The following is a 62,399-nucleotide window of genomic DNA, read 5'->3' on the forward strand; positions in this document are numbered from 1 at the left end:
CTACAAATCTTACCCTAGCTGTTGTTGTTACTTTCAAATGTATATATTTCTTTAAAAAATGTCTTGCTTCCTGAGAACACACAATAGTAAGAAAGAGTAGTCCATAAGTGCTTTAATTTCCTGTTATATTTTAAGGGAAAGAGGCTTTTTTTAAGTGATCTTTATTTCTTTATGTTCTTCCAATATGAAAATAGAGCAGTGTGGTTATTTATGGTTACAAAAGCATTGCTTATGTAGATTTTCCTACCCTGATACTTGCTGTTAAGGTGTTCATATATTTGTTTATTCTAAAAGATAATTGAATAGCTTAGGGGATACTTTAACTCCCACCAATGAAAGATGCTAAAAATGTTGAATAAATGAATAAACTGTAGATCCATGTCTCTGAAAGCCATTTCTATCTAAAAGTCAAATTACTCTGAAAAAAATGATACCTAATTCTTCCGGAGAGCAATGAATACATTTGGCATTAGAATGTATAAGACTGCATTAAGAAGACATAAGATAATCAAGAGTCACTAACCTTGCTACAAACACTTCCAGCATAGTTTTTTTGTTCTGTATTTTTTTTCTCATACAAGCACTTGCAAACATTTTAATTAGAACACTTCTAGCACAGCTTTAATGTTTTGAATTCACTTTTCTACCAGGACCACCTTGCAAGTATCAATGCTATTGGCAATTAGAAAACAGCCTACTGGGCCTCGCGGGTTGAGTGCAGCGCTGTGAAGCTGTCCATAGCCTCTAGCGCGGGTTCTATTCCTGGCCTGTGAGGGAGATACCCACATGGCGTGACCTCACCTGTCTCTCCTGTCTTTCCTGCTGCTCCCCTCAGCACTTTATTCTGTCAGTCTGCCTGTTCTGCTCTTCGTTCTGTCTCTGGTGAATTCTCTCACCTTCCTGCGCCTCTGGCCTGTACCCCAGTTCTTGTATAAATAAATAAATAAAATCTTAAAAAAAAAAGAAAACAGCCTGCTGTGGGGCCTCCCCAGTGGTGCAAGGGATTAAGACACAGCACTATGAAGCTATCTGCAGCCTCTGTAGCACAGCCAGGGAGGTGAGACACTTGGCGCAGCAGAACTCTCCTGTCTCACCCGCTGCACCCCTCAGCAGCGTATTTCAGCAAATCTGCCCATTCTGTTCCCCACTCTGTCTCTGGTGAATCCCCTCACCACCTCTAACACCTCTGGCCTGTACCCCAGTTCTTGTATGCATAAATAAATCTTTAGAAAAAGAAAAAGAAATCCGCCTACTGAATTTACCTCCACTAATCCGGGCAATTGCTTTTTGGTCCTGCATAACTTAAGCGTACACATTCTGCTGGAATGTGTATAGGTAGTTGCAAGATGTCTGACACAGCACATAGAATATCTTTAAAGCAAGCATTACCACTGGCATTTGGATCTAAGATTAAGTTGCCTTTTCAGTTTTCTCCCTGTAAGATGGTGGCCTTTTGAATATCAGCAGGTTGCTCATAACATTGGGGGCTCAGGCTAACCCCATATCAGACTTAAAAAAATAAGTTTTGCTCTTCTTGTTCCTTACTTGTATGTTGACCCATTGGTTATATTCATACAGTAGAAGTAACTAGGGTTTGAACCAATTGGCTTACATGATATTCAAAGTCAATTGCTGAGACAGAGGAAGCCAAGTAGCCATCTCTGTAATGAAGAGCCAAGAAGATTTCAAATGTGTTTGAGGATCTCAAGAGAAATAGCCCCAGATAGGAGCACTGGTGAGTCCTAGAGTGTAGGTGAAGCTTAGCCACCTCCTTTTCTTGGAGCAGAAAACAGGACATTTTGAAAGGTATAACACCTCTGCTCCTGAATACAATGGTACCTTTCATCTATTTCTGGTGACTTTTTATTTTCTTTTGTTGCCGGATCACCTACATAATTGTAAGCACATCACAGGCAAGCACAATAGTAAACAGTGGGTGGAATTTCCTCCACTGATGCAGACAATACCTGCCTTGCTGGCACAGCTTATTCAGCCATTAACCCACTTTTGAGCAAAAGGTGCAGAAAAGCTCTTAAGAACTTAAAAGAGAAGACGCTTTTCAAATCTCACTTTTTGGTCCAAGATGTTTTGGTGAGTCATTCTGAAAATGCCAAGGCAAAAAGCAGAATGAAAATCCTTCCAAAAAATCATAAACCCCCAGGATGTCTTGTAGAGTAAGCAATGTGTGTATTCTTTGTCAATGTGAAAGACTGGCACTCAAGTAAGAATCCAGGAAGATGAAGAAATACGAGTATATGTCCAGCAATTTTCCTGATGGGGAACAGAGATCCTTCTAGAGCATCAGAATTTTTCAATCACAAGCAAGCAGCCCTTTGTGTACTCCAGTTAGCAAGGGTCTAAGTGTGAGTACAGATGCCCTAACTCAGTCTTTAGAAGTTCACTGCTTGCTACCTGATCTCTTTGAGGCAGCAGTAATAGTTTCTTCTCTGGTCTTCTACCTCCACTAGTTTCCCATGGAACCCATCCTCCACACAGCCACAGTATAATCTCCCTAAAGCACCATTGATTGAAACCATGGTTTCATGGTTTCAGTGATTGCTCATTCTCTCGAATGTAAATGGGCATAAGACTCTCACAATTTCCTCACTTGTACCTACTCTTTTTATTTTTAAAGAATATTTATTTATTTTTCAAGATTTATTTATTTATTTATACAAGTACTGGGTATAGTCAGAAGTGCGGGAGGGTGAGAGAATTTACCAGCGCCAGAGCGGGGAGCAGAGCAGGCAGAAGGACCTAAGTACACTGCTGAGGGGAGCAGTGGGCGGCAGGAGAGGTCTGCGCGCCATGTGGGACCCTCCTCTGGTGGTAGGTGAGCAGCCGGGGATCGAACTGGCGCTGCAGAGGCAGCGGGCAGTTTCGCAACCCAGTGCTCAACCGCTGCGACACCGGGGAGGCCCTGTACCTACTCTTTTTTTTTTTTTCCACTTATACCTACTCTTGAAAAACTGGACAAAGTATTTAATGTTTTCTGGCCATGCACTGTACTTTCTATTGACAAATATTTACTCATCTTATTCTCTTCTCTTATGATATCTACCCAACTGCCCTCTCGTCGTCTCTACTGAAATGTTATCCATTGTTATAAAATACAGTGTACCTCCTTCGCCAAAAAAAAGAGATATGTTGAAGGCCTGACCCCACACCTGTAATGTAACCTTATCTGGAAATAGGGTCTTTTCACATGGTTAAGTGAAGGTAAGGTCATTGGGATAGGATCTAGTTCTATATAATTGGTGTCATATGAAGGGGAAATGAGGAAAGAAAATGTATGATGGTCATGTGACTGTGGAGGTAGAAATTAGATTGATGCAGCCTCAAATCAAGAAATGCCAAGAATTTCAGGTCATCACCAAAAATTAGGAAGAGGTAAAAAAGGATTCTATACCAGGTTTCAAAGTTAGCGTGGTTCTGCCAACTGCTTAATTTTGAACATCTAGTCTCCAAAAGTTTGAGACAATAAATTTCTGATGTTTTAAGTCACTTGGTTCATGATATTTTACTACAGCAGCCCTAGGGAACACTTTCATCCTTTAAGGCCCATTAATATGGAATGTATTACATCAAACTTTCCCTAACTCCAAATCTATTTAAAGCAATCCTTTGCACTCTCTTATAGTCTCTGAATACTATTTTTAAAATGTGCTTTTGTCTATATTTTGTGTATTGAATTGTGAGCTCCCTGAGATAGCCTTTTATGCACTTAATCTTTTTGTGCCCCCAGAAGGTACAACTCTGCAACTGGAAAGTTTCTCTTAGATAGTTATTGAATAAGTGGAGTGGAATCAATGTTTTTAAAAATACCATTGCAAACAACTTATAAGAAACTAACTATAGGGGCCTTCCTGGTGGCATAAGGTGCTAAGTCTTAGCACTGTGAAGCTATCAGAAGTCACTGCAACATGAGTTTTATCCCTGGCCCATATTTGCTGACCCAAATATGGCACAGCAGACCTCTCCTGTCTCACCTGATGCTCCCCTCAGCGGCGCATTTCAGTCAATTCACTGATTCTACTCCCCACACTGTCTCTGGTGAATCTCAGTCCCCCAACACCTCTGGCCTACACCCCAGCTCTTGTATGCATAAATAAATAAAATAAATATGTTTTTAAAACTAACTTTAGATACTATTTTATTATGATCTGTCTACTCATTACCATTTCTGGAAGAGTTTTTAGAAAAATATACAATGGAAAAATGAGGAATGCACATTTACAGGCATTTCTCTGAGTAAGATATAAAAATTTAGGGAAGATATCACATTATTCATAATTAAAACAATAGTAATTAAAAGAAGTCACCAACTTTTACCTATTATATAAATAAAAGATGTTAGTTTAATAATAATACCATGTTGGTGTGGATTTAATAAAACTCTCATTTTCATGCATAATTATGAGGATGCAATTTCAGACAACTTCTTTGGAAAGTAATTTGAAAAATATCTACCAAAATTTTATTTTATTTTTAAAGATTCATTTATGTATGCATACAAGAACTGGGGTCTAGGCCTGAGGTGCAGGGGAGGGAGGAAATGAGAGGTTTTACCAGAGACAGAGTGGGGAACAGAACAGGCAGATTGACTGAAATATACTAAGGGGAGCAGTGAGCAAGACAGGAGAGGTCTGCTGCGACATGAGGGTCAGCTTCCTGGACAGCTCCCTTATACATGCAAAGGGGCATGCAATTGCCTTCCGCCTCTCATTTCTTTCATTAATTTTTAGGGGCTAGTAAGTTGAGCAAAGTTACAGTCCTATTTTAGTCAGGAAATTAAAATATATAAAAGATCTTATGTCTTTTCTCTTTCGTTGAGATTTCATGGATCACACATTATTACTCAGAAAATAAATTTTCAATATATTTTGAAACTATGTAAGAAAAGGTAATTTTTTTGTGTTGTCTCTTCTACAGGCACTGCTATGTAGTGGTCAGTGGAAAATATGCTTACTTTCTAGGATTAAATAATACTACTCAAATACATGTAAAATTCATTATATGGATGTTGATAACCTATTTCTTAGCAAAGTCATCCTTCCATCCTTACTAATAAAAAGATAATATATACTGACAAGACTTTAAAATGTCTATTAAAAAATCACATTTGATTAAAAATGTTGAATTTTTTGTCATATGAAAACACATTTTACTGTTGCGCAAGATTGCCCTCTTGTGTTTCTCTAGTTAATTATTATTTTTGTCAATTTAATATTCAGTGTTTAGCTTTTTCATCTAAAATGAACTCACTACTAAATGAAGGTCAAAGTTTATATTCAAAACTATACTGATCAGAGTTAATGTCAGTGTTATGGTTTGGGGTACACTCTATTCCTTTAAATTTATGAATTAACCTATATAATACTTATCTTAAAGGTAAGAAAAAAGAAGGTGAAGTAGAAATAAATACATAAAGGAAAATTTAGAATAATGTTAAGGGATACTAAAACCCAGCTACTACTACTAAGTTATGGAAGACGCAGTCAATAAGTGCATTAAAATAGGTCTCGCATTAATATACTGTCAGTGAGATTCTCCCTTACGTTTACTTAGCTATTATGGATATATAAAAACAATATTAACATTTTTAAATTTATTGGAATTTTTTCCATTTTTTTTAAAGACATTTTATTTATGCATACAAGAACTGGGGTATAGGCCAGAGGTGCAGGGGTGGGGGCTGGGTGGGGGTGAGAGGATTCATCAGAGACAGAGTGGGGAACAGAACAGGCAGATCGATGGAAATACACTGCTGAGGGGAGAAGCGGGCGAGGCAGGAGAGGTCCACTGTGCCATGTGGGTTACTCCCTGCCAGGGATTGAACTCGTGCTGCAGAGGCTGCAAACAGCTTCATAGGTTGCGTCTTAACCCCTGCACCACCCAGGGAGGCGCTCCGTGTATATTAAATTGGTGAAGTTTTCTTTTTAATGTTGCCTGATTAAAATAGATACTCATGTCACTGGTGGATATCTTTTTGTAAAACCAACTTTTTGCAAACCAACTTTTAATGTATTAAAAACCTTAAAAAAAGATTATTAGGCTTGCATCTGAAAATTTATCTCAAAAGCACAATACTAAGTACCTTCAAAATTTTATGCCCAAACTTTGTATTCCTCATAGCATTATATATTCTGCATAGGCTGGTAACAACCTAAAATGTCCATGTGCTGAATTAGATTGGGATGCAATTAGATGGTGGAATTTTTTTTTGCAATGATTGAAATTTTAATATATTTAAAATAACTTGAATTTTTTCTGTGTTATGACATTTAGTTAAAAAAATCAAGATATAAATATATATTACTATAATGACCAAAAAGCAATTCTCTTCAAACCATCCACAAACCATTCACAAAATAAATGCCTCAGAATATTAATAGTCATTGTCATTTGGTAGTGGCACCAGGGTGACTTTTTTCTCTATTTTTTACTTGTCTGTATCTTCCATGTTAAATATGTATTATTGTTAGAATGGGGGAAGCATCCATGTTCCTAATATCAGCAAAATAAAGGTGCTGCTCAAGAATATGCAATGGAACAAAGAAAGTTAGTTCAATAAATGGTGCTGGGGAAACTGGGTCACTACCTGCAGAAGAATGAAGCTTGAGTACTACCTCATACCATGCCCAAAAACCAACACAAAATGAATTAAAGAACTACACATAAGACCTGAAACCATAAAATATATAGAAGGAAATATAGGCAAAACACTACATGATATGCATATCAAAGACATCTTTACAGACACATCACCCAAAGCAGTGATGGTGAAGGCAAAGATACACAGCTGGGACTACATCAAATTAAAGAGCTTCTGCACAGCAAAAGAGACAGTAACCAAAACAAACAGACACCCCACCGACTGGGAGAAAATTTTCGCATACAACACTAATGATAAAGGACTGATCACAAAAATCTACAAAGAGCTGAAGAATCTCAACAAAAACAAAAATAAATAAGCCAGTCAAAAAATGGGCAGAAGAGCTAAAAAGGAACTTCTCCAAAGAGGAAATGTGTATGGTCAACAGGCATGTGAAAAAGTGTTCAGCATCACTTGCAATAAGGGAAATACAAATCAAAACTACCATGAGATACCATCTTACACCAGTGAGAATGGCACATATTAAAAAAACTAGCAACAACAAATGTTGGCGAGGGTGTGGAGAAAAAGGAACTCTTCTGCACTGTTGGTGGGAGTGCAAACTGGTCCAACCACTATGGAGAGCTGTGTGGAGATTTCTGGACCTACTAAACATAGAGCTTCCATATGATCCAGCAATTCCACTCCTAGGTATTTACCCAAAGGACACAGAAACATCAATTCCAAAGAGCACCTGCACCCCTATGTTTATAGCAGCACTATTTACAATAGCTAAGCTTTGGAAACAACCCAAATGCCCAAAAATAGATGACTGGATCAAGAAGATGTGGTACATATACACCATGGAATATTACTCAGCATTCAAAAGAGATAAACACATGCAATTTGCAGCAACATGGATGGAGCTGGAAGGGATCATGCTCAGTGAAGCAAGCCAGAAATAAAAAGAAAAATACCGGATGGTCTCACTCATAGCAGGAATTTAGAAAACCTAAATAAGGGACCAGGAAAAAGACTAATTATAATAAACTAAAAATCAAAATAAACAAGCAACTTTAAGCCAGAGACACACTATGGGGGGGGTGGGGAAGAGGGATTACAGTGAAAATGAGGGTGGTGGGAATTGTATGGGGACTATAAACATGATGAAAAAGCATACATTGTGCAAAAATGAAAAATGATATAAAAATATATAAAATAAAATATAAAAAAATATATAGGTGCTGCTCCCTCTTTATACAAATTGGAATTCTGTTCAAGTTCAGGAAACCTTTGTTAAAAAAAAAAAAAGACGACTTTAGCAACTAACTCAAGATATGACATCCAGTTGCACCACTGTGGGAACGTAGAAGGTCTCTAGATCTCTAAAAGTGGGAAAGTCCCTTGGGATGGATACTCTCTACACCAGTCTATTATTTGGAAGAAGGGAGAAATAGAGTTTGGTGGTGGATTCCTTCTCCAAATGCATAAAAGAACAAACAAAGCAACAACCATTTATTAAGAACTTAATGTGTGCTAGGTTGGTTGAAAAGGGTCAGAAGTGAATAGTGAAATGAAAAAAAGGATGGTTTCAGCTCCAGCCTTCTTTAGGAACCTCCCCAGCTAGACTGTAGCTAAAGAGCTACAGTCTGCAGTTCTGCAGTCACTATTTCCCTTACCTCACATTCCTGCCCATTCTCCAGACTGCAGTGAGTGATTTTTTCAAAAGGAAAATCTTCCACAAATTTCCAGTGCCATTTAGGATAAATTCAAAACTTCTTGTAATGGCTAACAAGGCCCTTTGAGGTCTGACTCCTATTTACCCAATTCTCTCCTCTTTCCCTTCCTCACCCTACCTCTCAGGGCTTTTTTTTTTTTTTTTTTAAGATTTATTTATATATGCATACAAGAACTGGGGTACAGGACAGAGGTGAGTCAGGAGAGGTCTGCTGTGCCTTGTGGGTATCTCCCTGGCTGGGTATCAAACCCATGCTGCAGTGGCTGCAGACAGTCTCATAGGTTTCATCTCAACCCCTTGTGCTACCAGGAAGGCCCCTCTCAGGTATTCTGATTCGTTTGTCTCTGACATGGTAGGTTGGGCCCACTCCACCTCTTTTGCCCAGCAAATTCCTAATTACCTTTCATGACTCAGGCTAAATGATGTCTTCCCTGGAAAAACTTAGCTGCTTCTCCATCCAAGCCCTCATGTCCATGTGCATTCATTGTAATGACTGTTTCCCCTTTCATAGCTTTTTCTGTATGTTCTAAAATTCTCTGGTTAAAATGTCCCTCTTTTCTAGACTGAGTCTTCCCTGTTCCCTTGGTATCTATATTGCCTAACAGAAGAGGAATGATGTGAACTAAATGCATAAAGAGAAGTGAAATAGACTAATTCTATTCAACCTCCCCACAAAACTTTAAGAGGTACTTTATTTGATTCAAGGGCCTATGAAGATAGATATGATCTATTTTGTGATGTTGTCGCCCTGGTGATAATTTGAGTTCTTCCTTCACGACTGAAGTCCTGAATCTTGTCCTCAGTGAACAGGTATATGTGTATGTGTGTATATAATTCAAGAGATTTTTTTCAAATTAAATTTTCAAACCCCTATGGGGGAAAAACCCCCACTCTGATACACTGGCCAATTGTTTTTAACCTATTTTTAAAAAGACATCTTCATTCAAGAAAAGAGGAGAAATTATGATTCATAAAATAGTTATAATCTTTAAAGACATAGGAAATTGTTTGTATATTCAAATTTTTTGAAGTACAAACTTGTGCACAAAAATAAGCTGATTCTTCTCATATAAAAAGAAATGTGCAAATTATAATTTTACACAATAAAAATGTTGGGAGGAAATGCATAAGTAATATACTGAGATAATTTCTAAAGGTCATAATGTGTAAAATGCTTTTCTTCCCTATACTTTTCAGTATTTCTCTTCACAAAGAGCATATGCTATTTTTGTCAAAACACCAAAAGTTATCAGTAAATCTTAAGAGAAGATGAAGTCCTGTATACATAGGTAATTGTCCCCCAAATTATTTTTTAAGGCTAATGTAGGGATGAATTTTTCATATTATATAAAATTATTTTCTGGGCCTCCCCAGTGGCGCAGCAGGTTGAGTGCAGCACTATGAAGCTGTCCGCAGCCTCTGCAGCACAGGTTCGATTCCTGGCCCGCCAGGGAGAAACCCACATGGCACAGCAGACCTCTCCTGCCTCGCCCGCTGCTCCCCTCAGCAGTGTCTTCAGTCAGTCTGCCTGTTCTGTTGCCCGCTCTGTCTCTGGTGAATCCTCTCACTCTCCCATGCCTCTGTCTGTACCCCAGTTCTTATATATAAATAAATAAATCTTTTCAAAAAATTTAAAATAATAAAATTATTTTCTATTAAATAGGTTAAATAATTCAGTGACTCAGTGCAGATGCTAGTGGAATACACTACAAAATGATAATCTTTAATTTGGCTTCTCAAAAATTATGTTCAGAATTTTTTCTATTTCTTAAAGGAAAACAATTTTAACAGTATTTTATGAAATTATTTGGAAAGTAATTTAATGTACATATGATTATGCCAAGCACAAATAAAATGACATTAAAAACTAAAGATTAAAGTATAGCCTAGAGGCAATTAACCAAATATATAGTTACTTGCAGTGGATTAAAGGAGAGGCTAACTATGGCTGCACCACAGAATTGGCTCTGGAAACTGTCAGGCCAGAAGCAGCAGTTGAAACAGCTGATCTGGGAAAGTCCCTCACCTACACCACCTATCTCAATAGATCTAGGAAGTTGCTTTTTCTTTTGCTTAACAATAGGTTCAGTGATAAGCAAGGTTGCCTGCCTCCTAAGCTCCCTGAAGTGCAAAAAGACTAAGAGGATCAAAGGAACCATTAGTCACTCCCTGAACTTCAAAGCTCTCTCCTATGGGAACTCTGTGAAGCAGCTGGGAGTTTATAGATTACTTAGAGACTTCCATTACTGTATATAAATATAACATTACAAATACATGGTTGCTATATTCTTTTTTTATTTCCTTATTATGGTTGTTTTTTAATTTTATAGTTTTGCACAGATAGTAAATGAGTAAGAAATGGAAAATATTGGGGCTAGAGACAGACCTAGCTACCCCACAATTAGCACTAAAGCACTATTCTTAGCATTACATTGCTTTATTCTTCCTACATCACTCTTCAATGTCTTGTTTTTGTAGTTCTGCATTCAGAAAAAAATGAGTAATATAAGCATTTTGTTTTGCATAGTTTGTGTTTTAATGTACTGTTCAAATAGTCTACAGAATCACTTATCTTTCCTGGACTGGTTTCATATTCTCTGCCCTCAGAACAGTGAACAAGTATCCCTTTGCTACATTTCATGCAGGCTGTAGTGACCTACAGTGCAACTAGTTCAGCCATCCTTGTGTATGCAGGCTGCTGTGGTATCATTGAACACATTGCCTCGAAGTGTCCATTTTACCAATTTAGAAATGCATCAGCAAGTGATTATTTTAAGCAAAAGAATCTTAAGACCCACGTCTATCGTGCATGTGATAAAAGAAGTTCTATATAAGTAAACTTCGTAAGAGAGTCATTCCAAGAGAGAGATACATTCTGAAAAGGTGTAGAACAAGGTCAATTTTTTAAGTTCATGCATCCAAAATAATGTATTACTCATATACCATTAAAAAGAAATGTCATAATTCTTACCCTTGAAAGATTTCTAGAAGATGCCACAAATGTGCAAAGCAGTGCTGTGAACAAGTTGGGTCACAGAAATTTTAAGTACTCACAGAGCAATTTTGCAAGTGGTAAGGAAGAGTATGGTGTGTGTGTGTGTGAGAGAGAGAGAGAGAGAGAGAGAGAGAGAGAGAGAGAGAGAGAGAGAGAGAGAGAGATTGATTGATTAGGAGTGATAGGTGATGATTCCAAAGACCAATAGCATGAGGACAGACACAGAGACCAGAAATCATCTTGTACATTTTGGAAACTACAAGTAGTTCAGTTTAAAATGTATTCATCCATATTTTGGATGAATATTTAGATGGGCAAATTTAGTCTCCTTCCAGTGACTCACTCAGGAATAGCATCTGACAAATTCTAATCAATTTTGATCAGGGAGACACCAATGCGTTTGCTAGAGACTTTTGAGACAATAGTAAGTTACTGAAAGCTTTTCCCTTCCTCTCACTGGGCATGAAGCAAGAAACACAGAGCCCCAGGAACTTGTGGCAGCCATAGTATAACTATGAGGGAAGCCAGCTTCAGAAAGGAGATGACTCTATGGTTGGCAGGAGAGAGTCAGCACTGGGCTCTCCTTTACCCTGAACCTCACTCTGCCTCTGATACTCTTTGACATGATCTAATTCATTCCCTTCTTATTTTGTTATAAGACAGATTAAGTTGGTCTTCCTGATATTTATGGCCAAAGCACTCTCACTAAAGTTTTGATTTGATTATCAGGCAATAAGGAGTCACTGAAGAGATTTAAGTGGGAGACTGTCATGATCAGTTTACATTTTATGAGGACAACAATGGCAGAAAGATGGACAGTAGATGGACAGAAGACTGACTAACATATACTGAGGCTTACTACTTACTTCATACTAAATACATGTATTAATTCTTTTAACGTATTCAAAACACTATGAGGCTTGTAGTGTTACTCACATTTGGAATCTGAAGCCCAAAGTGGTCTTAACTTTTCTACAAAAACATGACTGGTACATAGCAGAACCAGGATTTGAACTACAATTTTATTAAAGGCACAAATTCTCCCCTAATCACATTTGTCAGAAAAGCTCATCTCATCCTTAGTCTCAAACAGACCCACCTGATAGTAGAGTAAATCCAGCCTGTGTTTGGTAATTGACTCAGGACTAGACCAGTGAGCCAATTCTGGCCTAGCTTCTAACCTATGCATACTTCATAGGGTGACTGTGAGTACTAAATTGGTCATGCATACAACATACTTTAGTGGATAGCAGGTCCACACTAAATGTTAGCGACTGTTATTACAATTATAAGTTACCATTATCAAGAAAAATGTCCAGAGAAGGATTGCCAGGAAGAATGGTATGTCAGAAGCCAAGGGAAGAATTTCCAGAAGGCACAGTAGGATCAAATGCCATGGAGGAATAAAGGGACATGGGAGTTGAAAAATGTCTAGAGGATCTAGCCTTTGGGGATAACAGGTGACTTTTACCACAGAAGTATTAGAAAGACTGAGGTGGAGCCAACCATTTGGTTGAGAGGAAACGTGCATCTGAGTGGTAACTCTTGCAGATAGAATGACATTTTCTGTAACAGAAAGGAGAAAGAGAAAGGAAAAGTTTCCAGATGGAGCTTAAAGTTTATAAACTTTGAGGCAGTTGCCAACAAAGGTGTTGTTGAAAATTTAGAAGAAACCATGATTAGTACAGGTCCCAAAGGAGACTGAAAGAGACCATCATGCTCATAGGTGGAGGAAGGCATTTGTTTTGAAGAATCAGGTCATTTTCCAGTCTCTAACACGGGCAAAGGAGGTAAAGGGCTTTTCAGATGTAGATGTATTTATCAGCATGGGTGATGGAATTGAGGGACTATCCCTTGGGAATAGCTCACTTTTCTTAGAGAAATGGTGCAGAGTCATCTGCTGCAAAGGAGAGTATGAAGTAAGAAGGGGTTGAGAATAGTTACTACTGGATGAAGTTACTGTAGGGGACAGGTACCGCTAGCCAAGGATAAGGCTAAGCTAGAGACCAAGAATTTTCAGTGACTTTAATATAGAGAATATATGATTCTCTCCAGTACCTCTTACCAGCCCAGGTGGAAAAATGAGAATCAGCTTGTCCAGATCTTCAGGAAAATTATGATAGTATGAGGTTAAAAGTAATGGAAATGGGGGCCATTTGATCATTGGCCTCTCTGGCTCTTTATACTCCTCTAAGGCTTCAGATTTTTTTTTTTAGATTTTTATTTATTTATGCATACAAGAACTGGGGCACAGGCCAGAGGTGTGGGGAGGGAGGGGAGAGGATTCACCAGAGATGAGTGGGGAACAGAACAGGCAGACTGACTGAAATACACTGCTGAGGGGAGCAGCGGGTGAGACAGGAGAGGTCTGCTGTGTCATGTGGGTTAGATCCCTGGTCAGGGATCAAACTCGTGCTTCAGTGGCTGCAGATAGCTTCATAGGGCTGCCTCTTAACCCCTTGCACCATAAGGGAGGCCCCGGCTTCAGTTCTTAAAGAAAAATCTGTGCCTACAATTGGGACCGCCAAACACTATTCTCTGCTCTCAGTGTTCTTTCAAGAGTTAAAGAACAGATTGTCCCAATCCCCCACCCCAAATTCATAGGGAAGAATCAAATTAATGGAAGCAATTTACATGAGAATCTCAGAGCTCCAGGAGTACAGGTAGTAAAACAATATATGAATATATACCCCTCAAATTTGATATATGCCCTTTCTTTCATCTAGGATAAAATAAAATTAAGGACACTGATATTCAGGGCTTTATGTATAATAGATAGGATTAGTAGGATTAAGAATCACATGACATGTAAAAGAAAACTACAAATATTTAAATTATTCAGTATGTGTGCCTATGGCACATAATATGTCATCCTGCAGAGTCAAACAAACTTAAAGCATCTCTCCAATATTAATATCTTCATTCCCACAGTTACCTTTCAGGTAGGTACACAGCTGGGTTTCTCCTCTAAACCCAGCTAATAAGAGAAAAATATTTAGCTGTTAGACTTAGGAAGGAACTTTTCTCCATCTAAACTTCAGGAAGCTGCTTAAGGATGTTGCTTTGAAATTGCTATTTGATATTTTAATTGATTTTGAGTTTTTCTTTCTTAAAAAAATTAAGATGTGCTATTTTGTTGTTCAACAACAACAACAACAAAAAAAACAAAGAGGATAGTAAAAAAGAAAGAAAAACAAACTTCTATATCATAAACTATTACAAAGCAATGAAAACACCAACTCTCCAGGTAGACAAGTACCACTGGTTACATTTCCCCTGCTCTGAAACCATTCCTTTATATGAAAAAATTGCTTCCTATCAAGTTATTGCTCATAGAGGTAGTTGTCTTTTCAGAGACTCATTATAGGCAAATATACCTAAAGCATTTAAAGTAAATTAATCCTTTTTCTAAGCCTAAAGCAATCTCACCACCATATCAGCATTTTACTTATAAACATGAGTGAAAAAGAAAAGATTTCAGGGGGCTCCCTGGTGGCAAAAGGGGTTAAGCACCACACTATGAAGCAATCCACAGCCTCTGCAGCATGAGTTCCATCTCCAGCTGGAGAGGGAGACATCCACAGGGTGCAGCAGACCTTTCCTGCCTCTCCCGCTGCTCCCCTCAGCAGCGTATTTCAGTCAGTCTGCCTGTTCTGTTCCCCACTCTGTCTCAGGTGAATCCTCTCACCCTTCCGTATCTCTGACCTGTACCCCAGCTCTTGTATGCATGAATAAATAAATCTTAAAAAAATTTTCATAAGGACAAGATTTCATAGAAAACCCATCTGAATTAGAAGGTGATCACTGGGTTTTAATACTGGGATAGAGAAAGAGTGACTGGAGCTTAGTTATTAGAAACCTTATTAGGTTATTAGTTAGTAAGAAGGCCAGAATTTACTGCATAATTGCAAACACCCCAGACTGCTGAGTAATAACATAATTCAGTCAAAAGCTTCACAAGCTCCCTTTTATGTGTCAGATAGGTGAATACAAAGTGATGACTCAGTCTTTCATCTCAAGGAGGCTTTTTACTACTCTCAATAGGGAAGTTACCATATGTAAGAACATGTAGATTTGCTGCCACTCAATCATTACAATGGAGTCACATCTTTTTTAGGAGAGGGTTATAATCTAAGCTTAATGAGAGACATGTTTTTCTAAGCCAAAATTACCCCTAAACCTGTCTCAGGGGAATTGTGTCAGGTGTTTTGGCCAGTTTTTCCTGTATGACTTGAACAGATCACTGTTTCTTTGGCTGAACACCCAGGTTACACTTAGAAACCGTGTTGTTTGACAAATATGTACCTTTAAACAACGCATGTACATTTGGACATATGGGTTTGTTTCATACCTTTTAAAAACTATGAATGGTGTCACATTGTACTTGTTAGACATCTCCTTTGTTTCATCCTGTTAAAGTGTTCTGGAGGTCTTTACATGGAAGAACTGTTCCACAGCAACCCCGATATAAAATGGGTTGCCTGACTGTGGGTTCTCACTTATGCTCTTAAAAGGCACTTATACTAAGACTCAACTGCAGGCACACACAGAAGGAGAAATGAAGAAATAAATAATTCAGGGAGGAGAGAGATAAATTGGTGAATGCATCCTACCAGTTCCGCTGAGCTGGAACCCCAATAACACTCTGAGGGCCGGCAAAAAAAAAAAAAAAAAACAAACGAGACACCCCCCCCCCCCAAGGCCCACGTGTCTGGTTATATACCAAACTTGACTGCTTAACTCCACCCTCAGTTCCCAGCAATCCTCCCTTCGGTGAGGATGTCATTATGGGATTTGTAGTCCTTGGTGACTTGAACACCTTTGGCCTGGGGTGGAGGTGGAATCCATAAAACCTATTCGTGTAGTTTGTTTGTTCAGGACATCCTTTCCCCCTAACAGCACCTGTGGCAACTTGTGTTTTCCAAAAATGATTAACAGCAATATTTCTGGTAGGGTCTATTTCCCTTTTCCTTGAAACTGGATGAGACTTTGTGGTGGCCTGGATAAACAGAATGCAGCAGAACCGATACTGCTTGACTTCTAATACCTGGTAATACGCTTCTACCTCAGCCTCTCTTGGAACCCAAACATTGTGCTGCGAAAAAGCCCAGTCAGTCCATTCTAAGACATCACAGGGAGATTACATGAAAGCAAGTTGAGATCTCCATTCTGCAGCCCCCTGCCAATGTCAACCACCAAAATGAGAGTGAAAGATTTTCTGGTGATTCCAGTCCTCAGTCTTTGAGTCTAGCAACTGAGGCCCTGTGCATAATGGAGCAGAGAAAATTTACCCATGTTGTTCTCTGTCTGAATTCCTGACTCACAGAATCTGTGAGCATAATAAATTGTCATTTCATACCACCTTGTTGTGAGGATAATTTAGCAATGCAGCGGTAGTTCACTAAAACAGTCAATATGTATTTGTTTCAATCTTTTAAACAATCACATCCTTAGCAGTAATATTTCACACTATCGATGCATCAAATGCTTATTTAGTCATTCCTGTGTTGCTAGACACTTAGATGATTTATAACATTTTTTTTTTAATTTAGACATGGCTGGAATAAATAAGCTCTTATGTCTATACATAAATGATAGTATTTCTATAAAAGCCTATAAATGAGTTTTTACAAAAATAAGATACAACAGAACCTGGCACCTGCTAACCCTTTTTTTTAAAAAAACTATTTTTAACACCATAGGTTGAACTTCCAGATGAAAAGGTGATTTTTACTTAACATTTTTAGTGACAAGGATCCTAACACGTGTATGTATGTAACAGCTATTATTGTGTACCCCACATTTTACAGAGTTTAGATTATGGCAGAAAGCTGCAAACTTAGGTCATAGAATTGCAACTGCAAACGTCTATCTGCTGCACACCGGACAAATCAGTTTTTTAAAAACTTAATTGGCTCGGTGTGTTGGCGAGTTACACCACCTGCCTTCCTCTTAGATCTGCTACAAATGATCACTGTGGATGGGAACCAAGGAGCCCCGACACGGGCTTCAGAGCGCGCCGCAGCTCTCTCCCTCCCGCACCCCAGTAGACAGACACCTTGGCCGCAAGGTCGGGACAGCCTTTCCCGGTGGTGCCCACCCTGCCACAATTCGTCTCACAACTTTAGGACCGCGCTTTGAAGCGGGGGTCACTGTCTCCCTCCGTCCAGCACTCTCCTGGCGTTGCTCACCGCGGACGAGCACCTGCCCCTCCGACCCTCCCGGGCGGGGTGAGCATGAGGGAGGAGGGACCAGGACTGATACCCGCCCGCCTTCTCTTAGCTCAAGGGGCCCAAGACCACATTAGCTCACACTGCCAACCACCCGGTTTCCACAGCCATTCCCGTTTTCCCAGCCCCAAGCTTTGCAACTTGCATTCCTTTTTGATGTTCTGCTCTGATTTGCTCCATTTTAAGGACTCGGGGACCCAGGCGCCCCCTCCCGAGCCCCTCCCGGGGGCAAACGTCAGAGGCTGTAGAGCCGAGGAGAAGAATTGTGGGGAGCCCCGCCTGCGCCCGGGTCAGCAGGCCGGCGCGGGCGGGCGGGCGGGCGGGCGGCGGGTGCTGGCGGCGGGAGCGCACGTCGCGCCCCGCGCTCAGCGCCGCGCCGCAGTGGAGCCCGCGGCGGAGGGCAGCGGGCGGGGCCCGAGGACTCCGGGCCGGCGAGTTCCCGCCCCGCCCCGCCCCCGCCCCCGCCCCGCCCCGCCCCTCGGCTCGCCCGCGGGAGACACCTCCGGCCCCGCCCCTCCGCAGGTCACCTCCCTCCACGCCCCTTTCCTGTGGCCCCGGCAGCCGGCAGGCAGGGAAGTGTCGTAAAGCCAGGCCCAGGAAACTTTACCCGGGGTAACAGCCGAGGCGCTTTACGGCGACGGCGGCGAGTGTGAGCCTTGGCGGCGGTGGCGACGGCCGCGGCGGCGAGGGCGCGGCGGCGGCCGAGGAGGGAGCGGAGTGGCGGCTGTGGCGGCGCGGACCTGTGCGGGGTGAGCCGCGCGGAGGGGCGGGTCGGGGCCGCGGGTGACAGGGCCGGCGGCCGGGCCCGGGCGGACGGGGACGGTGGCCGGCTGAGCAGCTGGGCGGCGCTGAGGAGCGGGGGGGCCCGGCGGGGCGCGGAATTGGGGGAGCAGCTCCGTGAGGGACGGTTTCTGCCTTTGTTCCCCCCACCTTCGCCGCCCCCCGCGCCCCCCCTCAGCCCGCGCCCGCGGCCGGGTCTCATGGCCTCCCCTCTCGGTCTGTGTCGCCTCTAGGATGGCGGAGGCACCGCCTGGGCCTAGCAGCCTCCTCCCACCGCCAGCACCGCCGGCCGCGGCGGCGGCCGAGCCCCGCTGCCCCTTCCCGGCGGGGGCCGCGCTCGCCTGCTGCAGCGAGGACGAGGAGGACGACGAGGAGCACGAAGGCGCCGGCGGCAGGAGCCCGGCGGGCGGCGAGGCCACGGCCAAGGGACCCCCGCGCCTCCGCTGCCCGCCGCCGCCGCAGGAGCAGCCGCAGCTCAACGGATTGATCAACCCCGAACTGCGGCACCTCCGGGCGGCCGCCGCCCTCAAGAGCAAGGTCCTGAGCGCCGCCGAGGCCCCCACGGCCGCAGCCGCCCCCGACGGGGGCCCCAGAGCGACTGCAACAAAAGGAGCCGGGGTCCACTCGGGCGAGAACCCCCCGCACTGCCTCCCCAATAATGCAAGAACTGCGCGCCCCAGCCTGGCAGCGGCGGCGGCGGCGGGGAGCGACCCCGCGGCGGCCCGCAATGGACTGGCGGAGGGCGCCGAGCGGGAGGCGGACGACGAGCAGGTGCGGCTGCTGTCTGCATCCCTGACCGCCGGCTGCAGCTTGAGGAGCCTCGCGGGCGGGGAGGTGGAGCCTGGGGAGGATCGGACGATACGATACGTCCGATACGAATCTGAGCTGCAAATGCCCGATATCATGAGACTGATCACCAAAGATCTGTCTGAACCCTACTCCATTTATACCTATAGATATTTTATCCACAACTGGCCACAGCTGTGCTTCTTGGTAAGTGGGTGGAATGAAAAGAGGGTGAGCCCAGCAAGAGATCCAGGCCTTGCAGGGCAGGGAGTGTGAGGGCTGAGAGTGGCAATGTGGTATTCTGCATTTCATAGTACATGAGCTGAAGCGCGCGTGTGCACACTCCTAGTTATTTAGTGAAACGGTGTTGAAGGTAAGACTTCAGGATCCGGGTTCACTTGGTACTGATGTACGTTCAACGAGCCTGTATAATGCATGTCAGGGGTCTTGCGGCCTGTTTACATTAGCTTATAGTCGTGTCTAACCATCTTTAATTACCCTCCTTCACCCTGCAAGCACTTGGCAGTCACTTAATTTGAACATGGTTCTTTTCGGATACAGGCCTTATTAATCTCTCAATTACAGCCGTAATCAGGGAAGAGTGTATGCATACACATGTTTTGGTGAACGTGATTGTCAGTAAACTTGCTGTGGCCACATTGGAGAATTAAATCTTACAAGCATGTTCTGTAATTATGGAGTTTGTTTCCTTTTACTTCAACAGGACAATTAACAGTTGTAGCCAGCCTGCTTTCTGGTGCTGGATTGCAGAAGGTGCTACTAACACTTCTGGTGGCTGAAAGACTCCTGAAACTTGAACAAAATACCCTTTTGTGGAATGTAGTAGGAAACTAAGTGTGAAATTGTTACTAACCTAATTTTTTTTTTTTTTTAAAGAAGCTGGTCATAGATAATGCTAAAATAATAGTGGTGACATGGGTGTGTTATAAAATAAAACTGACCTTTTTTTTTTCTTATATGTAAGCAAAAAACACTTGACTGCCAAATAAGCTGAATATTTTTGACTTATATAGTACTGGCAGTACCCAGCATATTTCTTCTCAGAAATATATGCCAATTTCAATCAGTATGAAACCTTTCACTTCAGTATTGACCGCAGGCATATGCATTTATGTCCTGTATTCACAAACATATTGTTACCATTGAATTTTACTAATTAAAGGCAACATGCTTTTAAGGAGTATTTTATGCTATGTGAAGAAAGAAAAGCCACTACCATTATTTATTGTTTTAAAATTAGTTGCACTTAATTCCCTGCAAGATGTTTTGATATGTTTGGATACTTTACAAATGCATCTTTTTGATTCTATATTCTGCGAGTAATGTGAAAATATGACCTTAGTATTGTAGATAATGGTAGTTCTATTTTTCTGTTTATTTTGCTAAACTTTGATTTAATATGTTGGTTTAAACTGTGGAGAAGATGCTGTAAAACTGCTATTATAGGATTCTAATCAATATATCAAAATAGAAGTTCTAAGACATGTCTATATCAATGAATATGGAAAAATGATTATACAGCATTATTGTAAATATCAAATGCCATTGTAATTGTTAAAAATTGTAGGTCGATTTAATTGTAAGTTAACCTATATCATATACAACTGAATTACTTTAAATTGAAATAGTCTATATATTGCTATTAATTACAGAAAATAGTTGAATATATGTGATAGTTGACTTTTGAGTTCTGATATTATCTTAATCTCGCAACATGACTGCCATTTTGGACTAATGTTAGTAAACTTTAGTCTTGATTTTACATAGATTCCTGGCATTATACCAGCTGACCGTACTTTAGCCCTCATTGGGTGGTAAATTTTGAATATCTAGAAATTGAGAAATTCACAAGTGTTTGACCTGTAAGATTTATTGGTGAAAGCATGAATCTGGAGGTATTGATCGTAAAACAACAATCAGGCTGTTTATAACTAGGGGCTTTATATTGGCATTTTTAAAAAATTGATTTTCCCATAACTATTCATAACTATTCATAACTATTTTTGATGAAAATAAATTTAAGTACCAGAGTGACTTTAAATGTTTATATTTCCAGATATTTAGTGGCAAAGAGGTAAAGCTAGCCTTTCATTATCATAAGAACCTGAAAAAATGACACACCTTTGACCCATTCAGCAAAATCTTTCAGTTACCAAGTTGATGCACTCTCTAAGTTATTAGAAACATTCAAAATGTTCTTTTCATGGATAAGCTGTAATGGGTCAATGGAATATGAGGTTGAACCTTACAAAATTACCAATTCTTAACCATGTCTGATTACCAAAAATCACACTTTCTTATTTTTTCTAATGTAACTGATGTCAAAGTAGGGTGCTATTCAAAAGGGAGGCACTGTTAAGGTAAGCACTGTTCAGCACTCTCTTTAATTTATCTCTACCTCTTTTTAGTTCACAATATTTTTAATTGATGCCTTTTGAAGTTCTTAAATTATTAACAACATACTGTAGTATTTCCGCTTATTTGTTCTAAATTTAACTTTCTGGCTTCCTCCAGTTTCCTATTTATAGTATTCTGGAATTTGGGAATCTCTATTTTACACAATTTATATTTCAAATTTTATTGATTGATAAGTCTTTGGCCTTGTAGAGTTAAGTCTTTATCTTGCCAGGAATTTTTTAGTTTCCATCTTCTAAGAAAAAATCACATTTAATAGCATCAATGCCATATGTATGTATAGACTTTATTTGGAAAAACTGATAAGCAGTTTAATGATTCTTGTAATTGTATATCCATCAGCAATTTATTTGGAAAAAAAGACCACATTGACCCTCCTCACTGTTAACATCTTATTAATAATAGTGTATCTCAGATATTGGGCTTCTCTTGAAATGATATGTACAACTTGATTTTCACTTGTGCTGATTCTTAATTAGGAAGAAATCAGTCTTGTCCAAGAGTGAACTAAAATAGTACTTTGCTTATTCCTTGGTCAAAGAAAAAAGATTTGTTTGAAATGTCTATCCAAGTTGAAGCTATATCCAATTGCGTTTTGCTTAGTAATTTAAATTTTTTCTGTTTTTGACAACTTATTAACTGTGAAATGTAGCTTTCCTATAATTCTGTTTCTTGCATTTGTATTGATTTCCATTTCCCTTAGCTTTTGAAGTCAAGTCAAAAAAACTAAGTAGCATTTAGTCTGTGTTACACACACACACACTTTTACACACTTTTGAGGTCAAGTCAAAAAAACTTTAGCATTTAGTCTGTGTTACACACACACACACACACACTTTTACACTTGAAGTGAGTTATTTTCAAATCAGAAAATGCTGTCAGTTGTTCAACCAGACGTTTATGTACATTTTGCTTTGTAAGACAGAAATTTTGAGAATTTTGAGTTCTAGATATCTGTGAACTTTATAACAATGACTCACACTGTGAGGAGTGCCATAAAAATGGCACCATCCATGTATCTAGTCTTTGTAGGCCTTTAATAACAAAACCCTTTTGGATAGAATTTGAGTAATGCCTTGTACGCAATCCTTTCTCTGAAAATCTTTTAGACCTTTTTTTCCTGATCAAAATCTAACTTTACTGTTCAGGTATAAGTATGGTTTATAACTATATTTCACTGAAGATTTGCTATAATCAAATAGAGTACTCTGCTGATAAGCAACGTTTTATATTTTATCCTCATGTATGGGCATTTTCCTGAAAAATCTTTTTTACTTATTTCACTCTTTTCAAATTAAAAAAAAAATCTTTTTTTGGCAAATAACTGCAAATAGAGATTACTTTATGTAAATTGTGATGCATTTCCCTCTAGGTTTTGATAATCAGCACAAGAAATTCATATCCTAAAGAGTGTTGAAAGATTTTGAAACCAGTATATTAGAAGGAGTTCTGGGATTTAGACTTCTGAAACATTTGTGGTTGTTCGCTTGCTAGAGTTTACTTTTTCTCTTTCTCCCTCAAAAATGCTGACCAATGTTAGTTGCTGTTTCCCTGGGTAAATTGTGCAGTACGTGTTGACAATGTATGCTTCATAACTGTTTGTTTATTTTTAAGGCCATGGTAGGGGAGGAGTGTGTAGGTGCCATCGTTTGCAAGTTGGATATGCACAAAAAGATGTTCCGCAGAGGTTATATAGCCATGTTAGCCGTGGATTCCAAATACAGGAGAAATGGCATTGGTAAGAAAAATATTATGTCACTAAAAGAATATATAAATGATTTCATTTTTGTTTTTTGAAGCAAGAGTGTAAATGTAAATATGTAGAAGTAAGCATGAAGTTAAGAGAGGGAAAGTGATTGTTTTTATTTAAACATAATATTTTTAAAATGTTATTAAATGAATCAAATTTTTTTAATGCTGTGCTTGAGAGATTATCTTTCTAACAAGTAGCAGATAATTTTCGCTTCCAGACATTTTTTTTTTATCAGATTCAAAATGTTTTGCTTTCTATAGTTTTTAGTAATAATGAAATTACAGCTTTTATAGGCATTATTAGGCCACTTGATCACAACCTTCAAGTGACTGTCTGGATTAAGTGAACCTCAATCAAGGCAAATTATGGAGAAATTGTTACCATTATAGGGAGGGCCAGGGGGTCATCTTTCCTGACGTTTTCTGGATAGTTTATACCGAGGTTTATACATGGTTATTTGAATCATCTGTGTAGTTTAAACACCTGCTTATGTCCCTCCCTGAGGATCTTGTCCTTTTGGAAGTAGGGCTAAAGCTTCCCTAGGTGACTATGACTAGAATGTTAGCCTAATGGGGAACTACTGTCTTAGTGTTTAGGACCAACTGGCTTTTTGTTCAGGATGGAGAATCAGGTAGATAAGCACTTGTCTGAGCATGTCAGATTCTTGAATGTACTAAAGCTGCTAAATATCATGAAAGATTTGGTGCCTGTATCAGTAATTTTTACCAGTAGTTTTTGTCACTTGCAGTTTTTTTAAACTATATTATTGTCTAATTTAAGATTGTTTCATACAGTCTTAGATGTCATAAGAAATCATTATGAATAGATTTACTTAACATACTAGGTTTAACCAATTTCTTTTTTTATAATATTCCAGCTTACTATAAGATTTTTAATGAAATTTTGTTAAATAAGCCCCAGTTTGAGTTTTTGATGCATTAAGAAGAGCTGATAAGGACTTAAAGACAAATAATAGACAACTATCTGGCTTCCTTCAGAGAGCGGAAAATGGTGCCTTCACTATTGTGTCCTAGCTCTCAGACTGTTTTGCCCGTGTAAGATGTTCCTGCCTCCTGTATGTGGTTTGAAAATTAAGAGATTTCTTATAAAGTTTGGATTTCTTTCTTTTCTTAAAATCAAATCTGGCAGTTTTCCTTGTAATGTACCAAATATTTCTGACCCTCTAAACTAGGATACATTTGCTTGACATTTGTAGACACACTGCCAACATCATTTGGGATTGTCAGACTTCAGTACTGGATCTTATGGCAGATCTGTTTTTAATATTTTGAGAAACCTCCATACTTTTTTCCATAGGGGCAGCTCACAGTTTTGATGTGATGTTTGGCAATCTGACTCTAGGGTTATACAGTGAGTACTGGCCAGTTTCTGGATTGCTTTGGCAATGTCATATCTTGCCTTTTTCGTTTTTCCCTTTCTTCCTACCTCAGGTAGAAGAGCACAAACTTCTGCTCAGAGCAAATAATTGTAACTGAGAAAGAAGGAATGTATCAGGAGATAGGTCTTTCAAGAGGAAACATTGCTGTGTGGCTCTATTGGCCTCTCAGTGTAAACCTAAATTTTTCTCATTTAATATTATCTGTGCTTCTGCATTCAAGGTAGAACCAACATTTGCCATTTCTGTATTTATTGTGACCGTCACAACTTAGGTATCTAAAAAGCTAATTACATTTATCCTTCATTAACATTCAGATTTATATTCTAGGTACTAACTTGGTTAAGAAAGCTATATATGCCATGGTTGAAGGAGACTGTGATGAGGTAAGTCATCCTAAATGTTTAAGAGCTTTTATTGTGGGCAGTATTCTATTGGGTATTTTTATAAATATTCCTTAATAACTGTACTGAAAATTTCATTGCAAACTGTTGCTACACAAATGGAGTAATATTATGGTGAAATATTGTTTAAAAACATGAATTTTTTTTAAAGATTTGATCTATTTAGTAGAACAAATTTTAAGATAATGATGGGAAAATTAAAGTTTATTTGTGACAAAATGTAATGGTAAAATCTTAGAAATTTTCAGTAAATAATTGGCAGTCAGAGGATTTGCTATTAAATCATTTAATAAGGTTGCTCTTACTACAAATCTTACTGTAAAATACTTGCATATTGGCTTTAGTTTCTGTGTAACTAGTGCTTTTTTTTTTTAAACTGTGGGACAGTTTTCAGCCCATGTGAAGGACACTTCCACTTGAAAAAAAATTTCTCAGCATTAATTAATGTAAAGGTAGGAAGGGAAAAGATAACTAGAGCTATCTGTACATTAAGCTAAGAGTGTCTTTTCAGCTTGTTTATAAGGCTTGACAGAAGTGTACTTTCTTTGTATCCTGTAAATATGCTTTACACATAGTAGTGTCCAGTAAATAATGGTGATGGTTGGGAATGTTACGATTTACCATTGTATAGTGGGAGGGAGATAGTGTAAACTAGGGAAGTGTAGATGTCTTTAACACAGCAATGGTGACTTAAGAAGGAACAGAATTGTATTGTGCTAGTAACTTTATGAGCAATAGAAATGACAGTTGTCTTTATTATTAGAATGCAAATATGCCTCAGAGTTCTCAAACTGCTTGAAATAGGTATTTTTCTTGTCAACAGGCCTTAATAAGTAACTTGGCTACTTCTTTTTAAGTGGACTTCTTTTAGTGCAAAATTTATACACAATCATTAACCATTTTGTACGTGTGTGTATTTTAGTGTACAAAGTCCCTTTTCTACCATCCTCATACTCTTAACTCTTCATCTTTCTTTCCGTTTATAGGTGCCGCTAATGTTTTGATACGCATCTTCCCATTTTCTCAGCAAACCTATATGCAAATATGTGATTTTTTTATACACATGGAATCATTAGTATTATTCTGCCATAATTACTTTTTTTCATTTACCAGTATCTCATGAACATACTCCCATGTCAGAATACAGAAATTTATTGCAGAGTATTCTTACACTAACCCTGTTCACGTTAGTTAGTATTTGACAGATCACACTGAATGGTGGTTGTATGAGAAAGTCTACAGACATATTAGACAACACACAGACGTTCTGGGATTTAAGGATATTCACGCCAGACAATTCACATATGGCAGATTCACATTGTTCACAGTTTCAATATCAAAAAGTAAAAGACACAATGACCCTGGTCATCTATGTAATAGATAACTAAAATTTATCAATTTGTAGAAGAGAATGGACTGAATTTCTTCATGAGTATAAATTTGTATGTTTGAACTGTAGCCACATTGGCTTAGCTTGTCTAGAAGTTAGGCTTCTCAAAAGTTGCTTAATAGGTTGGAGAAATCTTTGGGAGGGTAAGACCATCTTTTTTTCCTCTGTTGCTATTGAATAACATGTTCTGAGCAGGGAATATTCTGTTTCTTATGAGTAAACCTTTTCTGAGTTATCCTAATTACTACCTGTGAGATAGGCGTGTGGTTTACCATAACTGTGTTTAAATGTTTAAATGTGTTTAAATAGTGTAATTTTGCAAGTTCTCAGGACTGACTGGAGATTTTGGTTATATTGTTTTAGTGTCAAAGTGAAATCCTAAATTAGGGCTACATTTTATGTTAGGTTTTTATGCCAGAATGAAGAGTATTTCTAGATCTAATTGGTTTTTCTAATTTTTGAACTAATCAGTATTACTAATCTCAAACTGAAATAGTTTTAAATTGATGGTTTTGCAGTTTGAACAATTCAGTCTCTGGGTTAGAGAATTCTTCCATGCTTTAAAAAAAATTATTTGTATCCTGTTCAGATAAAGGATTTATTGTATGAAGGGACAGAACGCTTATTTACTCTTTCAAGGTTTTTACTCTCCTTTTAATTCTGTTTTAATTTTTTATTTTTTAAAGATTTATTTATTTATGCCTACAGGAATTGGGGTATAGACCAGAGGTGTGGGGGGTGAGATGATTCACCAGAAACAGTGGAGAGCACAACAAGCAGAGTGACTGAAATATACTGCTGAGGGGAGCAGTGGGCGAGGCAGGAGATGTCTGCTGCGCCATGTGGGTTGCTCCCTGGCCAGATGGGGATTGAACTCTTGTTGCAGAGGCTGCAGACGGCCTCATAGTGCTGTGCTTAACCCCTTGTGCCACCAGTAAGGCCCTTAATTCAGTTTTAAAGCACATAAGCAACATAGTCTTCTATCCCCCTTTTCCCTTCTAGTTTTTGCTAGTAGTGTTTGTTGATTCTACTTCCTTATGTTACCAGTTACCCCTTGATTTGATTTTGTCATCTTCCACTCCAGTGTAACTACTTTCTCACAAATGTGTTTGCTAGACTGGATAGCTTCTTGGTTCTCCTCTGCTTACTAAATTACTTCTCATACTTAATAATCCTGTTCAAATATCAGCAACTCCTTTAGGTTTTTCTTAATCCTTTTGAGCAGAATCAATTACACCCTCTGTGATTTTCTTTACTTCCCTTTTTGTAATACTTACTTTGTTTAAATCTAATTGTTCATTCTGCACCTTAGTAGTCATTGTTCAAAGGAGAGCAGAGGTGCCTTTTCATGTTTACTGCTGTATTCTTAGCACTTAGTGTAGTGTTTATGGTTTGTAAATATATATTGAATGATTAGCTCTGTGGTTCCAGCATCTTATGTATAACTATTATTTTTTTTTCCAAAAGATTTTATTTTTATTTTTATTTATTTTTTATTTTTTTTAAATAATAAATTTTATTTTTATATTCCCCATACAATTGCAGCCCCCCCCCCATTCTGACCCCAATCCCTCCCCTCCCGCCCCCGCCCCCCTAAAAGTGTCTCTGGTTCATAGTTTTTTGTTGATTTTGATTTTCACTTTCTTATAGTTATTCATTTTCCTGGTCCCTTATTTAAGTTTTCTAGATTCCTGCTATGAGTGAGACCATCCGGTATTTTTCTTTTTCTTTTTGGCTTATTTCGCTGAGCATGATCCCTTCCAGCGCCATCCCTGTTGCTGCAAATTGCATGTGTTTTGTATAACTATTTTTTAAAAGTACTTAGGCATTTTAACTTTTATATTTAGTTGTTCAGTTGTATTTCTGAGCTTTCTGAAAGTTTTCCATGAACAGCGATTGTCTTATTTTTGTACATAGTAAAATTAAAAAATTATGTGTATGGTTTATCAAGTTGCTAAGATACCTTTTGCTAAAAACAAAACTGTATGTAAAAATAGTCATTTATAATTCATTGCTCTGAGGAAAACATTGAAATTTTAATTCTCCAGGTATACAATAACTAATTATAAAACAACCAACACATACTACTTTCATTAAGTTAGGCCAACCTTTCTTTTAAACTGAGAAATTTGACATATTTGTAGAAAATCTGTCAGAAGGTGTTTTAGAGAGGTTTACATTACATCTTCTGCTGCTTAGGTTGGGTTGCTTTTTTGGTCCTTACAAAAAAAGATTTTTAAATCTATGAAACTATTAACAGATAGCTCTCTTAAGCCTTACTGTGCATATCTAGTCAATTTTTACGTTTCATTTTGTTTGCCTAATTTGTGACCTTAATTCATATTTATGTTGCTCTTGGTTGCCACTTGTCATTTTTAAAATAAATTCAGAGTAAATGAAAACTGAATTTAATAACCACAGATGAAATGTCGTTCATGTTTCTACCCAAATAATATACTCTGCTGGTCTAATAGATGTTTTCATTTTGCTTTACTAACTAATCACCTAACTTTTTATATCAGAATTAGATGTGTTAAAACAGCACAGCTAAAGATCTTTTTCACTTTCTATATATTTGGGGCTGACAAAATGTTATAGTATCAAAAAAGAAACAAGTGGATTCACTGCTTCAGGAATAAGAAATGCATTACCTGTGTGTTGCTTTGGCTTCAATTTGATTACAGCCCCTACCTCCCCCAGTGTCCCAATGTGCTTTGACTGCCAAATGTGTACTGCCTTTTAGGACAAGCATGATAGGTTTGTGTTTAACATTAAAGGAAATAGTAAGAAACATATGTACAAATAGGATGAATGAGTTTCCTAAAATGTAATTATGTGTGTGTGTTATATATATATATATTTTTCCCCCTCTCCCTCATGTTATATGTATTTTTTAATTGATTTATTTATGCATACTAGAGCTGGGGTGTAGTCTAGGGATGCGGGGAGGGTGAGAGGATTCACCAGAGACAGAGTGGGGAGCAGAACAGGAGGATTGACTGGAAATAAACTGCTGAGAGGAACAGTGGGTGAGACAGGAGAGGTCTGCTGTGCCATGTGGGTCACCTCCCTGGCTGGGGATTGAACTCATGCTGCAGTGGCTGCAGATAGCTTCATAGTGCTGCGACTTAACCCCTTGTGCCACCAGAGAGGCCCAAATGTAATTTTTTTTTTTTTTAAAGATTTATTTATACAAGCACTGGGTACAGTCAGAAGCGTGGGAGGGTGAGAGAATTGAACAGAGCCAGAGCGGGGAGCAGAGCAGGCAGAAGGACTGAAGTACACTGCTGAGGGGAGCAGCGGGCGGCAGGAGAGGTCTGTGTGCCATGTAGGACCCTCCTCCGGTGGCCGGGGAGCAGCCGGGGATCGAACCGGCGCTGCAGAGGCTGCGGGCAGCTTCACAACCCAGCGCTCAACCGCTGTGCCACTGGGGAGGCCCCCCAAATGTAATTTTAAAGTAGGATTTGTGTACCTAAAATAATGAGCTCACCTGATAGCCATTTACTTTTATGTACTTTTTCTGAAATTAATTTGAATAGGGCAGGTGATTTATTCAGCATGATGAACAGTGCTTTACTTTTTAAGCTATAAATGTCTGTTTTTTTTTAAAATTTTTTTTTTAATAGAGGCATGTTTTATTTATTTATTTATTTGTTTGTTTGTTTGTTTGTTTTATACAAGCACTGGGTACAGTCAGAAGCGCGGGAGGGTGAGAGGAGAATTCACCAGAGCAAGAGCAGGGAGCAGACAGAGCAGGCAGAAGGACCGAAGTACACTGCTGAGGGGAGCAGCGGGCGGCAGGAGAGGTCTGCGCGCCATGTGGGACCCTCCTCTGGTGGCCGGGGAGCAGCCGGGGATCGAACTGGCGCCTCAGAGGCTGAGGGCAGCTTCGCAACCCAGCGCTCAACCGCTGCGCCACCGGGGAGGCCCGATAAGCTATAAATGTCTTTGAAATCTTCCAATCTGGAAATTTGAATTTCAAAAAAATTTTTGTAGGTTTTAAGGTATAGCTACAAAGATGTTAATCGTTAGAATTAACACATATGTAATGGGAATACACTGGAATCAAAATTTCTTAATGGATTTTTTTTTTTGATGGAATTTAAATGTTCCCTCTACAAATCTTAAAACATTATTAGTTGACAGTTCCATTTCTCTTCTCAAGTCCCTGGCAACTACCTTGCTACATTGAGTTTGACCATTGAGGTTGCCACATGAGATCATAATAATTTATCTTTACATGCCTGGCATTATTTACTTATAATGTTCTCCAGGTTCATCTATATTGTCACAATGCAGTATTTCCTTTTTTAAGACTAAATATTCTGTTGTATATATGCACTACCTTTTCTTTAGCCATTCATTTGTTGATGGACATTTAGGTTGTTTCCATATCATGTGATAAAACTATAGTGATTATCAGAGTGCAGATATCTCTTTGAGATCCCAATTTTAATTACTTTGGGTACATATATAATACTTATCTAGAAGTGGGATTACCAGATCATGTGGTAGTTCTGTTTTTAATTTTTTGAGGAACTGCCATACTGATTTCCATGATAGCTGTGCTAGTATACATTCTCACCAACAGTGGCCTAATTTATTTGTATAACCAGTAATAAACCTGTTAGGTGTTAACGAAGTAACATACATTTTATAAAAATGTTAATGTTCAAGATCAATTTTTAGCTCTTTTTGTGTTTAATAATTATGTTTATCATTTTTAGTTTCATTAGAAATATATTTTGGCTATGAGACAGAGACTGCTATATAAAGAATAGAGTGAAATGGAGTTACTAAGCTGTAAGAATTTTAGGTTGAGTTAGTTTTGCCAAATTAAAGAAATGTGATAAGAACCTGGGTTCTAGACTCCTCTTCTGTTACTTAGTATATTTTTATGTTTATAGGCAAGTAATTTAAACTTTTTATGCTGTATTTTTCTATGCAGTCTGTGGTAATTCTGATCTTAAAGAGTATTATGAAAAGCCAGTAAGGTGTTCATTCAACAGCATCATTGGAAGGCATATCAGGTGCCAGACAAGGAGTTAGTGCTTATGTGCTAGCGCTTAGGTGCTAGCACCTTCCAGCAATTTTCTGTCTATAATATTGAAAAAATGCTTTATGAACTGTAATGTTTTCGCTCATCCTAATAATGGCTAATTTCAAGAGAATCAGTGAAACTTCACTGTGATTCTTTCTTTCTGCTAAGTAGAGTTCAACTTTGCAAGTTTCTTTAGGACCAAAATAACCTCGTTACCCTTTGGCTTCCTGTCTAATAATACTACAATGTGGGACCTCCCCGGTGGCGCAGTGGTTGAGCTCTGGGTTGCGAAGCTGCCCACAGCTTCTGTAGCGCTGGTTCAATCCCCGGCTGCTCCCTGGTCACTGGAGGACCTCTCCTGCTGCCCGCTGCTCCCCTCAGCAGTGTACTTCGGTCCTTCTGCCTGCTCTGCTCTCCTCTCTGGCTCTGGTGAATTCTCTCACCCTCCTGTGCTTCTGACTGTACCCAGTGCTTGTATAAATAAATAAATAAATCTTAAAAAAAAAAAATACTACAATGTGGACTGACAGAGTAGTTTTAAATAGTGTGTTTCTGGTATAATCTCAGATTCTCTCTTTTTTTTTTTAATAGAGGCTTGTTTTATTTATTTATTTGTTTGTTTGTTTGTTTTGTTTATACATGCACTGGGTACAGTCAGAAGCGCGGGAGGGTGAGAGAATTCACCAGAGCCAGAGCGGGGAGCAGAACAGGCAGAAGGACCGAAGTACAGTGCTGAGGGGAGCATGCTGAGGGGAGCAGCGGGCGGCAGGAGAGGTCTGCGCGCCATGTGGGACCCTCCTCCAGTGGCCGGGGAGCAGCCGGGGATCAAACCGGTGCCGCAGAGGCCGCGGGCAGCTTCGCAACCCAGAGCTCAACCGCTGCGCCACCGGGGAAGCCCTCAGATTCTCTTTTAATGTAGTTATAAGGTTTTAAGTTTTGTTTTTTTTTTTTTTAAAGATTTATTTATTTATACAAGCACTGGGAACAGTCAGAAGTGTGCAGGAGGGTGAGAGAATTCACCAGAGCCAGAGCAGGGGACAGAACAGGCAGACCAAGGAAATACACTGCTGAGGGGAGCAGCAGGCACGGCAGAAGAGGTCTGTCGCGCCATGTGGGACCCTCACTGGTGGCCAGGGATTGAAACGGTGCTGCAGAGGCTGCGGGCAGCCTCGCAGACCAGCGCTCAACCGCTGCGCCACCAGGGGAGGCCCAGGCTTTAAGTTTTTAAATATTGAATAATAATTACTTTCTGCTAGCATTTTTCTATTTTGTCAAACATCATCTCTTTGTTTAGAAAATGTGAGTATGCCAAGGGAATCTTTTCACTTTAACTAAGGTTAGTTAGCTCTCTGTAAACATTTTTTCTGTGTAATTGGGCTTCATTTCTTTTATCTGTTGGAATGCCAAAAAGCTTGAATTCAACTCTTTGTGACACCTCAAGTATGTGTGAATTTGTAGTTAGCCGCAGGTCTGTTTTAAATATTTTAGATTATCAAATATTGATGAAGGTGGATTTAGGTTTCCTTCATTGTGTTTTAGGTTGGTTAAATCTCCCACGTGATGCTTTATTTTACTCTGGAAACAATTAGGAGGAGTTGCAAAAGGTTGGATGCTATTAAGCCCTTGTCTAGATTTGGATTCTGGTCTATCCTTGTTCAAGTTGGCCTTGAGTTTCTTTCATTTGTAAATTGGAAATAATCATATTTGTTTCATAGGATTTCTATGGAAATAGCATAGCGACAAATGCATGTAAAATGACATAGTGCACGTTAAATGCTTTATGTAGTACACAGTAAGCCTTCAGTCAATATTTAGCTATTTTTTAACTCTCCTTTTTATTTCTGTGAAATCAGTTCTCAGTTCTGAGTTGTTGCAGCTTTATTGCTTCTCATATTGTTTTGATTTAACATTTTAGTTGTAATTAGTTGCTGGCCTAGAAGGAAATTCTAGGAATTACCCAAGAGAATTACTCAAAACCAGAAACTTCTATTGACCAGACTGGAGTGTTCCAGATGGCGTACATACTAAAAATTCTTTTTTTAAGAGCAAGTAGAAATTACTGACTTTTTATTCTAACCTTTGTTTGCTATAAACTTTTTTTTAAAGCCTTCCTAGGAACGTTTTCCCTGACCCTGAACTATTTTTACTTGCTTTTAGATTTTCTACAAGTTTGCATTTAGCTAGTGATTTGCTTTAAAGAGTTAATTGCATAAGTAATCGCCTGAAAATGAATCTTTCTCTTTAAGTATTCTGGTCATTTAAAAACTTGACTACTTTTGTTTAATATTTGTGATGTATGTGTGGTAATGAAAGATGCTAAGTATGTATAAAACTAATAAATATAGAGCCTTTTACATGTCAGGCAGTGTTAGAAGTGCAGAGGAGACAGCTGTGAGGAGGGTCTTTGCCCTTGTTGGGCACCAGGTAGGAGAGATGGCATACTCATTGAATGTTGAGTGAGAGTGCATTTGGGTAAGGAGCAGTGCAGAGTGCTGTGGGGTAGTACAAAAGGAAAGGGATATTCCACCAAGTCTGGAAATGACAAGCTAAGACGAAAAGCAAGGATAGGAAGAGGATTCTTCCAGACAGGGAGTATAGCTGATGTGAACCATCTAAGGTGGGAAAGACTGTGGCGGGCTCTAAAAAATTTATTGTTGATTTTGTACAGCAAGGAGGGTGAGGCCTAATTGCTGGCGATGTAGGGAAAGGTCTTGATGGGCCTTTTAGGTCTCTTTAGATTATGTCTTGGGCATAAAATGGAATCAATAAATGGTTTAAAGCAGGAAATTAACAAGGGTATCACTCTATAGAGAAAAAAAGAGGTCTTTTGAGTTAGGAGATTCTGATTGCAATGAAAGGTTATAGCAGTGGGGCAGAACTGCTATCAGTGGAGATAGAAGGAAGAGGACCATTTTGAGAGCAATTTAGAGAATTCACATAATCAGTGCTTGGATATATGCAAGGGGGTAGCAAGGAAAGAAGTTCAAAGATGACTCCTAGGTTTTAAGTTTAAGGCATTGGTGGTATGAAGATCTTGTTACTGATATGGGTTTGTAAAGGAGTTGATCATGAGTTGAATTTTTTGATATAATGATCTGAGATGTAATCTTTTCTCTATTATTTACATATTGAATTCTTGCCAAGTTTTTTGATAACTTGAGATATACCAGGAAGAGACATTTGCTTCACTTAGGCCTTTGATGAGTTGTATTTTGCCTTTTTCTCCCTTACTTTAAACCCTGAAAGTTATGATATCCTAGCAGCAACTGTGGCATACTGTATTGGTAATTCTCAATGAAGTAGATTGAGAATCAATAGAAAAAGCAAACAGAACAATATATATTTAAATGTTGAGAGGATGGGGTAGATGATGTTTTGGTAGAGGAGAATAGAAATAAATGAAGAAAATCATATAATATTCAAAAGTATCAGCTCTTTATTGTCAGAGCCATTACTTCAGTGATATTAAAAACTCACAATGGAAGTTAACACTGTATGTGTCTGTTAAGTGTTGCTATCCCTAATATCTAGACAGTGGTTCTCCAAATGTAGACACCTGCCCACCAACATCACCTGGCAGACTGTTAAAAAAATGTGAATTTGGCCCCACTGCAAGCCTCTTCAAATTCTTGGGTGGGGCCTAGCAATCTTATTTTAATATGCCCTCCCCGTGTTCATGAGGTACATTAATGTTTGGAGACCTTTGGTCTAGGTTGGCATACTTTCCCTGTGTAGGGCCAGGTAGTAATACATATTTTAGACTTTGTGGACTGTAGGCCTCTGATAGCAGCTACTCCACCCTGTGTTGAGAAAGCAGCCATAGATATCTTGTGAACAAATGGACATGACTGTGTTCTAATAAAACATTATGTCCAAAAACAGGCAGCAGGCCCATTTGGCCCAAGAGCTGTAGTTTGCAGACTCTAGTCAAATAAAGTAGTTGTCACCAGGATAAATGATGATAAATGAATGAAATGATAGATGTTGGAGGTCAATATGAATGGTTTCAAGTACTGGTTTATTTTCTTAAATCTTTGTTGATGTTTTCCTTCCCTTCATCTTTTTTGTCATGCTACTTTTCTCCATAGGGATATAATTCAGTTTTGTTTAGTATAAAACCAAATACATACACAGTGCCTCACTGCTAAAAATGGCAAACTTCAAAAAAATCAGTGGGATAGAAAATAAGTTCCCAGTGTTTACATTCGTCTTCCCCCAAGAGATAATTATTATAACTGATGACCATTTTTTCTGTTTATCACTAATTTGTTTTTTATATCAATTTTAAAATAATGTATGTTTTCTTAAATATTTGATCTAATTGTTTACTTTTTAAGTGATTTGTCAAATTATGAAATGATTAGTTTAAAATATATATAAAATTATAACTTAGTTTTCTCTTATTTTTTTTGAAGGTGGTTTTGGAAACAGAAATAACAAATAAGTCTGCTTTGAAACTTTATGAAAATCTTGGTTTTGTTCGTGATAAGAGGCTGTTCAGATACTATTTAAATGGAGTTGATGCACTGCGACTTAAATTGTGGCTGCGTTGAGAAACTGACATCAAGGAACAACTTTCTAACCATGAAGAATCGACCTTTGCATGCAATGCAATTTGTACAGAATTGCTTTGCAGGTGGATTTAGTAATTTCCATGCAGCTCTTATCTGTCAGTGTCTCATTGAGTGTCGCACAATATTTGTTGCACTTTGGCATGGCGCATTTGTTCTGAATTAAAAAAGATTGTTTTAAACTTCAAAAGTTCTTTTGGTACCAACACGATGTGCCAGTTGATAGCCAAGATTTGTTTGTTCATTTGCTAAGTCTGCTGACAAATGTTATTTACACAGCGGTCATTTTATCACAGAACCAATAAGTGGAACATGATTTTTGTTCCTTAAAAAAAGCCAATGTAGATTGTAAAAGTCTTTTAAGTATACTAACATTTCACAAGAAACCTGCCATAGTTTTCTGAAGGGGGTGGGGCAAAGCTTCAATTTTAGGTTTTATTTTTTCAATATTAAATTTTCCATTCTTGAATATTGGTACCTCAGTGATTAGTGAATGAAAAAAATGTAATGTAGGGTTGGATGTGTCTTACAATGAGTAAAGATAACAATTAAATCGCGTCTGCCAGTGCCTGTGTAGATAAGTATATTTGTCTTCATCTCTAGTTTTTGAATGCATGCTATCTTTTCTTTTAAAGCCTCTGCAAGCAAACTTGTTTTTATTTAAATTCTAAATTTGATAATAAATTATTTCAGATTTTTATAATTTGGATACTTTTTCCAGGTGAGTGACAGAGTGTTTTACTTTAGAAGTCCCTTTTTTCCTTACAGTAAGTAAGAGGTTGAATCTACTGGGAAAATCTTTGACATATGGCTTAAAAGGGATGAGAAAAGTTAATGGAGCCGGGAATTGCTGGGTTTTGGATGCACTTTTTTTAAGAGTGAGGGACTTTTTGGAAAAGAATAGAAAATTAATGTAAATTGGTATGATTTTATTTAATCAAAATTATTGCTTAGCTGTGAAGAATGACTTTCACAAAGTAGTTGGAACTTTTTCCCCACTTGATTGGATTCACATTGCTTCCATTTCTTAAAATGCTTCACTTTTGGTTCTTGGTCTTGGAAATAAATTTCAAGGTGCATTGCAACCATTTAAAATTGATTTTATTTTCTTTTCCTTTATTTGAGCAACTTCTTGAAGGAGCTTTGCTTAGTTCCCAAGAAAAGAGAGAAATGGAATTTTTTTAAATGAGTTCTGTGGGTTTTCTTAATAGCCATCACCATGTTCATTGGTTACATTGTGTTTTGGCCAGTCAGTGCAATGTAACAAAGTTTAAACTTACTGCTTTCAGTTAAAGTCAAGAAACCTGTGGTGGATAATTAATTTAACTGAGAAACCTAGGTACCCATAAAAAAAAAAAATATTCATTCTCTGTGAAAAATGTTTTGTTAGGGATCTATGTTGTTTTTTCCTTTGATTTGGATTTGCTTTACTTCTGCTCTAGGATTTGGTTTGAATTTTGTTTTATGACTATCATTACTGTATTTTTAAAAACCCTACCTCCATTAACAGTTGGTAAAAAGCCCCCTTTCAGGAAAGTTTGTTGCCGTTTTTTTTTTTTTTTTTTTTTTTTTAAAGGAAAGCTGCTCCTTGCTCAGTGTGGTGTCTTGAAAGTGAACGTGGTAACAAGTACTTTTAAAATAAAGATATACAGATTTGATGAAAATAAAATTTTCCTGCTGGTGGGATCATTTATAATTCTTAAATTTAAAGAAAATTTTTCTTTGCATTCTATATTGCATTTAAAAGTTTAGTGGACTGAATACTGGTTGCATTAATAATATGATGACCACACAATACTAAGCTTCCCAGCTGAACGTTTTGAGTGTTTTTGGTCAAACTTCACTTGGGCACTAGTATTTAGAGGAATATCAATCATAATGATGGAGAGAACTGAATTAGATAAATAGTTCAGTACTTATGTCATCCAATTTTATCTCACCACTTTATTCATCTTGCTGATTCATAGGTAATGATTGTGGATGAACATTTACTTAACTGTATGTTGATGAACATACAGTCCTAAAGTATATACATGCTAGATTTTCTGTTCAACTATTATGTTTTTGGCAGGTTTTTGATGAAACCATCATTATTGACCTTCCCCCAGAGCTGACCAGATTTTGCTGAATTGACTAGGTGACTAGGTGTTTGTAAACGCGGCATTAACTATGTGACTGGAAAGTCAAATGGCTGCCATATTGTTCAAATGGTGTATGTTGAATATCAATGTCTACCTTTTGTCTTTAAATGGCTAAGCATTTACTTAGACTAAATGTTTGACCTCTAGCCTGATAACCTGCTCCAAAATGAAGTCTCCTTTCCAGTTGAAATAGCATCAAACATTAATTCACTTTGATATTGGACTTTCATTTTGCTTATGTAATCTTAAAACAGTTTCATTTAAAATTGATAGAGTGAGTTCACTTGGCTAAAACTGAGCAAAATTGGTGCAACTTTCTTTTAATGGGGTGCTGCCTCTTTAAGACTGACTGTACTATCCACTGACACTGGTTTGGCAGTTGGTACTGCTGAACATTTTTATACATGCTACCATGAAGCTATATATGTTAGTATTGAAGAAGCTAACGGGTATACTACCATTTTTGATGTGTGGGCTAATTATAATTTCCCTGACAATAGGATGAAACTACTCTAGAGAAGTCCACAGATCAGAAACCAGACAGTAGTTTTTGAAGTTGAAGCCAGCAAATAAAAAAGAAAATTATTAAAAATTTGTTTTTGATATTTTCTTCCTCTCTTTCCCAAATTACCCTCCCCATTTGCTCGACAAATCTGTAAAGGAGTTTGTTTGTCACGTTTTAACTTAACCTTGCCCTGTGTTATGGTATTGACTGACATGTATAAGACTGGATGTGTATATTTATTATGGTATCTAAAAATCATGAAGTTCATCACTTTCCAGGAGCATAGATAAAAGCAAATTGATAGTACATCAGTCACTTTTCAGTGCACCATGACATCACTAAAAAGAGTGCTATATTGTTACAGGGCTTTCAGGTTTGTAAAAACATAACCATAAGTTATATTGACGTCAGATATGAGTTGAGTATCTATAAAATATCACGTGTATCTCAAAATATTGGACTGCTGTTTGATGACTGGATATTGCTGCAAACTTTACTTCTATTGTCCCATATCCTTTTGGAGAGAGAGATTTAATGGGATTTGAAATGTGCAAGCTGTCTAAATAAGATGCAGTCAAATAAAGTATGGTTAAGTTGTGTTTGCATTTTTCTTTTAGATACAGCTGTGTGCATTTTATGATTGGGTTGTTTTTCCTACTAAGAAAAATCTATTCTGTTCCCCACTTCCTGACTCCCATCCAAGAGTTATTTGAAAGAACTGATCGTGCAATTGTTATCTTTCTACTTTGTGTTCTGACAAAGTAAATATAAAAATAACATAAACTTGATTTTCCTAAAAATCAAAATCCACTCATAGGTATCAATACAAATGAGAAGAACATTTTTGCATGCATTAAACCAAAACTTTTTTGTCTTTGTTTTCATTTTTGTCTTTGTTTTCATAGACAAAAATTTATTCCTAAGACAGTTTTTAATTTACTGTTTTTAGTTTGTACTTAAGTCATCTCATCTCCCCTTGCTAAGACTCCAAAGTAAAATAGAGCAATATCTAATGGGCTGTTTGCCCCATTCTTGTGAGAAACTTTAAGTGGTAGATCTATGTTTTCATAATTCAATATTTGGATATTAGTAAAGGAAGAATCTGTTTTAATCAGATGACTTCTAAGTGACTTGCACAATGCATGCCAAATCTTCACTTTATGATAGGCATGTTGTGAAAATAATCCAAGTTCATGTTTGGCTTGGGACCTTATATGGAAATTAAATACTTCAGAAATTGTATAAAGACCAGAAAATTGTTACCATTCTTTCATATCTGTGAACAAAGATCAATATTGAATCTGTAGCCCAGAGATGTAGTGATATTTTTAAACAACCTTTAAAAAGTTTGAAACTCGTGAGCACATAGCATGCTGCACTTTCTTTGGATCAGTGCTATCCAACAGCACTTTTTATGACGATGGAAATGTTCTTTTGTGGTCTTCATTATAGTAGTTACAAGTCATGCAGCTGCTAAGCACTTGAAAAGAGGTAGTGCAGTTAAGGAAATGAATATATAATGTGTTGGATACTTAAATAGCCACTTGTGGTTAGTGGCCACTGTATTGGATAACATAGCTTTAGCAATATTTAAGCAGTAATTAAGAAAAGCATTTTTTGAATATAATTTTAAAGACCATACTAGTGAATTTGTTAGGATATGAATGGTCTTTGAGCAAGGGTGTAGCATCACTGCTTATGTTGACAATCTATTAATAATGGTGTCGACACCCCTCTCCCTGTCCCTGTTGTGGTGTGTACCTTCTGAGGAAAGCAGCCCTTTCAGTTTTAATTTGTAGGATTTGGGCGCTGCAGAACTGTACAGATTAAAGTGCCAAAATTTGATTTCTGATAAGCTTGTCATATCTTTTTATCCTTAAAACACTTTACATAGTTAAACCTAATTTCTCATTTTACCAGTGGCCAAATGAACACGAAGTAGATCCTACTAGTACTTTTTTTTTTTTTTTTGGCTGAAATTCTGAAGATAATTCGTGTTGATGCGAAGATAAGTGTCTCTGCTTCTGAGAGAATCAGATTAATTTGCTGTGTTCTATGGCCACGGTGTCTACGTCCCTCCATTCTAGGAAGTAATTCATCAAAAGAGCAGGAGTGGGGTTGGGAAATACTTGGCCAAAGGGTGAGCCTGTCTTGATACACACTGTGAACATTGCTGAGGAAAACTCTAAGCACACATGGGATAACAATCAGTGTCTAATCTTCATGTGAAAACGACTTCGGTATCAAAAAGACCACCAAAGTGCCAAAATCTATCTCTAAAAAAATGTAAATGCAGGGGTTATAATGTAAGGTTTTTGTTATGCTTAGAAATAAGCTCAGTTACAATGGATTTTCATGACTACCTCCTTGCTGTATGAATCTCTCAATTTCTAATACCTCAATTTCCTGAAAATCTGTATGTACATTTTTTTTGTAAATAAAATAATTTAGCACATGCTAGGGGAAGGACCTGGCTGTTAAAGAAATTGTATAAAAGCATCTGTTAACTGGATTTGTTACACAGTGAACTGACTTGAAATTTCTTAAAAACGTTTTGTAGACTTGTGGTCCCCTTGACTGAAGGTGGTTTTTTTTGTTTTGTTTTGTTTTGTTTTTTAGTAAGCATCTTCTTACTTAGTGATATTTGTGTTCCAGAAGTGTGTACCCTCATCTGTTCATACAAAGATTTGTATGTCCCTCTGTTTTCTTCTCATGCCAAAGAAACTCACCCTTTATCAAAGCCAGCAGGTTGCACAAGCTGAAAATTTGTTTGCCCCTTAAATAGGCATTCTTAAGCTTTATTTCCTGGGACTTAAATATTTCCCAGGAGAAGATATCTTCACTTTTTTAGTTGAATCCAGTAGTAGTAATTTGTGAAAATGCCTGTTTTTAGGAATGCACTAGTTCCATTAAGTAAACAATATTCACAAGTTTAAGGAACTATACTGCATTTTAAAATTCACAGTTGTATGAAACATTTTAAAGCTGATATAAAATACAAGGTGATTGCTAAATTTATAATTCTGTTTGTGAACTACTCAGGATTCATTGCCCTAACATAGGAGATGGAGCACTATCATGTTTAGGGCCAAATTCTCCATGTTTGTGTATGGTTGTTGATCATTGTAAGGGGACTGAATCTGCTGCCTTAAAGCTAAACCTGCTGCCTTTAAACTTTGCTACCTCCCCCTTTCAATCATGGCTGTAAACAGTGACTGCACAGTCAGCTAGCATTATACTTGATTTTATGTGAATGCAAATAAAATAAAATTTTAAAGTCCACCAAGTATTGACTTAACTAGGAAATGTAAACTGATTTCAACCTTGTCTTTGGCCAGATCTACTTGATAGCTTAAGTTAATTTGAAAATGAAGTACATCAATATGGATGTGAACATTGTGTTTGAGTTACTGTGGGAATAATTCATATTTGGAAATGATAAATGAGCATTCAAAGTGTTTATTTCCATCCTGATGATACTGGGCAAGTCTCAAACTTTCTGAGCCTTTAATAATAACTACTGATAAGCTTATTGTAAAGAATAAATGAGATAATTTATGTAACTCCCTTTAACAATGTCTAGTGGCCTGGTATGTAGTAAAAATGGTAACTATTATTCATATGTATACATATGAATTTTGATAGTTTTGATAATTTTGTATTTTGATACTAGGTTTTTTGAAAAATATTCAACTTATTTAATTGAAAATGTTTCTACAGAACATAGCATACATATTATAAAAGTCATGTCAATATTAGATTTTATGAGAGTAGTGCAGACTGTAACAAGTAGGAAAAAAATAACCTTTTGCCTTTTTATTATTGAAAATATTAGACTAGGTAATAGAAGAGTATACTGATCTCTCCATGTTCCTATCAACCAGGCCCAACACAGTGGCCAACCACACCCACAACCCACACCCCCTTTTCATGTTTTTCAAAAACAAATTCCAAGGATTATATCTTACCTATAAATGTTTCAGTACTTAAATGGTAAGATCTCATTTTTAAAAACAAAGCTCTAGTACCATCACACATACACATCCACACACACAATAATCCTTATCATCACACAGTTACCCTTTCAAAGAGGATGAAATATCTTTTCAAGGACAGATAAGTTAGGTAAGTTTGGAGGTACAGACAAAAGATTAAGGGAAAGAAAATGGAAAAGCAGAGGCACAGTTGAGTGTATCCCAATAAATAGTGTTTTCCTGTGGGCTTAATAAGGCAGGTGTGTTACGGGGACAAACTGAAGTTTATAAATACAGTGAAATTGTCAGCAGTACCTTTCAAGAGGAGTTGAGTTGAAATTAATTTGTGAAGCATGGCAGGGAAGATAATTGGATGAAAAGGAAAGATAAAATAGTTGTTTAATAGAAGAACAGTATTTCAACAGAGAAGATTCTTTTGAGTAAAACTTAAGGTGAGGGACGGATCAAGATCACCTCTATTTTAAACAGCTCAGTATTGTGGTCGAAAGGGGATCAATAAAGAGAATTTAGTCTAAATCACAGCTCACCTCAAAATTATTTGAGTTGATAAAGTAATCCTAAATGACATAGCTGGTGAGAGTCGCGAGAGCTACATGAAATCAGGAGATGATACTATCAATGTCCTGCAGATACACTAAATGTATATAGATTATGAGCTACAGATTTGTGGTTCTCAGACCAGTGAATCTAATTTTCTATTTGGTTCAAAGAGCACCCACCTGGGTGCACAGTCAGCTGGAAACCTTTACACAATCTAGTGAGGTGAGGAGCAGTGTCCCCTGGCCCGATTATGGATGTTTGCCGCTTTCGGGAGATGATCCCCTCAACTTGGGTTGGAGACGCCTTGATTTAAATTCTCTCTCCATTGCCAGGAAGGCACTCATAGTGGTCATGAAAAACATGCAAAGGTCTCACAATTTTCAAAGCAGTTTCCTCTACTTCTACTCAACGTTTAAAGATATCTGAGATGAGGAGATATTTTCATTTGCACATGGAAAAAACCACTGGTCAGAGTGCTTAACTCTGTCATTAGATTGACACCTCAATCTAATGTCACCCAGCAGTCGATGAGACTGAGGAAGTCAGACTTCCCTAGATCTCATTTTCTTCCCACCGTACTCAGTGCTTGATGAAACCCAAAGAGCATAGAGTCCAATATATTTAATTCTGGTGGATAAAATTAAAACGTTAATGAATCCTACTAAATTATTTAGAATCAGCTGTTGGATTCAACATAAAATTTAAATGCTCTAAAAATGTTTAATTGGTCTAATTTGTAAAATCCATGAAAGGATTTAGGATTAAGTGGCTCTAACATCTAATTGGTTTCTAATAATTCTGTTTCTAATAGCAGTATAATATCTTTCAAGGGGACTGAAATTTATTTTTTAGTACAAACTTATGTGCCTTGTTCTATGAAAGTTGAATATTGTTTAAAATTTTCTAAATATGCTCTTGCCATATTTCCAATAAATTTTTACCTTGTCAATTTTCAAATAAAACTACAGAAATACTTTAAGGGTACGAAAGGAGTTCATAGAAAAATACCTTGATATTAATCAAATTTGTAGTCTAAATAAAATGTGTAAAAATACTTTAAAACATTGCAGAATTAGGTCATGTTCTTTATAGTGGTAAGCCTACAGAAATGGCAAACAGCAAGAAATCAATTTTTTTGTGTATATATGTACATGTGTGTCTACATGTATGTTATTGTGAGTATAAAACATATGTGTGTATGTATGTATAGCTTTTTTTTAATCACCAGAAAAAGCTGGTAAAAGCTTGCTTAAATTAGATTCAGCTGCTAGTGATACAATCTTCAAGAAATGGGTCGATCTATAAAGCTGCCCTCAAAGTAGGATACTAATATGCAAAGCCTGTGCCACTTAAAACACTGGACAGGTCAGACACATCAAACACGTCATGGGAGAAAACCTTTGTTATTTCCCTATCCACAAGAATTGAGCTACCAATATTTGCCTTCCCAAGTAGTGATCTGATCTACTGTAGTGTAACTGTTACAGTAAAGAATCTGTCCATGGCTATATTTGTTCACTGTCTCAAACAATGCCTTGAACAAATTAGACATAAAATAAATGTGTGTTACATAAATGAACTAATTGATGCAGAATGCTTTTTAAGGTACATGAACGAAGGTTTTCAGACTTAAAATCTTCAGTGGTACCAAAGGCAGACAATCTTTCCATAGATTGCTCTCCTTTCTTCTTCCTTCCCTACATTCTTCATGAAAGTACATCTCAGCTAATGTTCTTTACCTTTACATCATAAGGTTATAAGAGATTATTTTCTGCCAAGAGGCGATAGCTCTATTCAGTCATCCATTAAACAATTATGAAGACCTTTTCTGTACCCTGCTCTGTGCTAGGCACCAAGAAGCAGCCCACTGAATGGTTTTTATAGGGCTCACAGACATCTCTGAAACCATGTGATATGCAGTGGTGATTGCTAAATTAATTTTTATGATGCTAAAGATGTTAGGAAGGCAGAAACTCTGGAGAATCATTAAGATCATAGATATTTTTCTTTCTGAACTATTTTCTGCAATAAAAAAAAGCCTACTATATATGTTTTGAATAAAAAATACCATGACATTTAATTTCTCAAACATAAATCCAAATAACACTGAATTTCAATTAGACCTAAATTTTGAAGAAGAAATTGAATTTTATGGAAATTGAGATATCTATTATTTTACCCCAAATTAAATTTTTTTTATATACCTAATGCAGTTGGATGCTTATTTTGTTTTAAGCTATTTATATATACCCTCAGTTTTGAGGAATAATTGCAGTGTTTTAAAACTGTGCTTCTAAAATTTCCAGTGTCCATTTTCAAATGTTTCTAATTTGTAACCTAATTTTTCCTATTCTTTGGCCACCTGATATGCCACTTCTGTCTCTCCTGCCTAAAGAACTTTGCAAAGTCAACTGTAAAATCTATTGACTGGCAAAACCAAAAAACACGTGAATGCATATTTTCAATTACTGAAACAAGGAGAATCAAGGGGAAAAAAACAGGGTCATCTTTATATAGATTACTGCAAAAATACAGACTATGGCAAAGGAGATCCAGCCTCTCCAAACTCTCAATGAACTCGCTTGTAGCTTGCTACCACATGCATTTTTCAAAATGCATTTCTTCTAGCTATTCCTGAGTAAAGTCACAGTTTAGCTCTTTATTTAGGCTGGAATGACCTGAGCTTTGTCATTAGAAAGCCTGGGTTCAAGCTCTGATGCAGCCACTTATTAGAACATCTGTTTTTGGTTTTTTTTTTTCGTTAAATGCGCACAGTAATAATGGTCTTTATCTCATAAGGAAATAGAAGCAATTAATGAAACAATGCAGAGGACATCATTAGGAGAGGGCCTAACCTGGAGAAAATATTTAATACTTGTGATCTGCTTGCATTATTATTATTAGTGAAGAATATTAGAAATTTCATTTTGCAAAAGAAAAGTCAAGGGCTTGTTATATTAACTTGAAGATCTGAATATTATGCTAGTTTCTAAGATACAAATGTCAAAATTTTCTTCTTCAAATTCTTAGATCTAATTTATAGTTCGGTGTTAATTGTACTTGGATTTGTGTTTGAGAGAGTAGATGTCTTTCTTTGGGGAAGAAAATCAAACTGTGGACATGAGGTCATCTTTGCAATGGGTTATAATCCAGAAATCTGTCAACAAAGGCTTCGGTTAAGTGGATATCCTACACTCAGCCTGAGATCTGTTGTCTGACAGGAAGAGCTGAATTTCTCACTAGAGAGCTCTACGGATCCAGGATAATACCTTGTTCCACGTGGATTGAGTTACTAATGTACCTCACAGGGTTCAAGGATAGACATTTACTGCTTACTTATTTATGGAAATTAAATCTTTCCTTTTACATCTAATCCATCTTTCACAGTTGACACTTTAGTAAAGCAAGTATGCCAACAATGTCGTCTAAAAGTAAATGTTTAAGAGGTCTGGGTATACATACAATTTTAAAGTGTTTTTATTTTGAAAAAAATGTCAAAATTTGCAGAAAGTGGTAGAAAGAATTCCTTTTTATCTTTCATCAAGACTTCCCAGTAGTTATGTAGGGACCTACTCAGACCCCCCGAGTCGGTATGAACGTTACCACAAGCTCAAAGCATTTGATAATCAACAGATGCAGAAAGAAACATTGAATCTTCCCTTATGTGACAAAAAAGCAGCAACTTGGGGATATAAGGCTGCTATAAATTCCCTCTTTTGGGCAGATCTACTCCCAGAAGAGAGAACAAGAGTAAAACTACTCCAAATTCCTCCTCTGGAGGAGTTTTACAGCCCTGAAGGAAACAGAAAGACCATTCATTCCTGTAAAGACAAATACTAACATTAACTTTCTTATCTCTCAATTGTTCTCATAAAAGCCCATTGTCCCTCCTCAAGAAACCTATTTATTTGTCCCAAAGAAACTTTTTCTTCCCTTTCCTTTTCCCTTACTAAGTTCGGTATAAGTATTTCGTTTAAAGCACTTAATGAACTGGCTCCTTCTTTTGCTCGTTCCCACGTGTACATCCACCCCTCTTTTCCTCCTGTTAATGTGGGTATTTGTCAGTTTAATTTGCAAACTTCATTGAGAGAACATAAGAAGATAGAGGACAAGTGTTTCCTCTCATACATTAACATTTTACCACTTTTACTTTATCATAAATATGTTTGTCAATTTTTCCAAACTATTTGAAAGTTATAGATATAAGACCTCATTACCCCTTAGTACTTCAGTATGTGTTTCCTAAGAATAAGGGCTCTCTCATAAAAGCACAGGAAATTAATATTGAACAATACTAGCATCTTATCCAAAATTTCCATTTGTCCCAATAAATGACTCAGTAATATTCCCCATAGGTTCAGGACCCAATCTAGGACCATGTGTCACATCTCATTATTATATTTTTTTGGCCTGGTTTTCCTTATCTTTTATGACATTGATAGTTTTAAAAATTTACTCTGAAAAACCCCTAACCTACCAGGTGTGGTAGATCATTCTTGGTCATGTGTAAGATTACCTTGGTCCTGAGGAGCCATTGAAGATTTCAGCAGCAGCAGCAGGCAAATTGGTGTGCTGAAACTTGGCTGCCAACACCTGCAATTACAGGACAGATGTGTTGCTTCATTCATCAGCATTCACATGTCAAGGCCATGCTAGTGTGTCTGAAAGAGGTGGCATAAAAGCCAGAACCCTTGTTGACCTAGCAGAGCTGAAACAAGATGCCCCCAAGATGTCAACCGCACAAGCCAAGACTTCTGGTCTTTGAGTCTGTTTGGCTGGTGTTAAACAGACTAAGGACATGGTGCTCTACAATCCCTCGTTCAGTCTGTTTCCTTTCTTTGCTTTTCCTCATGAAACAGGTATAGGTGACAGAAAAAAATATGCTCTTCAGCAGAAAGAAATCAAACAATCAATCAGCACTTATTTAATCATTTATGCTGAGTGCTTTCACAAAGTGTTGCATTCAGTCATTATAAATCAGCTTTTGGGTCTGTGACGGACTGAAAGGGAGATGCAGAGAGCATGAAGTTTGCATGTAATCACACAGCTAGTCAGGGGCCATGAAGAATTTTGAAGACTGTGAGACCCTTGCTTTTTTTTTTTCTTGTATTTAATAAATTTTTACTGAGGTAACACTGGTTAAGAACACTGAATAAACTTCGGGTGTACAGCATATAATTTGACTCTTGGTCTTTTGTCTTTAATACCAGTGTTTTGTTTGAGAAACAGTACACTGCTCAACCTCTTGTGATTTTTATTTTGTTTTTCCTTCCCACTGGCATGCTTTTCAGGAAAACAGAGACTAGTTCCGTGGATGAAAATAAGCCTAAAAATGGGACTCATATAATGGGAGCTTCCACAGCTGGAAGAACCCTGTCCCTGACTTATAATCATGAGACTTATTAGACTGTTGCTGGCTAGAAAGCTGGGTCTTTCCCTCCCGGGGTGGAGAGGAAGCTGGCATTTAGTTATGCAGATTGAAAGCAAGAATCCTTTCTGAAATAGAAATATTTCATAGAGGTTTTTTCTCTATGTTTATACAATGAGCACACTTTGGGTGTTTTCATAGGAAGAACAGGCCAACCCTCCTCCTGAGATTCCAGTAGACCTCCTCACTACCAGGTCTAAACTGCTTTGTCATCTAGTGGTGGGAGAACTAATGGTGACCACACCTCAGGGGAGAAATCCTATATTGTGAAAAAATGCACAAGGATGTAAAATAATGGTACTTTGTTAATATATATATATTTAAAAAAATTTAAAACCCAGATCTTCGGAAAATAATAAATAAACTGCTATATTGCTACCTCCCACCTCCAGTAGCTTCTTTTCCTCATGATTTCAGGTGAGGGCCCCGTTACAGGAGTCAAGGGCCCCTTGGTCCATGGACCATTAAATGTAAGTTCATTGACTTAGAAACTTGAATTGACCAATGTCTCTCAGTAAGAGTGACAGTCAGAATTCAAACCAGATCTCCTGACTTCAGGAAATTCCTCCTTCCTCAGAGCCTGGGCAATGGGTGCTCTTGTATGTGAATGCATTGGGTAGGGGTTTTGAGAGGCTAAACTGCAGCCCTAGTACTATTCTAATGGTCTCCCAAGAATTAATGTAGAATACTGAGATCAGTCCTTTGGGACCAGCTCATGGTTCTCTCCCTGGCACCCTGCAGCTCAACTCATCCAGTGATACACTGACAAGCAGCCCTCCAAGCTCAATTCTTTAGGTGGACACTCCAGAAATACAACTAAGACTGCAGTATGAACCAACCTATACTCATCATCATAGCTAATCCATCATCATAGCTAATCCATCACTTTACTCCCTCAATGGACGAGATGGGCCCACCTGTCTCCATCTCCATGGCCACCATTATTTTTGTGTAAGAAGCCATTATCTTCAGCGAGGGCCCTGCAAACATCCCCTAGATAGTCTCCCTCATTTTGTACTCTGGCACCCACTTCAATTCAGCACCAGCAAGAGTCAGAATACCATCATTTTCACACTGGTTCCCTGGGTCTTAATTCTAACAGAGCAACACAAAGTTGGTCAGATGACCCCACACACATAGTGGGTTGCACTACAAGAATGGAACTGAGAGCTTAGGAAATTCTAGTATTTTACAATGTACAGCATGCTTGCCTGCCCTTCGTTCCAGCAGGAGATACTATCTCTTCCTTCCAAGACTGTTCAGAATACAAAGATCCTTGAAAAGATAATGTAGACAAAGGACAGTTTGAGCCTCTTCTTGCAAGACTGAGAGAAATGCAAGAGCCTCATAGAGAATTCTCTCTAATCAGCTGATCAATCTTAACATCACTAAAAATAGGACATCATGTCTCTGATGTGATGTAATAAGAAATACACAGTACCACCTAGTAATTATTCTCGCCAAAGAGGGTGAATCTGAATCTAATCAAGTTGAGAGATCTAGATACCAGTTTGTAGGAAATATAGGGGATCAAAGAACAAGAATGAACAAGTTGGACAAGGAGGCAAACAGCCAAATCTAGAGGAGGTAGGAAATTTATATAAGGACTGAATTCTCCAACAAATACATGGAATTTTAAAAGGTAGGAGAAAGAATAAGTGTGGATTAACAAGACTTGGGAAATAATATAACATGTGAATATTACTTGAGCCTACTTGAGCCTAAAAATTGCAGGACAATTTTTAGACAATGGGGAAGGGGTGACAATGGGCAGGGAACTAGATAATAAAAAAATCACATGGAAGAATTATTGTCAAGAATGATAATGGATTGAAGTTATGTTTATAAAGGCCTAGTGTGTTAGTGTTAGTTACTGAACTATATGGGTAAAGCGATATGATGTTAGCATTAGCTTTAAATTACTTTACCACCACCACCACCAAAAGTGGAAAGAAAAAGATGAAACATCTTGGCAAAATGTTATTAAAGTTGGGTAATGAGTATATGAAAGTTCATAATACTGTTTTCTTCTATGTGATTTTGAAATGTCTCATTAAAAAGTTTAATGAACTTTTTTTTTAAAAAGAGAAGTTAATCACAAACATAAAAGATCGTAGGATCCCAGGGGAGCTGCTTAGACATTAGTGGAACGTCTTACATCTTCTGAAGCTCGTCCTTCTAGCCCCACCCAAATTGCAAAATTTGACCAAACAAATGATTATTCAAAAACCACTAAATTTGGTGTGGTTTGCTGTGCAGCAATAGAGAAGCAACATAATAGGTATTGATTGAGAGGCAGTTCTGTTCGGGATATTTTTAAGTATTTACAAAACTTAGATTGAAACTCTTGGCCGGAAAGAGAGTGTCTCTGCCCAAGGTTTGATGTAGCCCTGTGTTTCATCAAGAGTTTCTGTTAATGTCTTACCATTTAGACTAGGAAACTGACAGAGACAGTTTCCCACAATTCAAAAATTTCTGTCTCTTGCAGTACGTTTTCTTGTCAGTGTCTGCTACAATTTCCTTATTCCCTGTCTTTGAACTTCACATTGCTTTGCTAATGATAAATCTTATCATTATAATCATATCCCCTCAGTAGCCACAGTTCTTTCTTAATAGATAAATCCTTATGAACTAGCTTTCATTTATCAAAAAAACTTCAGCTCATCTGTATTTGTGTTAATGTTTTAAATCTTCAGTAGAATGATTTAATCACCATAGATTTATGAACACAAAGGGTTCAAAATCCTCTGGACCAGCTTCCCCCACCCGTAAATAAGTGGGCAGGTGTTTTGTTTTCCAATATGTTCAGGCTTGCCTCACCTCCTGAGTAAAGGAAATAGGCAGTACAGCCCAACAGATTCTGAAAAGGTCAAAGGAATGAAGAAAAGAGTAAAAATAGGAGTGGAGAAGGGAGAATAAGTAGTGGAACAGATTCTGAAGGGAGAGAATTTGGTGGGCGATGCATCGTGGCTAGACATGTTCATGGCTTGGTCTGCAGGGGTCGCTGCATAGCACCTGGGGATGGCTTGGTGTGTCTGTTCCTAGGAGTTTCCAACCTATTAGTAATGTCATGATATATCCTTGATCTGCCCTCGATAGCCTTTTTAAAGGAATACCTTTTGAACAAAAGTCAGGAAAGAAGCCATAAGTTAAATAATAGGAATTTTGCATAAAATAATGAAAAAACTAAAGTTAACTCAGTACAAGACAGGTCAGGGCCAGATCTGCTGAAATGTTTTCCAGGAAAGGGTGATAAAGAATGCCTGGCAGCTGACTAAAATTTCAGAGGGAAAGCAGACAGGAAAGGCAATGTGAGGTGGGCGAGGGAACTGCAATGGACATGTTAGGAGAAAATTTTGACTGTTCCAACTTTTTGATTTTTTTAAAATTTTATTTTTAGATTCCCCATACAATTGCAACCCCCTTATTTTGACCCCAATCCCTCCTTTCCCCGCCCCCCATCCCCCATAGAGTGTCTCTGATTCATAGTTGTTTGCTGATTTTGATATTTTCTTCCTTATAGTTACTCTTTTTCCTGGTCCCTTATTTAGGTTTTCTAGATTCCTGCCATGAGTGAGACCATCCAATATTTTTCTTTTTCTTTCTGGCTTATTTCGCTGAGCATGATCCCTTCCAGCGCCATCCATGTTGCTGCAAATTGCATGTGTTGATCTTTTTTGAATGCTGAGTAATATTCCATGGTGTATATGTACCACATCTTCTTGATCCAGTCATCTATTTTTGGGCATTTGGGTTGTTTCCAAAGCTTAGCTATTGTAAATAGTGCTACTATAAACATAGGGGTGCAGGTGCTCTTTGGAATTGATGGATTTTTTTTTTTTTTTTTAAGGAGTACTTGTAACGAGAATGGCCAGCAGAGGGCCCTCAGAAGAGCATGAACTTTTTAATATTCATGTGGGATCTTTGAGCTTTTGCTTTTCTTCGCAATAAGATTTTAAGAAAATGAAAAAAAAAACCCTCACTTTTGTTGGAAAATAGTGCAAAAGGCTATAGGACTCAATGTGTGTTGCCAGCATTAAATTATGATTGCTGATTTCTTGGAGAACAAGGTACTTCAGAAAAAGGTCAGTAGGTGGCAAACTTCTACAATCCTTAGGCTGTAACTGATAGATCCCACTCTAGAAAAATACTGGGGGGCTCTCGCTTTTTTCTTCTCTGTTCTGTGAGTATGTGTGCTATGGTGTAAAACATGCTGGATAGAAAATAAGTTCCTTTTCAAATAATGAGGTCATTTGCCAGTTAAGCTAGATCAGCATGTATCAAAATCAGTTGGTCACTCTCTCCTGCAGGGCTGCGAGGGCTGTGGTTATCTCAGTCCCTGCAGGAAAGAGTAGATGAGAAGTTCCCCAAATTTTGCTTCAGTTCTAATAATCTGTGGTTTGAAGTGCTCTGCTTTGATCTAAAGTCTTCACTTGCCCTCAATAAGTCTCCCAGTGTGTTTTGACCTAGAAATAATTGATTGCTCTATTTTGCACTGACTCAACTTTACTAAAATACATCAGTCACACTGGATCAGCTCCTGTGGCTGCTCCACAGCAAATACTGTCACTCCTGTAGCACCCTTTGAACAACCTCTGTCTTTTGAAATTTGTTTCTTTTGGGGCCTGTGCTTCCTCTTCCAAAGGCCCTTCTTCATCTGACTGCTCTTGGACTGCTGCAGCTTTTTGCCCCCCCTGAGCAGAGAGCTGGAAGTGTCAGTTACTCTCCACCATCCCTGGTCAAGGACTGGAGGTTGTTGGTGTCCCAACCTGCAGGATTTGTAGGCACGAAAAGAGAAAGGCTGAGGATGAAATGAGGGGCTTGAGACAACTTGACGCTAGCACATGCTTCTTTATTTTTCCTTTTCCTTCTCTTACTTTTCCATGTCTTTCTTTTCCATGTCTTTCTTACTTCCCTGGCCTTCTCTCTGCTCCTCTCGCAGCACTCTCCTCTCTCGTGGATCTCCTCTTAAATCTCTTTTCTTCTCCCTTCTCTCTCCCACGTTCTCCTGTTCTCCTCTTATATCCTGGTAGCTCCTCCCCCCGTACCTCCCAGTCTCATGTGATTTACAGGAAAAACCTGTGGTTCTCCGAAAGCGAAACAATAAAGCGAAACTTAACTCATGGCATGCATACGCAACACAGCGCATGCTCTGGACGGCTCCGGATGGCTCCGGACAGTTGGTGTGTGAATGCCCAGTTCCCTGGTATTGGTCTGGACAACTTGGCAATCTAAATTATATTCCTATCTAGAGGATAGGAAATTGTATGGGATACACTCAATTTCTCCAGTAAGGAAATGGGATTTTACCAGATGGGAGGAGACTTGGGAGATAAATGACGCTCTGCAGAACTTCACTTGAATTTGCTCCTTGATCTTCCAGAATTGCCAGCAACAGCCCTTGAATAACCAGAAGCCATCAAAACTCTTGTTGTGGCCTTTTGGGAAAAGGTGAAAGGTCCAATTCTGAATGCCTTAAGTTGCCAAAATGACCAACACAAAGGGAAAGAGGACAGGCACCTGCTATTAGTTCTCCTGGTATTGAGAGAACATGGAGTTGACCTTTGATCACATATATACACATCTACAAGAAAGGTGATATTTCTGGGGACCCTGACATAAGACATGCTCCACTTAAAACCAGAAGTGGGGCCTCCCTGGTGGTGCAAGAGGCTAAACATCAGCACTATGAAGCAATCCGCAGCCACTGCAGCATGAGTTCAATCCCCGGTCAGGGAGCTACACACATGGCACAGCAGACCTCTCCTGACTTGCCCGCAGCTCCCCTCAGCAGTGTATTTCAGTCAGTCTGTCTGTTCTGTTCCCCACTCTGTCTCTGGTGAATCCTCTCACCCTGCCCCGCACTTCTGGCCTACATCCACCTCTTGTATGCATAAATAAATAAATCTTTAAAAAAAATACCTTGAACTGGTAAGAGGACAGTTTCTAGCAGTAGTGGGACCTTAAGAGCTAGAATTACAAAGAGGGACATTCCAAGATAGTATACTCTGCAAGATTTCCCTTACAGTTAATAAACCCACTACTTATCCTTGAATTTCTGTCTTCTCACCCTGGTATTTTTACTTCTGTTGGATAAATTCTAGAAATGGTTTGCAAAAGCTATTGATTTTTAAATGTATTTTTATTCAGACATTGATTTAATTCCATTGTTAATTCTAAAAACTCTTCAGTCAATTCCTCTGGGTAATCTGGCATGTAATCACATCATCTAGGAATCATGGTAAATTTGTTTCACGGTCCATCATCATGCACTTCTGGCTTTTGTCTCATGTCTTGTTGAACAGACCAGACTTCTAGAATCACAAAAAATGTCTTATTTCCCCCCCTAATTTCGGTGGGAACATTCCTCTTTGGCTATAGGTCCTGAGTAGTTCTCCCGTGTCAGGACCTAAGTACTCTACCTCTATCTTCCTCTTTCACTGTCAGAACACTGTGAGGGTAGCACCGCCATTATCTCCACTTTATAGTGAGGAAACTGGCCAGAGGCTAAATAACTCACCTGTATTGGAAGCACAGCACTGGGCTGTGCACATTCTCTCTAGAGCCTGTTGGTCTTCACCTTTAGACAGGTGTGCTGATAAATGTTTAACATCCAGCTCTCTGAGAAAAGTCCCGATTTTAACTTTTTTTTTTGGTGGTGTCAATATGCCCACCATGACTGGCATGGATGGCCCCATGGGACGTGGGTTTAGGAAGATGTCCTCACAGTTCCCAGGGGGAGCTGGGACTTGCCCCTCATTTGCATCAGCTGCCTGGCATTCTTTACCTCCCTTTCCTGGAAAACACGTCAGCAGATCTAGCCCTGACCTGTCTTGTTCTGAGTTAACTTTGGTTTTTTTTATTATTCTTTGCAAAATTCCTATTATGTAGCTTATGGCTTCCTTCCTAGCCAGCTCCAGCACTTCACACCCGTTGGAGTTACACTATATAGCAAGGAGGTGATGTTTTAAAAAATGATTCATTGATTCCTGGGCTTTATGAAACAGTAATCAGTGTTTCTGGCCTATGTAGAAGATGGAACTTACTAGAAGAATACAGTCTCAGAATTAAAGGAATGAAGCAGCAGGGCCTCGGGAGGACAGGAGATGAAGAAAGCATGTGCTGCTTTGTACTGTGGGACCTCAACCAGCCCCTGGTCTTTGAATCTGTCTCTTGTCGGTCAGTGTTCTTGTGTCCCTGGCTCCCTGCACTTCCTTCCAGCAGCAGAGACCGAGTCCTCTTTCAGGCCTAGTTGGGTCAAGGTCATTCAGCGCCGCTTACATGACCTCAGTGGGTCTGTCTACCTCTTTTCACAATCATATTGAAGATGGCAACATAGACCGGAACCAGCCCATTCTATCTCTGAAATTGTCACACTCAAAGCCATCGTCATGCCAGGTCCTCTGGGCACCTCGACCTCTGGGTCCTGACCACCTCCCGATATCCTCCCAGTCCATCACCCCTTTGCCATAGTTTTGCTCAGAATGCCATCCTGGCCTTCTTGCTGGCTCTTGAACTTTTTGAGCTCACGCTCACTTCAGGGCTTTTGTACTTGTTCTTCCAATGCCTGGGACACTTTGCCAAGGGTCCTGTGATGACCGGCACCCTGCCTTTATTCAGGCCTCTTGCTCAGAGCCCCTACCTGTGCATCCTGCCTGAAACAGCCACTCCATCCACACCCACCATCTCAGTTGCTTCATTTTTCTTCAAAATGCTTTATATCACCTGAAACTGTATCATGTCAACTATCTGCGTGTAGTCTCCCCCCTGGAAGGGAACCCAAGGGCAAGGGACGTTGTCCTGCTTGTGGTGAAACTTTCAGTATCTGGAAGTGCTTGGCATGTAATACTCAAACCTATTTGCAAAATGCAGCATTAAATGAGTGAGTTGCATACTTCATGAAAAGTCTGCATTAAAAATAAGGCCATTACTCCTCCCTGGTGGCTTAAGGGGTTAAGCACCATACTCTATGAAGCAATCCACAGCCTCTGCAGCACGAGTTGGATCCCCGGCCCACCAGGGAGCAACCCACATGGTGCAGCAGACCTCTCCTGTCTCACCCGCTGCTCCCCTCAGCAGTGCATTTCAGTCAATCCGTGTGTTCTGTTCCCCACTCTCTCTCTGGTGAATCCTCTCACTTCCTGCATCTCTGGCCTGTACCCCAGTTCTTGTATGCATAAATAAATCTTAAAAAAAAATAAGGCCATTACTGACTTAATACTCAAACATCTTTTGTTTATTCTGTGCTTGAATAAAAGAACATTTCTTTACAAATGAGAACATAATTCAGATTTTTAGTGGTCTGACTTGCCCTAATCCACCCTTTGGTGTACTTCCTCCCAAGTGCTCCCTGCAGGATTCTAAATTAGTGGAGCTTGGGGGTCATGTGTGGAAGTAGGATTTTGTCATTCTTTTGAGGCAGGAAGTAGTTGATGTTAATGATTTGATGATCAGTGTGCTGTGGTGGAGAGAAAGCCAGGGGCATGGAGACATGGTGTTTGGTTTGGTTTTTAAATGCCTCGTGCAAGCAGGAAACTATCCATTTGTTTACCAGCTGATTTCATAGGTGACTCCTGCAAGAGTCCCCGTTAGTTAAGTCCCACTAGAGTAACTCAGTAGAGAAATAGTTTTGACTGAAAGAAAAAAAAAAAAAAGAGAGAGAAAAGCACATTTCTGAAAGTATGCCAGGGAAAGATGGTTCTTTTTCTCATGAAAAATTCAAAGCAAGAAGGAAAATATTTTCACAAGAAAAAGCATTCGTTTAGCCAAAGACAAGCCTTTTTTCTTTCCAAAGTTGAGATTTTCAGTTGAAGTAAATTGACAACTTTGCCTCCAGGCTAAATTTTATGGTTTTTACCAGCAATGGCTGTGTTTACTGATGGGCCTATGTTGCTTTAAACCAATTCAGGATAAAGGGATTAGTGTTCGATAATTATGAACTTTTTACCTTTAAAAGATTATGTCAGAAGTTTTTGCTTTTAAAGATAGAAGTTGATATTGCTGGTAAAATGAATGTCCATCGCACTAAAGCTGTGGTTTTTCAACCTTGACTGAACACCAAGTTTACCTGGAATCCAAAACCAAAAACACCAACCCAATGCCAGTGCTCTACCCCAACCCAGGCCAATCACAAGGTGGCCACTCCCACTCCTACTTGTTATTAGTTTCTTGTTCACTTGCCAGGTGAATCTAACCTGCGGTCAACATTTTTTCCCGCAGCCCCAGCCTCTGTGTGCAACTGAATTCCATCCTGGATAGGTGTTGTGGGGCCTGGGGTGGGGGTGGGGCCCATTCACCAATTCTGCTCCCAGGCCAAGTTGTGAAGACTATTTTTTTGGTGGCGCTAGGGGTTAAGCACCGCACTATGAAGCAATTCGCAATCTCTACAGCACGAGTTCGATCCCCAGCCGGCCAGGGAGCAACCCACAAGGCGCAGCAGACCTCTGCTGACTTGCCCGCTGCTCCCCTCAGCAGTGTACTTCAGTCAATGTGCCCGTTCTGTTCCCCACTCTGTCTCTGGTGAATCTTCTCACCCCCCCACATCTCTGGCCTGTACCCCAGCTCTTATATGCATAAATAAATAAATCTTTAAAAAAATAAAAAAATAAAGATTTTTTATTTAATATATTTTATAATTCTTATATCATTTTTCATTTTTGCACAATGTATGCATTTTCATTTTAAAAAAAGATTTATTTATGCATACAAGAACTGGGGTGTAAGCCAGAGGTGACTCTTTAGTGTGTCTCTCCCATCTGCCTTCTCTGCACCCCTCTCTCCAGTCCTGGAAACTTGCATTCTTGAAATATTTCTCTGATGTTTTTATCCCACCTATACCCACAGTTAAATATTTAGGCTCTAAGGAAATTTTTTCTTGCTAAAAAATAATCTCACAAAGCTGTAATCCTTTGTAGTATAATATCCCTCTCCAAAGCAAAAGCAAAAAGATATATAACAGAAATCAGAATCCCACATAACACAGCTAATGAGTTGACAAAACTGGGGAAAGAAGCTGAGAGCTCTGCTGCAATCAGGTTCCTTGCAGTAACCAACCATCTACACCAAAAGGCAGTTCTGCTGGGTGGCTCTCACAAGTTACTCAACCTCTCTGTGCCTCAGCTCCCTCATTTATAAAATGGGAAGAATATCATCTCCCCCATTATCACATTTATAGTTGTGAGGATAAAATACAGGCTGCCTTACATACCTGTAGTACAAGCAGGCACAGGGCAGGTTCACTGTCAATTCAAGGAGATGGATAAAGAGTCCAGAGCCAGGTAGATTTTTACAGGCCTCTAATGTTCTCAGGGAACCAGGCACACAGGCACAGCAGGCAGGGAGGCTGGCATGCAAGGATGCAGACCTGGGCAGGGGGGCTGGGAGGCAGGCATGCACCCAAACCTAGTCCCCCAAGAATCTGCGCTCTTTCTATGGCCTCGCTCTGGTGTTCTCAGCCTGGTGTCTCTCATAGACTCGCCTCTTCTATAGTCACACGCTGCTCATCCTCTCATTGCTGCCCTGCTGCAGCTTTTATCCCAGCCCCTAGGCCCAGGTGTGCACACTTGCACATGCGCACACACCCATACTTCAGGTGTCCACAATCAGGTACGCGTGCCCTGCGCCCACGCACCCAAGCGCCTTCTGCATTAACACAATCAAGGCTGCAGGTGATCACCACAGAGGCCAGTATCATAAAAACTGATTAACTCATTTACCCTACAATACCATAAGCTATCAATTCACACTAGCAGTTATTACAATCACCATTATTATTATTATAATTTCAAATTATTTCTTTTATATTTGGGTGAGGGAGAGGTTTGTGTGGAGCAGGAAAAGAAACGCAGACAGAAAAAGGCATGATTGATTTTCTTTCACAGTTCACACATTCTGATCGTTTTGAAAAAATCATTTGGGCTCTGGCATCCTCATCAGCATATATGTCTAGCTCCTATATCCCAAGGCAGTGCTTAATTTATGCCATCCATTTAGATGTATAAATTCCAAGAGCTTAAAAAAAATCCCTTTCTTTACTGTATAATCAACCTTGTATATCTAAGGCTCTCGGGAAATGATGGAAATGAGTGTGAGCAACTGTATAGCTGGAGAGAAGCAAGTGCCTCCCTAATTGACTAGTTAACTCAACACATAAATTAACGGATTCAACAAACATTTAATAATAAACTCTTTGCCAGATGTTGTGCTAGGAAGCAAAGATACCACAGGGTGGGGACATGTTTCATGCCCTCATGTAGCTCATAATCCACTGAGCTTCCAGAAAGGGTGTTGCTTATTTCAAGTCACAGAGTGCCGAGGACATGGTTATATCCTGCTATCTTCAGTGTTGTCTATCACATTTAGGCATTTAGGGAGCTGCCTATCACATTTTGGACATGTTTCTCTTCTCGAGGATCTTACTTTTTCTAGAAGACTAGCTGGTCAGGGCCTCCCTGGTGGTGTAGGGGTTAATATCTCAGCACTATCCAGCTATCACCAGCCACTGCAGCATGAGTTCTATCCCCAGCTAGGGAGCTACCCACATTGCACAGCAGACTTCTGTCTCATGCTGCTCCCCTCAGCAGCGTTTCAGTAGATGCGCCTGTTCTACTCCCTACTCTGTCTCTGGTGAATCCTCTCACCACCACCCCCAAAACCCCTGGCCAGTCAAACAATTGATATATTTCTTGCAGGAAACATATTTTTTTACCTACCGCAGAAAGAAAAAGAATACTTTGCACGAAGAACTGGGAGTAGAAATACCCAGGGATCAGCTGGTAGTCTTCCATTACTGGAACAAACACAAGCGTTTATTCCAACATAGTAAGTCTTTTCTCTTCTGAGGGATTGATCTGAATGCACTGAATGTCAAATTTGGGTGATGTGTCCCTATTTTTTTTCCTAAATATAAATTTTCTAGGAAGGGCTTCAAAGAGTGTTTTTGTTTTGCTATGCTCTCAACTTTCACTAAATTCTTAGAAGCTTTTGGATTGCTTAAAAGTATTTTTAGATTAAAGAAACTTCTCTGAAGAGGAAATGCAAATGGCCAACAGGCATATGAAAAAATGTTCAACATCACTTGCCATCAGGGAAATGCAAATCAAAACTACCATGAGATACCATCTTACACCAGTGAGAATGGCACATATTAAAAAAACTAGCAACAACAAATGCTGGCGAGGGTGTGGAGAAAAAGGAACTCTTCTGCACTGTTGGTGGGAGTGCAAACTGGTCCAACCACTGTGGAGAGCTGTGTGGAGATTTCTGGACCTACTAAACATAGAGCTTCCATATGATCCAGCAATCCCACTCCTAGGTATTTACCCAAAGGACACAGAAACATCAATTCCAAAGAACACCTGCACCCCTATGTATATAGCAGCACTGTTTACAATAGCTAAGCTTTGGAAACAACCCAAATGCCCAAAAATAGATGACTGGATCAAGAAGATGTGGTACATATATACCATGGAATATTACTCAGCATTCAAAAAAGATAAACACATGCAATTTGCAGCAACATGGATGGCGCTGGAAGGGATCATGCTCAGCGAAATAAGCCAAAAAGAAAAAGAAAAATACCGGATGGTCTCACTCATAGCAGGAATCTAGAAAACTTCAATAAGGGACCAGGAAAAAGAATAACTATAAGAAAGTGAAAATCAAAATCAACAAAAAACTATGAACCAGAGACACTTTTAGGGGGGCGGGGGCGGGAGGGGAGGGATTGGGGTCAATAAAAAAAAAATATATGCCACTTTATATGTAATGTAAGATTTCAGATATGTACTATCTTCTGGTTTTTCCATGCATGGGTCACAGCCTGTAAATAAATGTATAAACTCAAAAAAAAAAAAAATCAAGTTCCACTTTTTTAAAAAAAAAAATAAATAAAGATGTAAAAGATCAAAAAAAAAAAGTATTTTTAGATTATGCTAGAACTGAGCCTGAATTATACAAAAGAAATTCTTAAAGTTGCCTAAAAATCTAATTTTTGAAAATGAAGTAAACTTTGGACTGAAATTTCTAAGCTTCCCTTTAGTTTTTGAGTTATAAGATCTACATCATAATCCAAGCAATCTTTATTTATTTTGAGTTTTAATTCACAGTGACCTTCCACATTATTCCACCTCTTTTTTGTTGCTTCCTTGTTGAGATAACAAACTTGCTAACTCACAAGAAAATGACTTAGTGAGCTAAGTGTTTCATATAGCATTAATCTGATGTCCTTAAAAACTGATTTTTATCTGTATCAAATGTACTCTCTCATTTATTTTATAAGATATAATTTGGTTTTTGAAAAATAGTGTGATGGTGAGTCTTAAAGATCAGCTCTATGGACCATACTTTGGAAGTAGTTCCCTTTTCCAACTAACTGTGACCTAGTCCATGACCCACATTAACCAAGAGAATGTAGTGGTGGTGGTAAGTCATCCGTTCCATCAGGTCTTTGAGAGGACTCAGCTTGCTTTCGTTTTTGGAAGCTCAGCGCTGATAGAATGGCAAAGTCACTGCCCTTCTAGAGAGACCACTTGGGGAAACCTATGAAGAGAATGCATATGGGTGGGATCTAGCTGACTCAGTGTCCTTGTCAAGCTTGCAGATGACTCCAGTCTTAGCTGCCACTTGCCTTCAATGACACGAAAGACTACAAGAGGCCAGCTAGAAGTACCAGACA

The 62,399-nt window shown here is 38.7% G+C and overlaps 1 protein-coding gene across 1 annotated transcript; it reads left to right on the forward strand.

Moving 5' to 3' along the window:
• Positions 1-18,572: 18,572 nt before the first annotated feature.
• Positions 18,573-36,097, forward strand: NAA30 (N-alpha-acetyltransferase 30, NatC catalytic subunit; the record flags this gene model as incomplete). The annotated part of the gene is made up of 4 exons (XM_084239781.1): positions 18,573-19,331; positions 23,175-23,298; positions 25,040-25,095; positions 35,960-36,097. The coding sequence occupies 4 exons, from the start codon at positions 18,573-18,575 to the stop codon at positions 36,095-36,097; spliced, it is 1,077 nt and encodes a 358-aa protein (XP_084095907.1).
• Positions 36,098-62,399: the final 26,302 nt, after the last annotated feature.

Source organism: Talpa europaea (genome assembly GCF_964194135.1).
Source record: "Talpa europaea genome assembly, chromosome: 8".
In the NCBI taxonomy this organism is placed as follows: Eukaryota; Metazoa; Chordata; class Mammalia; order Eulipotyphla; family Talpidae; genus Talpa; species Talpa europaea.